Source organism: Enhydra lutris, unplaced genomic scaffold (assembly GCF_002288905.1).
Source record: "Enhydra lutris kenyoni isolate GAN:26980312 unplaced genomic scaffold, ASM228890v2 scaffoldscaffold4, whole genome shotgun sequence".
NCBI lineage: Eukaryota > Metazoa > Chordata > Mammalia > Carnivora > Mustelidae > Enhydra > Enhydra lutris.
Window position 1 is genome coordinate 60,502,055 of NW_019154088.1, and position 71,779 is coordinate 60,573,833.

Consider the following 71,779-nt stretch of genomic DNA (forward strand, 5'->3'; position numbering starts at 1 on the left):
CACCACAGGGGTGCCACCCCAAGTGCACAGTGTGACACCTAGTGACTCCCAAGCAAGGTCGTGGTGAGTCAATCTTTCTGGGAGCAGATCGCAGCCCTGAAGACAGCCCGTCCTCCCCGGCCTGGCCCGGCCCGCCTAACTGGTTCCTGGACATCCTCTTTCACTTCCCGGCAATAACCTCACCACTGCTTTCTACCAGCTGGTGCAGAAGGCTCCAAGAATGAGGCCAGGTGGCCGATGTTCCCCTCCCACTTCTTGGGTACATCCAAGAACAACCAGGCAGGCGGGGACAGAGTGCTGCTCGCCAGCCCAGCTTCATGGAAAACTTTCCCTGCCCTCTGCCCCTCCTGCATAAACATGACTCCTGCAAAATAACAAGAAGAACACATTTTAAAAGATAACCTTTTTATTTTAGGATAGTTTTGGATTGAGGGACAAATTGCAAGGATAGTAGACGGAGTTCCCATAGACCCCTTAAGCTGGTTTCCCTACGGTTACGGTCTTGGTATGGAATATTTGTCACATGAATGAACCAGTATCAATACATTACTACTAACTAAAGGCCATAGTTCAGTTAAATAACGGAGTTTTTACCTGATCCCCCTTTTCTGTCCCAGGATCCCATCCATGATACCTCGTTACATTTAGTTGTCAAGTCCCTCCTTAGTCTGCTCTTGGTTGTGACAGTTTCTCAGACTCTCCTTGTTTTGTATGACCTTGACAGTTCTGTGGAGGTCAGGTATTTCGTAGTGTCCCTCAGTTGGGATTTCTGTGAAAACCAATACACTGGGGCTGTGGGTTTTGGAAGGAAGGCCCCAGAGGCAGGCGCCCTGTCTTCACATCCCCTCAAGGGGCTGTGTGTCCGCATGGCTCTTAGCCTTGGGCACCTGGCTGAACAGTGTGTGTCTGGTTACCCCCCTATGAGAGTCTTTCTTCCCCTTTCCAGACTGTACCCTCTAGTAGGAAGTCCGTGTGCCTGGCCCACGGCGCAGGAATGGAGTTCTCCCCCACACCCTTGAAGGTGGTCTTCTACATAAATTATTTGGAATTTTTCTGTGGGAGCTTTGTCTTTTCTCCATTTATTTATAAAATCATGTGTGTCTATTAGTATGGACTCAGGAGTATTGATTTTATACTCTGGGTTTGTTCCATACTGTGTTATTTTATTGTTTACATTGTTCTGGCTTTGGCCATTAACTCTCTCAGCTGGTTCCTGTGTCCCTTTGACATCTCCACACTTCCTTACTTAGGAAATACTAATAAAAAAAATCATAATCATGTATTTTGCCATCCCTTTTCTTTAAGAAGTGTGGCATGTTGATAATCATCGACACTGGATAATGGGTATGTTAGGGTTCGGTATACCACTCTCTCAATCTTTGATATCATTCGGTTCTTTCTGGAATAAAAAATACCGCATGCCAGTGCGCTTGGGTGTAAGTCTGCTATACCTGTGATGGCCTGGGCGGATGGGACAAAGGTGGTGACAGGAGCCGAGGCTGTCGGCTCCCAAGTCAGAGTAGGCTAAATGTCACAGCCTTGTCGAAGGCAGGGCCGGGGACCCTGGGACTGCAGGGGGCTCTGCCCCCAGGCAGGCTGACCAGTGCCTGGCAGGATAGTGTGGGGGTCGTGCAAGGCGCACCCCTGGAGCGTGGTAACAATGGTGATGATGGAATGAGTACCCAGGAGAACTATGTGGCTCCCCTGGGAAGGCTGATGCTTTGCTGGGCTCCACCATCATGTCTCTCCCCTCTCTTGGGAGCAGTGGCTGCCGCAGCCTGGGTACCAAGGCAGTTAGTGACTGTGGTGGAATGGGCAGAGGGAGCCTGTCCATGCAGAGTGGAGGCTCTGGCCCACCTTCCCTTCACCCAAAGCCTCCACGTGGCGCTTGTGGGGAGGGAGGAAGGCAAGCACACCAGAGCCTGGTAAGCGAGGGTCTGGCCCTGTCCCTCGCCCCTCTGCACACCAAGTCTTTCTCGTGGAGGGCCTGGCTTCACAACTCCTTCAGCATCTGGAGTGTAGACGTGTATCCTGTGCCACGTGTTCGAGTCCAGTCTCTACCTCCTCTGAGCTTCCTGAAGGGAGGGCACACACTTCCTCAGCTGCCCTGAGTATCCCCAGCGCCTGCCATAGTGCTGCGCTCAAGACACCTGCTGCTCACAGCCCGGGGCTGAACTCCTCCAGAGGCAACCCAGGAACTGGCCAACAAGTGCACAGGAACGCATGTGTGCCAGATGTTGGAGTCCCTTGGCATGCCACCTCTGTGTGCAGAGGGTAACCCGTGGGAGGCCAGGTACTGTGATAGTGAGGAGGCAGCAAGTGTGAGACCAGGCCCTGGCCTCGGAGGAGCTGCCAGCTAGAAATGCCCACCGAAGTGCTCCCAGTGGCCCTGTGCCGAGTGGCCAGTCTTGGACTCCTCTCCTGGGTGGGAGACCTAGTCGAATTGTTTGAACCAGAGTTCCTCTACCTGAAGTCTCCCACTGGCCTTGTGGTAGGTATTTGCTGTGGACGTGACATTCCTTCTCTTGGCTGGCTGGCCTTGCTGTGGCCTTTGGCCCCAAGCCAGCAGCCACTGTCCTTTAGCCCCAGACCTGCCCTGCCACCTGTGAGCTGTTGATGGCACTGGAAGATAGGAAATAATGAGGCTCTCAGGCATGTGCGTGGGAGCCCCACTGCCAGCTGGCCTCCTCCAGCTGGGGGTGACTGAGGGTGTGGGTGGCACGTCTGCACACCCATTGGCTTGTTTCTTGACCCAGACTCTGCATGGCTCACTGGGCCCCTGCAGGAGCCAGCTTATGGAGTATGTACCCTTCTCAGCTGGCTTGCTATGGTAGCTGTTAGTTTCTGTTTCCCTTGGCAGGACGCTCAAACCCTCATCACATTCAGCACTGGAGTGGAAGGTTCTGGCACAGATTTCTTAACATTGGATCCTTGATTTTTCTTCCCTGCCACCCCCTCTGGCCATTAATTTACTGGGAAAAATTAACAGAGACTATGCTGGACAGTTTTGCTCGGAGAAGGCTATCGGTACACAAGGGCCCCAATTCTGCCACGGACACAGAGGAAAACAAGCCTAAATGGGGCCTGGCAGACAGAACAGGCCTGCTGGTGCAGCTGGCACCCAGCGCAGGGCACAGGAAGGAGCCTGCCCAGCTGGTTGTGAACTGTCCAGGGCCACCTGTTGGGCTCTCTTCTAGACACGCCCATCCCGCTGGGTGTGTGTGCATGCACAAAGTACACACAGGTCAGCCATTATGAGCTAGAGCGTGCGGGCCCTGGGGTCTAGTCATCAGACCGCATGGAGACAACAGGCTAGTCTGTCCCCACCTCACCTCTCCAGGCAGCTCAGCTCAAGGGGCCCCCGGGAGGGAAGGCTGAACAAGGGCTCAAGCACTATGGGAAGCAGGCCTGAGCAGGACAGAGCTAGCGGGCACGTGACGGGCTTGCAGGATTCCTGTGCAGGGCTCAGCATGGGCCACCAGCAGTGCAGAAATCCAAAGTAAAGCCAGGATGGAACACAGGGTGAAGGAACCAGTATGGTAATGGTTCATGGCTCTGATCCAGCTAGCAAGGGTGTATTTCGTTTCCCAAGTCCAGAGTTTTTCAAAAGGTAGTAAGACTTGTGGTCTTGCTTGAGTTCCGTCAGAAAACAAGTAAAGCCGATCTGTTACCACCCTCTCGTATTCAACCTGTATTTACTTCCTTTCTTTTACCGATTAAAATGAAATGCACTGAAGGATGGGTTTTACTCGCTCCATGTTTCAATGAAACTCTAATGGTTGCACAGCCCAGGACAGGGCCTAGGAACTACTAACGTGTGAGTACTTACCGAGTGCCAGGCACAGCTGAGGGACTGTCACACTTAAGCTTTATAATGGCACTTTGTGCTAGCGCTGTCCTCCTGTTCTGCCTCAGGAGACCAGTGCAGTGTCACCCAGAGCCAATCCAGGAGGCACACTCAAAGCCGGGGGCCTAACCCATCAGGCACTAGCTCGGAAGCTGCCCGGCTCCCGGCCCCACCAGGACCCTGATGAAGCCATAAGGACACTCACCAGCTGGTGGCGATCCTTTGCCGGGAGGGCCTCCAGAACTCAAGAGGAGGCCTGCCTGATGCTGTCATTCCAGCCCTGCAAACACGTCAGCCTGCGTATCCAAACTTGGCCAGGAATGGGTCATTTGGCCTATTTGATTTCCACCTCAGGAATTCAGTAAATATTTTTTGTTTACCCCCTTCCCAAGGAAAGCCTGGCACTGTATTAATTAAATTAGTCCATGCCTTAATAACCCCACACACAGAAAGACATTCTGTCTTTGCTCATTCGTGACCTAGCAGGGCTTCCAAAGGGCCCCAGTTCTCACCGTGGTTTTTCCCATTGTATGGCCAAAGCAGAGGCCGGCAAACTCCTTCTCCCCACCTGGGTTTCCTCCTCAGTCTAGCGAAACTGTTTGGAACCAAGAAAGGCTCTAGTTTCATGCTCCCGGAGGCTGTCCATAGCAGAGCCTGGCTAACAGGTCTGAGACAGCCTTGCTCCGGCTGGCCTAGAGACCTGCCTAGCAACCAGAGGACAGCCAGTGTGTGATATGGGGACAGCCGTGGGTGTGGCCCCACACCATCACCCATGCTGGGGGCTTCGAAAGCGGGTGGCTAGACAGCCCTCAAGAGGGTGAGAGCCCCACTGGGAAAAGGGAAACGCCGTCAGGGCGGTCCTATCGAGCGCCTGGCTTACCAAGCCCCTCTCCTTCCCCCCACCTTTCTCCCATGTGCAGCCTTAAAGGGCCTGACCTCACACCCACTTTGCTAATTCAGCTCAGCTGTGTCTTACACTTCCTCCAATAGCTTTTTGTTCTCTGGATTATTTTACTTTAGGGAGTCAAAGCTGAGTGCATGAGAACCACGTGGGAGGGCTTGTTGAGCAGATGGACTCTGGGTGTTGGGCCATGGTACGCTTTAGGTCAGAGAGGCAGGCGCCCAGAAACCCTTTCAACAAGCACCCTGGGGCATGGCTCAAGGACCCTGCTCTGAGCAACACCACAGTGGGCAGCACACCACGTGTCCAGAGTTCAGAGATGCCAAAGAATAGCAGGAGGAGGGAATGGCACAGCCTCGCTTGGGCTGACAGCAGATCGAAGGAATCCACAGGTGCCTCTTTGGTTTTAAAGAGTATGTCAGTCCAGTCCTGGGGTCCCCTTGCGGTCTCTTTATTCACCTTGTGTTGTAAGGACACGGCACATCTCAGGGGTGGGTAGCATTTGTTGGATACCGAGATGTCCGCTCTCACATACTCCAGGGAAGGCTGGTTGCAGGAGCTGGATTTTTCCATCTTAGAGTCAGCCCTGGTCACATGCCTTGGGGAGATAATGACAGCTGGCACCTGGCTGCTCACTAGGGCTTGAGGTCAAGCACATTGTAAGCATTATCTCATTTAACCCTCACAGCCACCTTACGAGGCTAGTACTGTTATCCTCGTTTTATGGATGGGGACACTGAGTCTGGGACAAGTGGCTCCCCTGAGATGGGCAGCCACTGTCAGAGCCAGGATTTTGAATTTAGGCAGTCTGACTTCAGAACCCAAGCATAAATCACTCTACTATTAGAAACAGAGTTCTGCTCTCCTCAGTCCTAGGTCGGGGCTCCATCTCCACTCATCCACTCAGTCTTGTTTTTCAAACCTTTCCCAGTTAAGATGATAGCTCTGAGCTGAGCTAACTCTTTGTTGAACTTACAGCTACTCGACATACGGGATCTATATACTAAGAATTTTAAAAACGGGGCCGTTTAAGACACCCTTGCACTTGGGGCAATCGTAAAGGTAGGAAAATAACAAGCTGACCATTGCAAGAGAGAAAGAGGTGGCTTTTACAGGACCCTGGGTGAGGCTGCCTGCTGCGGCGACCAGGCATGTCACCAGGTTCCCCGGCGTTGTGCCGCCCGCCACAGCGCAGCGACTCGCTGTGAAAGCGACCCAGGGTGAAGACTTCGGTGTCCTGGGGCATGCATACCTTGGCATCCTAGACAGACGAGAAGGAACTTGGCCGCGACTTTCATTTGTCCTCTTCAGTGAGCACAGCCTCCCTCCTGGGTCTCCTACCTTATTTTCTTTTCCAGGCAGCTGCTGCCAGTGCCACCCGCTTTCTTCCATCACAGCACGCGGTCAGGTGGTTCAGATCTTCTCAGCAACTAGTAGCCTCCTACGCGGACCCTTTTCTTCCAACCGGCTTATTGAAATTTTGAGAAGCTGAAAATTCAAGGTGTTGTCCAGCCAGTATCCTGGAGCCAGGGCTGGCTCTCCGCTCCACTGCCCTCCTCCCCGTGGCCCGCCTCCCGCGTGCCCAGCTGCGCCACTCCTCCCACCTCAAAAACACGGCTTCCCCTGCAGCTTGCTCCTGAGGCCCACCCCTTCCCAGCCAGCTGCGCAGATTTGTAATTAAGGCCAGACGTACAAAGAGATACAGTAAAGGGCAACAAAAAAGAAGAAAGTACGCGACCTTTGAGGGCTTATTAAATCACCTGACTTCATTCCCATTTTCTTATTCTTAGTATCTTTCCTATCTTGGGAAGGAGTGTGTTTAGTAAATGGGATGCTGTTCTCCCAGCATCCTTGTTTTCCTAATTGCAATCATGTTTTGATCATGCTCTAAACTGCCTGTTGTAGAGACATGGCCTACCTATCGACTCCCATAACTGAAAGAGATCCTCTGAACTTGACATCCGGTTGACAGGAGCCCGAGCACTGCCATTCTAAAGAGAGGGACAAATCAAAGAACCGATTTAACTTCACTCCCTCCCTTGGTCTAGGAAAAGCAGTTTCCTGTCAGCCAGACAGGAAAACCAAAGCTGAGCTGTGCTCTGGCCATAAATTCTCTTCCTTTCAAGGTGAAACAAGTTCAGGCCAGTGATGGTTGCTAGGCTGAGTAGAGCTAACATGATGCTGTTGAACGAGCCTCCTTTACCTCCAGCCCTTGACAGCTCCTCTGCTGCCTCCTCTTACCATGGTGGAACACTCTAGAAACGCAAAGGAGCTAGACATTTCTTACCAGGAGAAACCCAAACCCATAGCTCTGGGCTACCAATTCCCCAAGTGTCATTTATTTAGCAGGAACTGCCTCTAGAAATGCTCTGGATAGGGGCGCCTGGGTGGCTCAGTGGGTTAAAGCCTCTGCCTTCGGCTCAGGTCATGATCCCAGAGTCCTGGGATCGAGCCCCACATCGGGCTCTCTGCTCAGCAGGGAGCCTGCTTCCCTCTCTCTCTCTGCCTGCTTCTCTGCCTACTTGTGATCTCTCTGTCAAATAAATAAATAAAATCTTAAAAAAAAAAAAAAGAAATGCTCTGGATAACCCCACCCCTGCTGAAACTTTAAAAGTTGCTATCCTGGGACGCCTGAGTGGCTCAGTCAGTTAAGCCGCTGCCTTCGGCTCAGGTCATGATCCCAGCGTCCTGGGATCGAGTCCCGCATTGGGCTCCTTGCTCGGCGGGGAGCCTGCTTCTCCCTCTGCCTCTGCCTGCCACTCTGCCTGTGCTTGCTCTCTCTCTCTCTCTCTGACAAATAAATAAACAAAATCTTTAAAAAAAAAAAAAAAAAAGTTGCTATCCTATAAGCAAAGTCACCACCCCTGGCTTACCCATCCCCTGGTCTGCCCAGCTGAGCTGAGCCCTTACAACAAGGGGCTTGCTGTGACTTCCAGGAGCTCCAGATTCTGCAAGCCCCCGTAAGTGACCTCAGCCCTTCTCTCAGCTTTCCCCATGGGCCCCATGGCCTCCAGAGGGCCCCTCCCTTAACCATCTTGGCCTCTGCAAGGGCAAGAAGACACCACCACCAAGAAGGATAAAATAAGTTTTTATTTATAGTCTTATAGTAAAGGGGAAAGCCTTAACTTGCAAGACAATTCTTGGGCAGTATGTACAACATACTTTTTATTTCCATGGAATGGAATCAAACACGGACTGAGACTACAGAGTACACACTAGAAATCAGCAAATGCCAGGAACGGAGTAGGAAAAAGACAAAGAAATGAGGCCTAAACACACAAAACCCTTCACTGGGATCTGCTGACCGCAGCCAGGACCAGGGCTGGATCACACGATGGGAACAGGTTCCAGGACAGATGGAACGGGAGTGGGGTGAGGGCAGGGAAGGGTCCGCACTGGGGGGCGGGTTTAGTACCAGGTAAATTGCTCTTGGTATTTACATACAAAATCAGTTGGCTCTATTTCTTAGAAATACACACGGAAAGAAAGGAAGATTTGATCATTACTTTATGAATCTGTCGTTTTGCAATACCGACATCATCAGAAATAGGGACAATTCACTCAGATTCAAATTTCAGTAGCAGGAAATAAATATCAAAACATCATCACTGGCCCTCAATACAAAACCTCTCCCCAACCCGATCCTCCCTCCTTGTCCCACCCCCTACCACCCCATGGCGGCCACCACTTCACTGCTGCCCGCTGTCCCCCACACATACCACACGGTGTCACGCGACCCTCCCCCTAAGGCTGGCTGAGAGAGGCAGGAGCGAAACAGGCCAAAGACAGGGCTGCAACTCTGTCCCCACTTGTTTTTATACCACAGACTTCTTCAAGGATCTGGTCTTTTAACAGGAGCGATAAATAGCTTTTTAGAAAAAAAAAAAATCCTTAAAAAGAAGGGGGATTCATTCTGATTACTCCAAACCGGTCATCTTCTTAAAGTAGAGCAGTCCACAGATTCACAAAGTCTATCAAACGGAGGTGAGGGCGGCCTGGGAGGAAAGGCCTGGGAGGGGCAGGAGTCCTCCGGGCAAGTGCCCGGCAGGGCTGGAGGAGCTGGTAGCCAGTCGGGACATCATGTGCTCAGAGGTCCGGCCGGCCGTCTGTCCTCCATAGAAAAAGCTGCCAAGTTGGGGTGTTTTGGTTTAAAAATTCCTGGTGGGTACAGGGAATCCCTGAAGGGAAACATTAAAAAAAAAAATGTGGAAATGGGGAAGGAGAACGAGAGCTGTTGTCCAAGAGCTTCTACGTAAAAATAAAATTAAAAAAAAAAAAAAAAAAAAAAGAGAGAGAAAGAGGAAAAAAAAAAGTCTCTTAAATGGTTGTGAGGGTTCTAGGGATGAACTGAAAGAAGGATGGGACGATGGAGGAGACAGACAGTTTGTATTGCTGGCCTGCCCCGCGGAGCTTAGCTGGCCTCCATCCGGAGCTTCTTCCTGCTTTGGGGCTCTTCAGGCTCCGACTCCGAGCTGGAGTCCGAGCCTCCATCGAAGGCAGAGATGGTGCTGCCCTTGGCGTTGGTGTAGAGGCTGTTGTCTGAGGAGGGGTAGTTGGTCTGCAGTTGGGCACTCGACCTCGCCTTCTCCAGTGCACGGACTGAAAGGCAACCAAGCAAGCGGGTTACAGCCTTCTGGAGACTGGGGGAGTTACCAAGTCTCAGCTCAGGGTCCAGCCTGTTCTTCCGAAGGGCTTGCCGGCCCCCGAGGCTCAGGGTGGCTCAGAAGTAACACCCTTCTGGTGGCTGTTCCACCCACAGGCTTCATTGCCCTCCTTTCCCAGCCAGACCCGGGGGCCCAGTGGACATGGCCAGCCACTCCGCAATGCCACCCAACCCTAAAGAGAAGGCTTGTGATGTCACCGTCCTGCCATGGAAGCCGAGCGTAGAGACAGGAGCAGGTCCCTGCGGGACCCAGCAATGCAATGACAAAGGAGAAGCTGGCCTGGCCATGCCAGGCTCCACAAGGGTGTGAAGGCCACACAACAGCAGGAAAGGATGACATAGGATGTGTCAGCCAAAGAAAAGGCTTGGCTTAGCTCTCTTGTACAAGATCCACTTGGAAAGACAAGCTGGACACTTGGAAGCAAGTCACCAATACACACAGAATACCTCAGCCTTTTGACACGTAGCCCCTACATGCAGGCTGCTCGGCCCAGTAACCAACCCGCTGCCGCCTCCCACTGCCCGTCCCTTGGGGTTCAGCTCATCTTGAGCCTGGAAGGTCAACCCATTTATTTTATCTTATTTTATTTTATTTTATTTGAGGTGTTCTAACCCAGGTGGTTACTTGCATTTCCTTTTACTTGCATCTTCCATGAGGGAGGAAGAGAAGTGAATTCCCCAGGAACAAAGAACTTGATCAGCTCTCGCTTTCCCCTGTGGTTGTAGGAAAAGGCGGGTGTGAGCATTGGAGAACAGCATGGGCCTGGCCCATAGGCTGCCCTGATTGGACTACCATTGACAATGGGGAGGGCTCACTGTCCCTGAACACCTGGAGTTTCTGGTACTTACACAGCACACTCCAATCCAAGGACCTCAAAGCTCTTTTGAGACACCTGATGCCAGGTGTGACCCCCTACTGCAGGCAGAGCACCTGAGCCCCAGGAAGGGGAGAGATCAGGTCAGAAAAAGTCTTCAAACGTCCAACCCCTGGACTCCACTGTTCCCTCACTGGCGGCTCAGGTCCTGCCTCAGGATGGTTCTAACACTCTACTATTCAGCCCAAGAAGCAGGCCGCAGCTGCTTATGAGCACGCGCTCTGTAACTGGTTCTGACTCTGCAGGCCCAGGTGCGAAGCGCTGACCTGGCCGGAGCATAGCAGGGCCAGTGGCCCCACCAGCTCAGGGGCTCACCTTGCTGCTCCAGGAGAGCATTCTGCCGCTTGAGGTCATCAATATCTTGCTGGTGTGTGTGGTTTTTCCTTCGCATATACTGGATATACTCTGTGGCTTTGTCTAGGATTTGGGCCCGGGATGCCTGTTGCAACAGGAGAAAAAGCAAAGGGAACAAAATAAAGACCTAGTCCAAGTAGTGAGGAAACCACACCTTTCTGTGAGAGCACACAGGGGAATGGCAGCAGGAGGGTGAGGCGACACAGGGCTGCGGCGGCGCCAGGAACTGCTGCGGAGGAGCCTGCTCTGCGCCAGGCAAGGTGTCGAGCGCCGTATGTGGCTTACCTCGCAGCAGCGCTCTCTGGGAGGCACCTCCACCAGGAACCCGAGGCTCAGAGAACTTTACTGGTTTATTCAAAGTCACCAGCTAGATAGTGGTAGAGCCTGGATTCAAACTCGGATCCATCTGACTTCTGAACTTGAACTCCTCCCACCCCCTCTGAAGTTCTTTAGGCTGCTTTCAAGTCTTCAGCCTGGCTACATCTGAAAACATTAAAATACTACTTAACTGAGAGCTGACGTTACCCGCTTTCTACTAGGGAGTGATATGAGCAGCTGGGCCAAAAAAACAAAAGCAAGACCTCGGGGGGATCGAGCTCAGAACTGGAGTAGGTGTAAAGCTTTTCATCCAGGTCCCTTGATTTCAGACACACCCTGGCTGTGTTAACTATTTCCAACTGAGCCATGCTGCTGTGTCATTATTTTAGCCTCCCTGGTTGAAGAGACTTAGTGAAAGCTGTCCGAGCTTGATGTCAACACAGGAAGGGCAGGAGATTGGGCCATTTCAGGAAGCAACCACACCTTGACCATGGCCATGGGCAGCCTAGGCACTGCCCTGTTAGAGGAACAATCTGACAAGCCATTAAAATGTATGTCGGATTACTTGGCCCCTGGAGGTCCAACATGCCTAAAAGAGTCCCTCCAGGTTGCAAACATGGCCAGAGCTACTCATGGCCAGCGGCTAACCAGCCAAACTAGTAGAATGGCATAAAGCCCAGAGGACTGACACCCAAGGCAGGGTAGTCTAGAAGCTGAGTGTGTAGCACAGCTTCTCACTCAGGGTAGGGCAGTACTGGACAGTTCTGTGTTACAATCCTAATGGGTCCTAAACAACCCGGACACAACAGGGGAAAATGGCAAAGAAAACATCTACATTCAGGATAGCAAACCTTGTATCCACTTGTATTAAATCCTGACAATCTCAACTTATATACCTCAGGCTAGGCTGCAGATCAGAGAACTTTGCAAGGCCTGAATTTATTCACCAGTCCTCACAAGCACTAGAACTTCCAGGCTTTTCACTTATAGCACGCTTAAGGCAATTTCCTCAAAAAGAAACTGTTCATATTTAACCATTTTTATCTGCTGCAAATTATGTGCAAGGTACTGAGCAGACACTGTGGGGAAACCAAACGTATTAGTCATGGCTTCTTTGGCCCAGAAGCTAGCTTACTATCCAGTTGAAGAAATAAATATATCTATACACAGACAAATCACAAGGCAGCACCGACAAGTGTAACTTGAGTAGTATAGATTAGAAAGGCCACAGGAAAGATGGCTTCTGACTGGGACCATTACCTACTGTGTGTCAGGCAATGGCCTTGGTTCTGTGTGTGTGTGCAAGCATGCACACACACACACATGTACACACATTAGACTGAGGTGACATCTGTGGGAAAGGGTCACTCTGGGCAGGGAGAGTAGCACAGCAGGGGTACGAGAGTGGAGACTAAGCTAGGTGTGTTTCTGGAGTCAGTCAGCTTCTGTAGGAAGAATGAGAGTGCCTAGCAACGGGCGCTTGCAAGGCTGCTTTAGACGCTGTTTTCCATTTCTGCTGAAGGAACTTATTAGGATGTAATTACTAAGGGATAAGATGAAAAAAGGGGCACATAATTAGAAAGGACTACTTAAAATACTCTGCTTCTCCGGATACTAGAGATGGGATTTACAAGAAGTTCTGGAGGATTGGCGGCAGAGTGGCGAGGAAGAGTTCAGGAGCCCAGCAGACAGGTGCATTCTGGGCTCTCTGACCACAGACCTAAATTTTTTCTCCATGGCTATTTCTTATCTGACCAGAAATTCTCTCAGACCCCACGCAGCCCTCCAAATTCTATGCACCCGATCAATGATCTAGTTGCTATGGATATTTCCATCCTAGTCTTTCTTAACGTTTGTCTATTTTTTCAACCAACAGTTCCCAGAAAGCAACACTGGCTCTTATTTAATGACTCATTTGCAGCTGGGACAAGGGAAAAAACGCAAGACTGAGCATGCTCAGTGATGATTCTTCCTAAAAGGACCACACTGAGGAGCAACCCAAGAGTTGCCAGTGTCTTCTTCATAGACTTAATACATGGAACCATGGCGTCTAGTGAGCAGTGAGCATAGCACAACAAACCCAAGAGGGGAAAAGATCCTGTCAGTGATCCGCCCATTTCAGAGCAGTTTTCAGATGAAGTTAAAATTCATAGATGCTCAGAACACAGAGGCCTGTGAAGAAGGCTGGACTGGTATAAACCCAGCACAGGGCCTCCAGAAGGCTAAGCACAGCCCTTCCTCCATCCCCTGCAGAGAGCAAAGCATCTCAGGTCACCCCTTATCAAGTCCAAAAGAATGGTTCAATTAACTTTATTTTGCCCTACGCAGAGTACTAAGTAAAATCCAACCAGTAAAAAAATTAAAGCACAAAATACAGAATTCTCCCAAAATTACATGCATGTCTAGTCCAGGGATGGGGGTGAAAGCAAACTGTTCAAACTAGAAAATGCCAGACATCTAAAATCCCCTCTTCCTGGCTTTCCAAACCATGAGATCATGTGCCCAGCCACAGGATTAGGGTGTGGGCAGGCCCTTCCATGCCTTTAGGAGTCTCTACTATGTGAACAGTAAATAAGAAACAGACAAGAACCTTGGGCTTTATGGTTCGGACTGTGGAGTGGCCCCAGACTTTATAGCATGGACTATGGAATGGCCTGGGCTTTCGGTTTCTGTTTTCTGAAATGCACTGCTGGCTGAGTCAGCAATCTGTATGTGTGTGTATGTGACCGAGCTGATAGGACTTGGTAAGTCAATGTGTCCACATATGGACTGTTGCCTTTGGATACCAAGTAAGGACACGGATAATTTTTTTCCTGCTAGTTTTTAAAATCAGGAGGCACTAATTCTGATTTTAATTTTCCGAGCGGAAACGGACACAGCCCTGAGCCAGCACACACTGTGGCTGAGGGGACCAAAGAGGTACTGGGCCTGTTACGTAGCAGCAGCATGAGTTAATGCAAAATGGCTCTTCAGGCTCCTCCTCCACCTCTGGGAGCCATGCAGAAGTTCCCTGAAAGCCATGGCCACATTACGGCAATACAGATGACGACGACAGTGATGGCAACAGCTAACACCTACTGGGTACTTATTAAATGTCTTCATACAACCTTCTGATGTATTGTTTCCCCTATTTTATAAATAAGGAAACCGAGGCACAGAGCTCTAACTTGCTTACTAGTAGGCAGAGCAGTCAGGATTTGAACCCAGGCCTCCAGGACACTTCTACTTTGTGGGCACAGAGGAAGCTGTGGAAAAGACCAACAGAAATACACTGACGGCGTTGTCATAGAGAGGAGAGTCTGAGCAGGAGGGAAAGGGATTAATCTACAAGATGTCAATAAAGACCCAGGAGAGGATGGCTTCCTTGGAATAGTCAGAGTTTAGGTAAATCATCCTTGCACAGGTAAAGAGCATAGGGGTGAGCTGAAATTGAAGACTAGTTTTTTAGAATTAGGCTGAAAAAGTGAGAAATGAGAAAAAAGTAGCTTGTAATAATAGCAGCTGTTGAAGGAAGACTGTGTTTCTTTTTCTTTTAAAGACAGGTGCAAACTAAACAGGTTTCTAGCAGAGAAGCAGCAAACAGAAAAAACTTGAGGATATGAGACAGCGTGGGAGAATGGACTGAACCTGGCCCCAAGGGAAGGGAGATGCCAGCTCCCAACAGTACTGTTGTCTTCTTATTACCTAACAAGGGCACAGCCAAAATGGACACAGGAGAAGACCTGGGGTGGCTTTTGCTGAGGTGCCCAGCAGGTTCCTATCCCATCTTGGGCTTGTGCCACTGCTACCGGCCTAGTGGCATCCCTGCCCACAGCAACAAAGAGGGGCAAGTGCCAACCCAGCCTCCAGTGGCACCCAGTTGAATGGAACTGAGCTTGGGAACACAGGGCACCCACCTCATGTGCTGCAGCAAGAAACAATGACATAGTTCACAAAAAGACCCAAACCCAAGAGTATGATTCTAATTAGAACTTTTTTAAGGCTCCAAAGGAATCTTGAAGTAGTTAACACTGATGTTAGGATGAAATCCAAGGTTACTAAGCCCCACTTTAAGGTAGCAACTCTCACCATTTTTTATATAAGGCAAGAGATCCACATGTTTCTGGAGATGTAAATCTTATTACCGTATTCTGGATTTGTGTAAAAACCCATGTTGTTTTAGAAAGCAGGTGGAGAGAGATGAGGAAGAGAAGAATAGTGCCAGAATGTTCACTATTCTGAATCACCACTGTTCCCTAGGCTCCTAACCCTGACTCAAGAAGTAATTACCTTGGTCCTATTTCAGTTTTCCTCCTTACTGTCAAAACCAGTTCTTACCAAGCTGTTACCACTGCCTTGTTCCCCCAAGAACCAAAACGCCATATTCTGGGGAATGAAAACAGAATGTTGCCTGCCTCACTAACTGACATCTGTTTTGTACTACATATTTTAAGGAAACATAAAACCATTATTTTCTGAAATCTGCAAAAGCTTTTATACACATTAAAATAAAGAGAAAGCTAGGCCAAAGCTGACATACATTTCCATTTGAATAAACCATCTTCTGAAAATAAAAATTAAAGGATTTGCATAATAAATCTGGGTTTACATTAAAGTAGTTCATTCCAAACTGGAAAACCCATCAACGCCAATAAGGTAGGCTGGAAGGCTGTGGGGTCAGAACGGAGCCCAATGTGGCCCCTCCAAGCTTCCCGCTGGCAGGCCCTCCCCAGTCCGAAGGACCATTTTATTGATTACTATAGGAAGGTAGTCCTCATGCTCTTTAAGGGGCTTAAGCCAGGAGTCAGACATGTAAGGGTCAACACAGATCATGTTTCAAACCTTGCATTCTCTATTCGTTTGCTCTAGGCAGTCTGAAATGAAGGTGTGACACTTATTAATGAAGGACAGAGGCACACAGTTCCCCAAAGAGGACATGCAACTAGGAAATAGACATGTGGAAAAAGATTTAATCTCACCAGTAATACACAGAATACAAAATTAATTACTACCTTTTGCCTACTAAAAATTCCAGTAATGGTTAAAATTGGAGCTCTTAGGACACTGTCAAGACTAGTCATTACAAATATCAAATGATTTCATTCATACATGGAAATTTAGGAAACAGAACAGAGGATCACAGAGGAAGGGAGAGAAAAATAAGACGAAATCAGAGAGACAAACCATGAGAGACTCATAACTATAGGGAACAAACTGAGGGTTGCTGGAGGGGATGGGGTAACCGGGTGATGGGCATTAAGGAGGGCACGTGATGTGATGAGCACTGGGTGTTATTTGCAAGTGCTGAATCACTGAACTCTACCTCTGAAACTAATAATACACTAGATGTTAATGAACTGATTTTAAAAAAAGGACCAGTCTTCAGCATTTGCTTTACAAAATAAGAAATGGAAGAATGAAGACATGAAAACAATCCTCTTGGAAAGCATTTTGTCAACACAAAGCAAAAACCAGATGTTCTTACCTAGCAACCCAACTTCTAGGAATCTATTGTACGAAAACTATCACCTACACCAAAATGGTCATCACTACACTTCTTATACAATTAAAATCTGGGAAACAACGTAACTGACCAACAGAAATATGCCTAATAACAATATGAACACTGTCATTTGTGCAAAAAGCATCTTCTGTGATAACAAGTTGTAACATCTCACCCATGTAAAGCATGTATACAAAGAAATCCAAAGGGAATATACAGATTGATAATACCATTATTTCCTTGCTTCTTAGATTCCATCCATTATTTCATGAAATTAGCAACAGCAGCTTTTTGGGGGAGGAAGAAATGGAGGCAAGTTTCTTTTGGCACTCACTGTAAGACAGCACCCAATTTTAGTCATATTAACATGAGGTGTGGAATGGGGGAGATACATCTGAATTGCACTGTGGTCCAAATGGCTAATAAGCACTTGAAATGTGACTAGACTGAGTTAAGCTGTGCTATTGAGTACAAAATACATGGGATTTCATTGAAGTCATACTTATTTTTGCATATTAGGTTAAATAAAATATGTTATTAGAATTTACTTCATCTGTTACTTTACTTTTTTTTACTATGTCAACTAGAAAATTTAAAACGCATTTGTGGCTCACTTTAAATATGTACAGGGCAACACGTCTCCAAATCTTAGAATAAAGGAAAGGCTACAGTTGTGTTAGAGAAAGGGGGTACTGTTTTCTTCTTCCTATTTTCCTAAAATTTTTGCAATTTTGCTACAAGGAAAAAAGCAAAAGAAATGCTGAAGGGAGAGCCTAGGAAACAATCCGGCACCCTTCCAAATTTCAGTATGGAAAAGCCTCCTGGCTCTCTAGTCCTCCCCACAGGAGTGAGCCCTTCCTTGCTCTGCACTGCAGACGTCCAGCAGAGTGGGACAAGGCTTCTGTCCTCAATGAGTGTACCTCTCAGTCGGGTGGTAAGATTGTCACAGAGGGAAGGGACACATAGGAGAGGCCCCATGGAGTCCATGACCGCTGGAGCTGATGGGGGAACAGTACCGCGGGGTTCTCTGGGTGGTGAACTGCTTGGTATGAGCCTTGAAGGCAGGCAGGAAGAGACAGACTGGCAGGGGGAGGTCCAGGCAGGGAGAAACATGGAGGTGCTCCAGCAACAAAGGGTAGCACAGGCTGGAGGGCCCTCTTGTTGGGTCTCTTCACTGTGAAACCCTGATGTCCTTTGGGTGTTTAAGGCTGAAGCTGGACCTTGAGAAGAAGAAGGAACTTTGATAAATGACACTCCCGGGGAAGCAGAGGGGGTGTACGCCACTCCACAATAAGGGGAGGAGGAGAAAAAAGCAGAAAGGCAAGGTGGGTACCTTATTTAGAGAACAGGGAACCTCAGTTCTTACCATGACAGCCACTGAAAACCTTTTCAGTAGCACATAAATACAGTTTACAAAGAATTCAATAAATCAATACATTTACAGTTGCTGAGCCCAGGGCTGAATGAGACTTGGGCAACTATGGACAACAAATATAAGGTAGAAAATTATATTTTTGAAAAAATTATTTTTTTAAAGGTTTATTTATTTTCAGAGACAGCGAGCAAGCGAGTGTGAGTGCACACGTGCATGCATGAGTGGGAGGCAGAGATGGAGAGGGAATCTCAGGCACATTCTGCAGTGAGCATGAAGCCTGACACAGGGCTCAGTCCCACAACACTGAGATCATAACCTGAGCCCAAACCAAGAGTTTTAGGGACTGTTTTAAGAGCTGGACACCTAACTGTGCCACCCAGATGCCCCAATGAAAAAATTAATTTTGAAGAAAATAACTGCCTGGGTTGGAGTCTGGCCAGGAAATAACCTTAATGAGTAATGACGTGAAATGGTTAGCACTGTGGTTTACATTTTATTTAAAAGATAATCCCTTCAATAGCCTCTATATGACATAGAAGCATGCTGCTGAAGGAACAGCATGCCTTAAAAGGTGCCCACCAGGACGATCCTCTGCCAGGATAACGTGGCTGGGGGCCCGGGGTCTTCTAACCTTCAGTTAATAAGTACGCATTGCACCCTACTGTGTGCCAGGCACTGAGGGAAGAAAACAGGACCAAAAGATGACTTCCCTGCCTTCACGGTGCAGTATGGCAGATGAGCAGACAGTCGCCAAGTAACCATACAAACATATGTAGAATTACAACTGGGATTAAGTGCCCCAGTCACAGTTCTGAGTGAGTTTAACAGGAGAGTGACCTTCAGCTGTAAGAACCGTCAGGTTCCCTGGTATAAGGGAGCTATTTGGTTTCAACACCTTAGCACGTTAAGAAAAGCAGGCTTTAATAGAAACTAAACAGATTAGCTCGGTATTTTAACCTCTTATTTAATGCTCAGCATGTTATCTTATTATTGCTAAGTGGTATAATCCTCTCTCCCAACAAGAGAACAAGACCCTCAAGAGGAGACTCTGTCTCTATTATACCTTTTAAACCTCTACAGTGCTCAACATGGGTCTTGGGTCTCAATTAAACCGGTGTACAAAACCATATCGGCTGTTGCTGTTTAGTTCCAGGATGGAGTAAGCCCATGCTTTCCTCTGGTGCTCTCACTCCACGGCTCTGTACTGAGAACTATCATATGCCAGAGTCTTTAGTAGAAGCTGAGCCCTCATGTTTTCACCCAAAAGGAAGGAATTCTGAACTTAATGCTCACTAGAAGAAACCCTGATTTTACTTTCATCTTAGGTAGTATCTTTTATTATCTTAAAAAATTTTTTTAAAACATTTAATTAATTTATTTATTTGGTGCAGAGACAGAGAGAACGAGCGAGCACAAGCAGGCGGAGCAGCAGGCAGAGGGAGAGGGAGAAGCAGGATCCCTGCCGAGAAGGGAGCCCGATGCGGGGCTCGATCCCAAGACCTTGGCATCATGACTTAACTGCTTACCTGACTGAGCCACTCAGGCACCCATATATTATCTCTTTTTAACACAGCTCTATCCAGAAAGGAGAAATCCAGAGCACAACTGCCTGAGAGAACAATTAACTATTAAGATAAACAGACATCTAGGAAGAGACTTAAAATGATAAGAAATTTCTCTAAACCACTGTACAGCTGCAAATGGCAATGTTGCAACAGAACCTTTTATCACTAAAGTCAACCATGTCAAGGAGACAGTGAGATTGGATGCTAGGTATGGAGCAGGGGGCAGAATCACTTCCCCATGTGAAGGCAAACTGATGGGCTGGTCACCAATGTCTTGAACCCGAAAAAACAGGATGAGCTCAGTGCCAGCAAGCCACAGGCAACACTTCCTAGCACCCAACCTAGCACCCTTAAAACAAATAATTCTGTTAAAAAAAAAAGAGAAAAAGTACTGTCTTCCTTTTTAAAGATGTTATTTATTTATTTGAGAGAGAGAGAATGAGCAGGGGAGAGAATCTGCAGAGGGAGAGGGAGAGGGAGAAGCAGGCTCCTAACTGAGGAGGGAATCTGATGTGGGGCTGGATCCCAGGACCCCAGGATCATGACCCTAACCAAAGGCAGATGCTTAACCAACTGAGCCACCCAGGCACCTTTAGAACAGTTGTCCTTGCCCTTACATCCCTTTCTCTGGTTGAGTGGCTGATAGTTCTATTTCCATCCCATCTTTCCCCATGGGATGTCCAGTGGAAGAACTACACCAAAAATAAGAAACTCAAACAATAGAGTTCAAGGGTCTACTTGCTAACACTGGGACCTATGGCAAAACCCAAACGGACCACCAGTTGTAATGGTCGTTTTCTCAGAGGACCTAAGAGGACTCCGAAAAATTTACAGATTTTAGTGATCTTCAACTGTCTGTACTTTAGTGTCACCTACATATGCCACTTCAGGAGACAGTGTTCTAGTAATAATAGCCCTGGAATGACATACTGCCAAGTTTACCAGCTCTACCTAGGAGGAGCTCCCAATATAAAGATATAAGTATTTAAGTAAGATTTATTCAAATATCCTCAAGTTGTTTACCCCTCCAGTGTGGCAGAAAGATTGACCTCGAAAATCAGCAGTCCTAAGTTCTAGTCCCTGTCCAGCTACAGATGGGGATCATGATCTCAAGCTTGCTTCCTCATCTCTGATACAGTAATGATGACAGGAACAGCAGTAATAGCCAATGTTCAATTCTATTAGTATAAAACTTCACAGAATTGTTGCGCTTACTTTTATGTTACAACAGAGATGTTGGTTATTACTGATTTTTTTTTTAACTTATGCAAAAGGTGACCACTTTTTATAACATTTATGTTATAATAAAAAAAAGAAAACAGAGGATAGAGTCTGGGTCTCACATTTAAAGCTATTTTTTTTATACAAGTATCCCTCACTCTTGGGTTAGGATCCAATTCACTCAGTATGGGGTTTCGGTTTAAAAATAAAAAAACTTAGGTATGTATGAAAGGTATTTCAAATATGAAGGGAGAAGTCACCTGGAACTTAAAAGATGCCCAAATCAAGAGACTGGACATCTTCCCTGCAAGAATTGGATCTGAGCTCCCCCAAACTCATGATTATTTACATAATGTTGCAACCTTAATTACTGCAATACAAATCAAGAATTAGCCAATTTCCTTTGGTAAAAAATTGCAACATTAGTGAGCACTGGTTAGACTGAGAGACAAAGTATTCTTTCTGTTAGACTCCCCCCAAGCATCTGTGAAACAATGCTGGCAGACAAGGAAAATCATGCAGATGGTGGAATTTGGGTGGGAAGGGGATCAGAATGACTTTACTCATGCTTAGTGTGGAATATCTGGATTATAATACAGAACAGGATTCTCAGATCAGAAAGCTACCTGGTCAATTCCCACACTGGGGTTTTGTTAATGGGCTCCACATAACCTGGCCCCTTGACTACTTGTCTTTCCCTAGTCTTGCTACTTCTCTGACCTCATTTCTATGGTCCCTTCACTCACTCCACCTCAGCCACCATGGCCTCTGTTCTTGACAGGCACAGCAATACTTCCAGGTACCTGCCTTCGGGCTATTACGCTTGCCTTCCCTTGGCCTGGAGTGCTTATTACCAAATGCCTGGTTCTTTCACTTCCTTCAAACCTTTGTTCCAATGATGACTTGCCAGTGAGTTTCTTTGTCTGACCTCTTGAAACTGCAACCCTTCCTTCCTTGTTTAATTTTCTCCATAGCACTTATCTGACAAGCTATATATATTTTACAGTTATTAGTTCACTTTCTATCTTTTCCTCACCAGAAAAAGAGCTTCTGCTTGTGTGTTTTGTTCTAAGCCGTTTCCCTGGTATCTACAACAGTTCCTGGCATGCAGCAGACCCTCAATAAACATCTGATGAATGAAGTGATTGAATAAATGAATGGGCCACATCAAATGACAACCTATTCAGTTTGTAAGGCTACCAAATTTAAACTAGCAACTTCCTTGAAGAAAAGAGACAATGGGATTTAGGACAACGTGATTTTAAGGACTTAAAGAAGAGTATTATAGCTGTGCAAAATATGCTGGATAAGGAAAAAGATATAGTTGACCTCCTATGACCAGCTTCTCCCAAAGTGTTCTCAAACTTAAAAATGCCTAAGAATCACCTGACTGCTTGTTATAAATATAAATCCTCAGGCCTGCCTCCAGAATGGCACTCAACAGTGAATCTGAAGGGAGTGAGCCACAGGCCACCTCTTGGGAAACACTGCCTTGGTGCCACTCCTGGTTAGATGTGAGACTTAAGGGAGCCCTGTCCATTTAGTTCACCAAAGCCGTTTTAATTGATACCATGGCATAAGAATAAGCACTGTCTACAGTTCAGACAAGCACAAGAGGTAATCCTTTGCATGTGTGTACTCTGAAAGGACGAGTCTGCCTATCCATCATAAAGATTTCCTGTGCTGCTTTGAGAGTGTTGTGCCCAGGAATGTTGTTATTCTAGGTAAGCACCTTAGTTCAAGGCCACTAAACCAAGTCCACAGTAAGTAGACCTAATACATGGCAAATCCTGGTTTTGCAATACTAGGTATTCACCTGGCCTGTTTTGCTTTTTTCATGGAGGTTAGACCTACTCCATGCGTCAGCCACAGAGAAAGCCACACCTTAGATAAGGCATAGAGCACATGACTGACCGGAGTGGCAGTATAAACAAAGTAAAACTATAATGGTTCTAAGTTTGATTCTGGATAACCAAACAAACTCAGGACCCCCACCCACAGAGCTATATCAGGAGAGTCATTCAAAGCATACCTGAGAGTAATGATTTTTCTTAAAATAGTTGCTTTTTAAAATACTGAATCACTGAACAAAAAAACACAGGTCCTCTTTCCAGTCTGCCATTCATACCACTGAATTGCTACGGACAGCAGCTGGCTACATTCTGTGTTAAGGCTATAACTAACTGCACAAACAGATGTTTTCTCCAAATTCCAAGAAGTGACCCTAACCCATAGGCTTTTTACTCAAAGCTTCCAACTTTGTTTTTCAAATGTAGAAACAGCTGGTGCCTACCTCTCCAGGGAAAATATTGGTTTCTGGAAGGCCATGAGTGGGGTGGAGGGAAGCAAAGACCAGTTATTTTTTCCCTCCACTTCATATGAACATTTATCTTTCCTTAAGTCTTTTGTCCTATAGCTTAAAATGCTCTTTATATATGCCTTGAAATAAAAGCTGCTGAAACTGGAAGATCATTAATGTCCAGGTTGGCTCACATATATTCCCCGAGAGATCTCATTTAAAATAAGTACTAAGTTTGAACCATAAGAAAGAAATTCTCATAGAGGGCTAGGGAATCACTGACTTCAGAAATTCGTGTTATCCTGAACTTTTATGGGCTATTCTCTGTACTGTATAGTTATAATCATTCCTTGAATGAGTAATTTATTATAAATAATTCTTATTTTAAAGGATAACTCTTATTAATGTCTTAGAAGCAGCTCCATCACATCTGTCATTTGCTAAGAACAGAGTAGGTGTGCAATGACACCCCAAAGAATCAAAAATGAAGGAAATCACACAACCGGAATATCTCTGATTCCATTTCTTTCCAGACAGGTGAGTGCCCTGGTAAGCCCCCCAGCAAGTTTCAAGTTAGTGGTGGCCATCAGCTTTCTCAATAAACTCACCTTCTCTCCTTGGAGTGATGGGACTGAGTCCCGCAAACTGTGAAAGCTGTCTTTGATGTGGTCCCTACGTTTTCGTTCCAGTGCATTATGATGAGCCCGTTTGTCAGCCTAGAAGAACAGGAAAAAGAGCACATTAGCATTTTCCCTCCTTTTGCTTACGATAGGTGGGTGGGGAATAGCCTGGAAGTATATGCTGTCAGCGCTGTCCCTGGCGATTGGGCTGGGAAGGACTTGTCGAGGTGGGCAGTTAGGAGTCTCCAGAATTAGGATCTGCTAAAGGGGGAGAAAGGGGTGAGCAAGGCTTGCGACAGGAACATCCAAAGTAGCTCGATGCATCCAGCTCATGCATAAGTAAAATAAAAGTTATTCACAGGGACAAAGTGTAACTCTCCTGCAACATCAGTCTTCCCCCACAACTCACTTATGTGACAGAACAGCCGCCAGTCCATGGTTGGGAAGTGACCAGGGAAAAGCTCTAGGGGGTCCCTTTATAAAATGTGATCACCCCTACTGTAAAAGATTCTCCATGGGGGGTGCCCAGGAAAGGAGTAAGGTCACTGGTGCAGTTTTTCTTTCCATGTGAAACCCATCACCATGAGACTGGTCTCTACCTTGCTAAAAGGGACTAATTTAAGACCTGCTCACCAAATTCTACAATAGAAACCAACTAAAACCTCTAGAAAACCCAGATGCCATGAATCTGAGGTTATGACAGAGCTGATAAAGACACCAACCACATTCTGAGTTCCTATTTTTTAAAGTTTATCCATGGTGCTATCCTGCCAAGGGCTTCCCCTCACACACGCTGTGCCAGAAAGGTTGTTCTTAGATAGCAAATTATCTGACACCCACATGCTCTGAATAAATTTCCTCAGACACCTGTGGCAGGTCAAGTTCATTTGGCAGTATCTAAATACCCATGGCCCAAAGTCTTTATCCTGTCCTGCTTAACATCACAAAGAACTATCAGCTGGAGAGGGAAGAAGACTGGCGACAAATCAGAAATGGCAAAATACTCGGGCTTCAGGCAAAAGAGAGTGCTGGAGAGCACTGCAAGAGAGCTTCAGCAGGTCCCGAAAAAAAGGGCATTCCCTCCGAATGGAACACAGATGCTTAACTTAGTCTAAAGCAAGAACTTTTTATCACATCCACACTTTGGGAATTATGGAAAATAATATACTCTGAAAATGTACCCTGAATACACAAGGTTGCACTGAACTAACCCAGAGAACAGGTCTGTATATGGAAAGTCTGGGTAGCTTTAACCTACCCAGAGCACCAGGAAGTCTAGATATGAAGCAACAAGAGTAAATAACTTGGCTTAGCACAAGAATGCCTCAAATGAATCCTTGTACTAGACAAGATGTACAGACAAAAATCTATAAAGACAAGAGTTGTGGGAATGAAAGGACTTGAAATTCTTTTATCTAATCCTAAGTCTGAGACATTAGAGAGGAAGAGGCGGCTGGGAGCTGCTGTGGTAACTGAAGTCACTTCCCGGTCTCTCAAACAGCTCTGCTGAACTGGACACCTGGTTCCCACAGAGGCCCTGACTCTATATAGCATAGCAAGTCATTTTGAGGGCAGATGCGTGGGCACTTCTAAAACCCTCCTAATCTTGTTAAGTCTGAATTCGTGGTGGTGTTTGCTGAACTTAATGACACATGGAATTTATGGGGAAACTGAGGTAACAATCAAGTTTGGACACCAGATAAACTGAGGCTATAGGTAGCTGGACTGTTCTCACACAGCATAGAACAAGATGCCGATGCCTTCTAACAGCAGTAGGAAATAAGTTGAAGGAATTAAGCATATTTAAGTATCTAGTCCTTTCCTAACTTACTGTCCCCTCTAGTCACCTACATAGGTAAGGTGGGTTGAGCTCTAACCTGGACTATACCTATAGCACTGAGAAGGTGGAGATGGCACTGGGCATCTATCTGCCTCTCCATCATTTGCTACAGACTCCCAGAACGGTTTATTTACATGCTAATTAACTGCCTACCTTTGGTCTCCAGCAACAGCCCAAGATACTCCTGTCTACTAAATCACCCTGATTTCTGGCCCTCCTCTCAGCTTAAGAGCTGTACACAGAAGCACTGACAGCAGAGTCACCCACAATTCCTCTTGTTGATACAAATAAAATCCTAATTGTCTGTTCTCTTCCTGGGAGAGTTCTGCAAATCTCAAAAGGTTAGAATCAAGTTGGACTTGGTTTCACTCAGGCCTGCACTAGAGGGGTGGAGCTAGGTATAATCTAACACCAAAATCATCCCCACAATGCACTACCCCCTTCCCATTCACTGAGCCCTGAAAGGACTCAAATGGACAAGTCTTTTGGTTAGAGGATTGTTAAGTGAACTTGGCTGTGGACCATCAGCAGAAATCTTGGCTTCTCATCTGGGGAGCAAGCCAAGTTTGAGAAGTTGGCTCAACAAGGAAAGGCAGCAGTCCACTGCCTGGTAGAAAGCCTGGGCTGGGGACTGTTGTTCTCGAAGTAGTGGATGGAATTTCTGTGGTGGTTCCAGGCCCAATTTAACTAGCGGAAGAGTAGAATCTTAGACCAATCCCTGCTGCCATGTCCATCCCCAAGCTGCTACTTTTAACCAGAGTCAGTTTCAAAGCTCTCAGAGACAATGGCAAGGATGTATTTTCTCCTCCCTAGGCCTCATTTGAAAGAGGAAGTTAAAAATATGCAGAACTAACATGCCTAAATCCAGGCAACTCTATACTAAATGATATCTCCAGTGGCTTGAAAGAAGAGACGAAAAACCTTTACACAAAGCTGAGAATTCTGTTCGGGAAACATTTCCAAACCACAGAGATCCATCCAGCCCAATAATAATACTCCCCTGTCCCCCACTCCACATCATCCAAATGGAGGGCCAGTTGCCAGGCTTATCACTGCTTTGTTAATAGTCTTCACTTGCTGGCAACCCTTTTTGAAAGGGCCAAGATTTCAGAGTTGAGAATGAAAAACAGGGTAAAGACTTCCAGTATAAAGCATCTGAGATCCTCCCACAAACTCAAAACTCGTTTAAAAAGGGGGGGGGGGCATGGGGGAAGGGTCAAAGAACTGTGTGTCTTAAACAAATAAAGCTCAACTCAGAAATTAGCCAGCTTTCTGTCGCCTGTACTGAAAAAGATATTTGATAATGAAAACAAGTGGTACCAAACAAATTCTAGGAGACAGCAGAGTATTCTTGGGCTGCATAGCAGACCCCCAAATACCTCCCTCCTCACATCCTATAGGAGCAGTGGCTGGATGCCGCCCCCTTCAGTTTCCTTCAATTTGCAGTTTCTGCCAAAAAACCCTTCCTTCAGGGCATTCCAGGCTAACAGAAATCCTAAAGGGCTGTGTGATACTGAAGAGTGGCCCACAGATGCTCAACAGGAACTCTAGCACCAAATCGCTTCCAGCTTTGACGTCTCTGCCAAGGTTTTTACTCAGCCTCTCAGTTTTATTTCCACCAAACTTTCCACACTGGCAGCCAGAGTCCAAATCTTCACCTACAATTTGTCCACCTCTGACACTAACAAGCACGTGTATCTTAAGTTTTGTTATATGTTGAAAGCAAACATTATTTTGTTAGCCAAGAAGTTGCTAAACCGGCAGGAGGTCATTCAAGCTGCGGAGGTCTATTCAAAATTGAGGGAAATCTCTTTGAATTATTTCCTTCCAACTTATTGCATAGAGAATGCATCTACATTCAAAGCATTTATGTCAGCTAGCAGCCTTGTCTCCTCCAAGTTCTAGGTAGGCAAATAGCATGGGGAAATATCGCTCCATTATTCAAGGATGCACAAGGTTCTCCAGAACAATGCTATTTCTTTCACACTACTTGACATCTAACCCCATCTATAAGGAGAGTCTTAATTCCCATATAAAAAATGCTCAGCCTATAACGAACTGGAGTTGCTCACGAAACATTTACTGCCTTTAAGAATTTCAAAGGTTGCCATTTTAGAGGAGAGTGTTGCTTATTATTAGTAAGCTGCTGTTCTTAAACACAAACATGGAAAATATACAAGTTCAAAATTCTCATCAGAAAAGATCTACTTATTACTTCTGATGGCAAGCAGATAGGGTAAATAAAGCTGAATTTCTAAGCAACTTAATTCATTTTAATCAACCTGAAAATTGCAACACGAAGTAACAGGCAGCTAGGATGAGAAACTCCAAAGGTCCTTAACTAAAATATGAATTTCAACTTTCCAGTATCTGTCTTGCTGGAAGCTGACTGCCTGCTATATATCTCTAACATCTACTAAATACATGTGTTTTTGAGGGTTGGGTTTTTTTTTTTTTTTTTGGTATGATTTGGTGCCTGAATGAACTTGGGAATGCTATAAACCAAATATGTTGTCAAACTATAGCCATTTAAGAGAGTAAAATTGGCTTGGTCATGAAATTCTAATTCAAAACCAAGCTGGATTCCATGATCAACTATTTCCCCAATACGGCCATCTTGAAAAAGAACTTTAAAACATAAGATTACCCTTTTCTCTAACAAACAGGCGTACTTAGGAGGCAAGCCTGGTGTTGCTGCATCGCTGTCAACATTCTGAAGCACACACTGAGTACAGGCAGTGTGCAGCACTTCCGAGATGCAACGAATTCCAGGTACAACAGATAATCGTTTCCTGAGTAAATTCCAATCTCAAAGGCAACCAAACTCACTCCCCTCTAAATGGATTACAATTCCTAAAGAAGCAAAGAGCGCTGAGAAGTTAAAAATATTTCACATGAGGAGGGTCCACAAGTGAAACTGCACCCCCAACAACCTACTATAACTGCAACACATTCAGCTGGTATGGAGGAGAAGGTGCTGAAAAAGGCTTTGGGCTTCCCTCCTAACAAACTGACCCTATGCTTCTCATATACTTTCATTTTCCCCAAAAGGAATTTCCCAAACCGAAATAAAACCAAATGTACCTGTCCCAGAAAATGATCTTTAAAATGTAACCTCTTCCCTCCAAAAAACAGTAAGATAGCATTTAGTAATAAAAATATTGTTTGGGATTATTTCCTTCAACAAAGCTTACTGATCACTGGAAAAGCTGTTTGCCATTTGCACTGAGGCAACAGAAAACAATATTCGTCAAATCAGTTTCACTTTCTGTTATAGTTAGCCTCACTTCCTAACTGTCCTTGCTGAGAATCTTAGGTTTCTCACACTTAGCAAGGCTGTGCCTAGTGTAGTGACATTATAAAACACAAAGGAGGGCCTCTTTTTCCATCAGGACCCATGGAACCTTTTCCAAATAACTTTTTAAAAGTTATTCTATAGTCCTAAATCCTTGGCTGTTCACAGTCCACAGCCTCTTCTGAATTAACACAAGCTTAAGAACAGTTTCCCCCAAGTTTTAAAAAAAATATTATCTATACTAAGTGGCAGGAAATGAACTGATGTATTCAGAGGAAAAAAACTCCCAAATCCTTTTTACCCTACTTGTTCACAGTAATTGTTTGATATACTATAAAATTTATCTATTGCTTCTTCTCGCCGTGCTATTGAGATTATTTTGTACCAGATAGTATTTAAAAGTCTCAGCAAGTAGATGTCTCAAATTAAAAACAGAGGGTCAAATCCACTCCCATTGCTCACCTCCCAAAATCAAAAAACAAAAATCCTAGGCACCTTAACATCAGACTAAAAATATCTAGAAAAAAACAATGACATTAGCATTCTAGGAGAGTCGAAACATTTTAATAATTTAATAAAGCAATTCACATCAATACCCAAGTGGATGGATATTTTGAAAAGCGGAAAGCTTTCAAGAACTGTAAGCCAAACTTTCACAAAGAAAACTCTCTCTCACTGGAAAGCCAATGTAATTCCAAGTCAAATAATGATTCTGCAAAGGAGGCCTAACCAATCCCTATCCTCCAACCCTGATCAAGCCCTGGGGCACATTTTATAACTGGCGACTTGGGGAAGAAAAAAAGTGTTTTAAATAGACTGGATCCCAAACATGAAACTCTACGTTCACATTATTAAGGATCATAGTGACTAGAAAAAAGAACTGAGTTTCCAAATACATGCATAAAGTGTCTGACAATATTTCAAGCAAAAATAAAACAAAACAAACTGTTTTTAGTGACTATCACCCAGGGATAATTTTTAAAACCCTCCGGAACAACTGCATACTCCAGTAAACTCTCAATAAACAACACTTTTTCTTAATGCCTATCTGCTTGGACAACCTGCAGAAACTTTACTTGCTCTAATGAAGAGCAGGTACGAGGAAGAGGACTTGCTTTTATCTTGGGATATCAGAGGTATCAAAGTGGTATCCTGCATATTCTAACAAGTTCCCAAACAACTTGGTTGTCCCCACATTTCAAAAGTCAGAAAAATAACATAAAAATCTGGATTTCTAAACTATCTTTAAAAATAGGAAGATCTGGAACAGTGAGCCCTTATTCCCACACAACAACAACCTACTGGAGTGTAGTAGTGGCTGCCTTTTCAGAAGAGACATGTGCAACCCAGAACCTAGTCCTCACCTCTGCTCTTTACTTTATTCCTGACGATTTTACTGCCAGGGCCGCCCAGAGGCATCTGAATTTTTGATCCCCATTCTATAAACTTTGTACTATTCCCATCTGTCAAATGTTAGATACTCTGATGTACTTCTCTTCCTCTCTCTGACTCTGATTTGTCTATTCTTTTTTTCTTTCTCTAATCTGTTCATGGAACACCCACAGTACTGTCCCAGACTGGAAAGGCACGAGATTAGTGTCTATCTAAATCCACAGAACCATCTACTGAGAACATTAATATCAAAACCATGAGAAATTACTGATAACTGAGACTGAGTGGTCTCAACCACCACTTTTTAGCAAATCTATCTCTGCGATGCCACTTCTCAACAAATTTTCTATATTTTTCATACGTCTCCTTCAATTCAAACAGACCAGAACAAGCTGTCTGCGACACTTTCGTTTTCAACCTTTGGTTCCTCTACATTTCTAATTTCTGTATTAGAATAATACCAGGTTGTGCTATATTCTATAGGTCTCCAGCAGTCACATGACCACATGATGGGTATTTTTGCATGTGGCTTCAGCTTCACACAACTATGCATATATGGTTTAGCGCCTGCTTGTTCCAAAGTAAATCTGACTACTTTGCCCCGAAAAAACACAGTTTACTTCGGAATGACATTTCTCATTTTACACTTACATAGTGACAGCTAGATTCCCCCACCTGGGAACTACAGAACGACCAATTTTTTTTTTTTTTTTTTTTTTTCAAACAGCTCCTTCCACTCACCTACAGTCTCTGAAACTTATCACCTGAGTCTAGAATGAGATTTGCAAACCCACCCCCCACCCACCTAGAATCCCAGAACAAGGTCCCGCCTCACCTTAGCGGTTAACAGGAGAGTTTACTATAGTATTAAAAATAATAAACAATCTCTTTTTCTCTCTGACCCCAAAAAGGACTAGAACTGAACGGAAATGAAAATGAAATGGAGAGTAGGAGACGTACCGCAGATTGAAACCTCGGTTGCTCTTCCTGGAATAAGAGAGAAAAAAAAATAGAAAATATAGAAGTTATTTTTACACTTCACATTCAATAATAAGAAAGAAAATGCCGGCGGCGAAGGAAGCGGCGGGTGGGGAGTCAGCCCGACCCCCCTCCCTCCCTCCTCACCCGACGCCCCCTTCCCCCCAGGGGGATCCGGTAGCGGGGCAGGGGGGGTCCCGAGCGCCGCCCCTCCTTCCGGGATCCGACTCTGGCTGGAGGGGGTTCAGAGCACTGTCTCCTCCCCTCGCACCCAGCTCGGGGCATCTGGGCACTCCCACCCCCTCTCAGCCCTCCTTCAACCCCCCCCAGGATCCGCGGGTCTCGGGAAGAGGTTGATCGCAGACCGAGGGGGCAGGTCCTGAGCGTCGTCCCCTTTCCGGGGATCCGGACAATGGGATCTCGGGCGCACCCCGTTCCAGTCCCCCAGATCCTGAGCAGGACAGGGTGGGAGCCGGAGGCCGCAGCACCCTGCTCCACCGGGGGAGGTGGGGGTCCCAAAGGCCGCGGGTCTCCACCCCACCTCCAGTCCCAGAAGGCCGCTCCAGCTAGGAGCCCGGAGGGGAGCGAGCTGGGAGCGCGACGGAGGCGGTCCCAGTCGAGGTGGGGCGGGGGGTGGTAAGGGGAAGGAAGAGGCGGCTGCCCGGCCCCCTGCCGCCGTCGCCCCGCTGAGAGCCCTGGCCGCTGTCCCCGCCTGACAACCCGCACGGGAAGGAAGAAGCCCCGGGACTCACGTCGCTCTCCACCTCGATGTCATCGTTATCGCTCATTTCCTACGGCCCAGGGAGCGGCCACTGCAGCGGCGGCGGGGAAGGGGGGAGGGGTGGAGGGGAGGGGGAAGTCACCGACAACAACTAGCCGAGTCCCCCCACACACACACTCACTCACTCACTCACTCACTCGCTCTCTCACTCACACACACACACAACACAGGCGAGAACCACCTCCTCACTGCAGCACCGGATCAACGGCGGCACGCACGCCCGGTCGGCCCCCTGCCACGTGACCGGGCCCGTCACGCTGTGGCCGCCGAGACTTGTAGTTGTCGTCCCTTTGACTGACGGCCCAGCTGCCTCCAGAAAAACTACAAATCCCATAAAGAACTGCACACGGTCGTCGCCAGTCCGGGCTGTTGACGGAGTCCAGAGCGCCTGCGTGTCCTGTGAAGGGGGCGGAGAGCGGAGCGGCGCAGTGCCTGCTGGGAGTCGTAGTCCGCAGACCGCGAGTTGTCAGGAGGTTTTCTTCCCGAGGCAGCAGAGGAGGCTGCTGGGAAGACAGGACACGTGGAGGGAGCTGGGGCTCCTGGAGCCCGGCACGGTCCGAGCGCCGGGCGCCTGGCCCAGGGGACAGGGTGGAGGCTCTGGGGGAGTAGCCGACTGCCTAAATAGCGCTGCCTCTCCTTGGCGTGACTGGTTTTACTTTGTTTTCTTGATGCCTGAGTCGCTCTGCGTTGCGCCCGGGGGCGGAACCGGCAGGGGGGGGGGGGGGGGGGGGGGGGGGGGGGGGGGAATCCTGCAGCTGTGGACTAGGGGGCGCGGCCCGGAATGCCTACGCGAACCTTTGGGATCTGGCAGTGGGGAGGTGTCAATGACAGGTGTTAAGTGGCGTTACAGGACTGGCAGGATGACTGGCCTCGCTGACGGACCGCTCCCAGACATGAGAATTTTGTATCCATTCATCCGGGGGTGACTGTCCTTGCTGCTCACCGTGAGGCTCGCAAGTTCATGGACCTCCGATCCTCAACAACCATTTAAGTGGAAGTAAAACCCATATTGAGTTTGTTGTATCCCAGGTAGATTAGGGAGTGCCCAGTTCAAAGTGCTGTAATTAAGATTTGCAAAAAATATCAAAATGGGAAACTTGTGCATCTCCCTATCCAATTAAAACATATTTAGTCCATCAATATTTATTGAACACCTATCATGTGCCAGCACAGGGAGACTATAATGTATGAGATTAGACTGGTCCCTGACTTCATGCAGCTCAGCTGTGGAAACAAAAATGATACTGCACAGCCATCATTCTAAGAGTGTACCTCGAGTCCCACAGGGAAGAAAAAACAAAATAAGACACCTTCAACCCGAGATAAAGTAGCTGACCTACTCTTTTACACCTGGTGTCCAAAGTGAATGAAATTTTAGGCTTTTCCCATAAGTTACCCATTCCCTAATGAAGACCATTTTATCACTAACTTTTGAATACAGAAATCTGGGGATATATGAGGTATCTTCCCTTGTGAGCATATCATCAGTGTTTAAGACAATTGTAAACCATGGTAATCTTCCCTTTATGTTTTTCCCTTTAAATATCTGTTGTAATTTTTACTCAGTGATCCCATCCTAGTGAAGTCTGCACATCTTTGCAAGTAAACTTACCTTTTCTAAATACTTTTGTCTCCTAATCTTCCTTCAACGTCCAGTGGGGGATACAGACATAAGCAGATCATTTTAAGGGCTGAGGGGTCGTAAGGGAGACAGGGAAGTAGTTCTGAGTGAGTTAATTAGCTGGATATTAGAATTAGGGCTAACTCATATTAGAAACTAGGACAAAAAATTATTTGGTGCCAGTTATGTGCAACACTGGCTACAAGTTAAAATCACTCTTAGGCTTTAAAAAATTCTGATGTCCAGGGCGCCTGGGTGGCTCAGTGGGTTGGGCCGCTGCCTTTGGCTCAGGTCATGATCCCGGGGTCCTGGGATCGAGTCCCGCATCGGGCTCTCTGCTCAGCAGGGAGCCTGCTTCCCTTCCTCTCTCTCTGCCTGCCTCTCTGCCTACTTGTGATCTCTGTCTGTCAAATAAATAAATAAAATCTTTAAAAAAAAAAAAAATTCTGATGTCCAGACTGCACTCCAAACCAATTAAGTTACAACCACTGGGGGCAAGAAGCAGATAGCGGTATTTTTTTTAAAGCTCTCCGGGGGATTCCAATGTGCAGCCCACGTGGAGAACCATTGCAACAGAGGGTGCTAAGTTAAATAAGATAGTCTTCCACTAAATGATGCATTTTATAAGAGTGAATTTTATAGTTTGTCAAAAGTCATATTTCAATAGATCAGCTACATAAGAAAAATAGGATTATCTTTGCCCACCTGGAATCTAAAAGCTGATAGGGGAATAAATTATGAGCACAAATAATTACAATGAAAACAAACTACATGTTAAATTAGTTACACAGGCAGTGAATTTCTTAAGAGCTCAGAGGAGGGGGACACCTGGGTGGCTCAGTCGGTTAAGCTGCTGTCTTCGGCTCGGGTCATGATCCCAGGGTACTGGGGTCAAGTCTCGAATCGGGCTCCTTGTTCAGCAGGGAGCCTGGTTCTCTCTCTGCCTCTGCCTACTGCTCTGCCTGCTTGTGCTCTCTCTCGCTCTGACAAATAAATAAAATCTTAAAGATAAAAAAGAAAAAAGAGCTCAGAGGAGGGAAAAATATTTCCAGATCTGAGAGAGGTGGGGAGTTGCTGGTGATCAGGTAAATCCTAGGCTGTCTGCTCCATCAGGGCAGAAACTGGGTCTGCAGAGACCACGTCAGATTTTGGTCACCATGAATTCCCAGTTGTTGGGTGGAGGCCTGGGCACAAAGGAGAGGTGGGGAGGAAAGGGTTTCCGGTCAGATTTTAACACATTTTTTTTTTAAGTAATTGATAGAATATGAAGACCCATCAACCCAGTTAATACATTTTTTTTTTTTTTGAGAGAGAGCGTGTGCACATGTGCATGGGGGAGGGGAAGAAGGAAAGAGAGAGTGAGAGAGGGAATATTAAGCAGGCTCCAAGCCCAGTATAAGCCCAACACAGGGCTCAATCTCTTGACCCTGAGATCATGACCTGAGCTGAAACCATGAGTTGGACACTTAACTGACTGAGCCACCCAGGCATCCCCCAGTTATTAAATTTGACCTAAGAGACATAAACCACTGCACCCAACAATAGTAGTATATGTTCTTTTTTCAAGCACTCATGGAACATTTACAAAAATGGAGCATGTTCTCAGCCATAAGACAAATATCAACCATTTTCAGAGGACTCTAATCTCAGAGAGCGTGTTCTTGGACCCAAAGCAATTAAAGTAGAAATAGTAACTGAAAGATGACTAAAAATCCTTTTAACTTTGGAACTTAAGAAATACTTTAAAGTGACCCAAATGGAGGGACTTTCACGAGCAAGGTACGTATGCAGGAAAGGACTAGACATACAAGAACAAAAATTTCCTCTAGTTTTCCTTTTTAGTACTTTTCTGATGTGAATAATCATCTCGGACCCTAAGAATTCACTTTCATCTCTGCATGCTTAAGTGTCTTTGAGAAAGCCCTGTGTAAATGTGTCAAGACTGGGCATTGTCACGGGGCAGCCTCATCCAGCCCCTTACTAGTTCAAGTTTGGTGCAGTGGTATCCATGTTACCTTGGCGCTTGTTAGAAATACAGGCCCCACCCCAGACCCACAGAACGAGGTCAACAATACAACAATATGTCCAGGGGATTGATCCACACAGCAGAGTCTGAGAAGCTCTGATGAGGGATGAGGGGCCAGCAAGTGGGGAGGGCAAGCAGACCACCTCCATTTTTGCCCCAGCTCTTCCACAGTGCAACTTCTGCTCTACTACTTGGCCAAAATCATTCTTATCCAGGCTACCAGCTACCATGTATTGCTAAATCCAAAGCTCTTATCTTATTTGACCCCATGGTGACCTTCTTCACTGTTGACCACTCCTCTTTCTCGAAGGCCAAGAACTCCTCTGCCCCTCCTACCTCCTTCCTGGCCTCCTCTGGCTTCTCTTGCCTGTCTGTGTTTGAGCTCCAGTGGTTCCGTGCTGGCTCTTGCCTCTTCCCCCTCCTACCCTCTACCTCGTGGCCTCGTGGGATCCTCTTCCTCTCCAGGTTTTTGTGGCCATCTCTCTGACAGTGACCCCTAGACTGAGTCTCTTAAACTCTAGATTGTTATATCCCATTTATTTTTGAACACATCTACTTGGATTCTTCCACAGACAACTCAACGCTTGGGCTTGTGGATGAATGAGAAAAAGTAGGTTTGATACAGCATTTGGAGTATGAGTCACTCAAAATTGAAAATATCTGTATGAGTATATGCATGTAGAGAAATGTGTAGAAGGATAGCCAGCAAACATTTAATAGCATTTGTTTCTGGGAGGTGGGACATCCAGCACTTTTCTCTTCTTTTTAAGTGAGTAGTATCATTCTTGAGCAAACAGTAGGGTTATTAAAAGAAAACCACTATCTCAGGAAGTCTGTTATCTCTCCTAAACACCAAACTTCTCAAGCCATAATCCTTAGGAGGAAGGTCCCATCCCTTTCGCATGTCACTTAGGCTTGCTTTCTCCTTATAAATTTAGGGGGCGGGGGTGTAACCATGAGGGGCTCAGCAGGAACCAGATGGCACACTCAAATTAGGATCATTCATGGAGTTTTTAATAATGGGGTTGATTTACAGATGTGTGGGCAGTTGTAAAAAAAATTACAAGGAATTGCACAGAAGCCCTGGGACTCTGTGCCCATCCAGGACTGTAGGGAAGAGAGAATGAGTGGTTAACAGAGCCGGGATGGAGGCCGTGTGGAGAGGGCCATCTGAGAGGAGCTCAGACCCAGGGCCCAGGACAGTTGGTTCTGAAGGCCAAGACAAAGGTTTCTGGCCCTGCAAAGGACCCTTGTTTCCTCTTCTCACAATTTCAGAGAGGGCTGGAACTTCCCATTCTCCACCCTGCAGCCAGAAGGATGTATCAGGAATGAAGTATCTTCACTCTTTCAATTAAACCTTATTCCTCTCAGTGCCTTCAGGATAAAGCCTAAACTCCATCCTAGACTCTCACCCTCTATGAATCCAGCCATGCAGAACTTATTGCCATTCTCCCAAAGCACGATGTTTTCTTCTGGGTCCAGGGATTTCCACATGCTGTTCCTTCTGCCCTGACTGATACCTCCCCCAAATATTCCCACTCACCCCTCCCCACTTTTCTTCTCATCCTTTGGGGCTGAGCCATTACCTCCATCAGGAAGTCCCCCCCTGGATTCTCCAAAGCTGGATTAAGGAGACCCGGCTGAACCACAGGGAGGCAGTTTCTCCTCTCAATCTTAAAGCTCATGAGTTGCTCCTCTTCCCAGGGGGAATAAGAGAGGGAGTAGAAATGCCAGAGTATTCCTCCTATAGTTTTTCTCCCCTGCAAAGCACACTATTTAGTCCCTTGAGACTTCAGCCTGCAGTACTGGGAACAATAAATTTCTGTTCTTATAAACCATCCACTCTGTGATACTCTGTGATAACACAAATGGACTAGGACAATCCCCATCTGTTTTGATTTGGTGTTTGTTGACTTATTTGTGAACTATCACCCCCATGTCCCCCTACCTACCCTAGACCATAAACTCTACGAGGTCAAGACCATGCCCATGCCCATTTTGCTCTACTCATATCAATGGCACCTAGCACTGTAGTTAGCATGTGGGGTGTGTGTGTGTGTACAATAAATAGTGTGGACTGAGCCTTGCAATTATCTATTTCAACCCCATCATACTTTATAGACTGCACGGATAAATGTTAAAACACCCTTAGAATGGGACGCCTGGGTGGCTCAGTTGGTTAAGCAGCTGCCTTCGGCTCAGGTCATGATCCCAGCATCCTGGGATCGAGTCCCACATCGGGCTCCTTGTTCTGTGGGAAGCCTGCTTCTCTCTCTGCCTCTGCCTGCCACTCTGTCTGCCTGTGCTCGCTCTCTCTCTCTCTCTCTCTCTCTCTGACAAATAAATAAATAAAATCTTTAAAAAAAACAAAAACAAAAACAAAAACACCCTTAGAAGTGTCTGGGGGGACAAAATCATGAAGATTGCTTCATCTTTGCCCTCGGGGGCTGAGTAGAGCTTCCCTCCTTGACATAAACATCCCTGGGAGGATGGAAAAATGAGGCTGAAAAAAAGGAGATGGAAAAAAGAGACTGTTTGGGTCATGCTCTGCACACTGTGCTTGGTGGGGTGGTCCCTGCTAATAGTGCCTCGCTCGGAATTCTTCTCAAAATAGCTTTCAACAATTCTGAGGACTTCAGGGGTCAGGATGGAGAGGGGGAGATTATGTCAAGGGCCAATCTGTGTTTAGCCTATACTTTACTTATAGTCCTTGAACTAATTTGATTCCTTTGTCAGGAAACCAAAGGCGTTGGTTCATAGCTTGTATAAGAAGGAGCCCGTGGGGGCTCTTTTGTTCGTTCGCACTGGGGTTAGCTTCCTCGTAGACGTTGAAAGTTTGTTGATGTGGCTTGTTCCATTGATCACTTCAGCTACTGTCAGTGATACACAATAGAGTTTATATTATGTAAGAGAAATTTTAATATACTGGAACAATTTTGCATATATTATTTGTTCCATCATAGACTCAAAGCCCAAGTTACCAAGAGCAAACAAACAAAAATCACAGATCTTTCATGGAGATGTGTGAGGTTGCATGGGATGATAACTTTTATTTTAAATAATTAATCAACCTCCATTGTGAGCACTTTCCAAAAGGCAAATATGTATTCCAAGGGGCAATGTGGAAGTCAGTGCTTAGTGTGACAGATCCCGCAGCTTGATCCAGCTTCCTGGTTTCTGTAGCAAGAATATTTGCCTATAAATATTACATCAGAGGAATATGGATGCCCCAGGACATGTGGTTCCTTGGAAGCATGTCCTTTGTCTCCTCCCCAGGACAAAATTAGAAACCTTGGAAGGAAAGTGTTTCTCGGAAGCTTTGTGGCATTCAGGTACCCACTGCCAAACTTTTAACAAATCATTGGTTAATTAATGGTGTTAGTTAAGCTGATGGCTTAAGACATTAGACATTCATAGGAAAGGGAAGAGGGAGAGAAAACTGGCTGCAGGGATCCAACACCGAGGTGTTTGAGGGAGTCAGAGCTCAGAGCGGAAGTAGCTCCAAGCAGGCCCCTCCCCCCGGGGGTGCTGGTTCTGCTGGAGTTCCACTTCCTCTGCAAGCCTCATTTTCCCAGAGAAAATGAGAGAACTTGAGCTAGGTGGTGAGGATATGGGAATAAAATGAGATTATGTGTATATACCAATTTTTTTTGGTTTTCTTTTAATTGAGGTGCAATTTACATAAAATAAAATTTACACTTTTTTTTTAAATTTTATTTTTTATAAACATATAACATATTTTTATCCCCAGGGGTACAGGTCTGTGAATTGCCAGGTTTACACACTTCACAGCACTCATCATAGCACATACCCTCCCCAATGTCCATAATCCCACCCCCCCAACCCCCCTCCCCCCATTAAACCTCAGTTTGTTTTGTGAGATTAAGAGTCACTTATGGTTTGTTTCCCTCCCAATCCCATCTTGTTTCATTTACTCTTCTCCTACCCCCTTAACCCCTTAACCCTTAACCCCCTTAACATGGTGATGTTGCATCTCCTCTCCCTCATATCAGGGAGATCATATGATAGTTGTCTTTCTCCGATTGACTTATTTTGCTAAGCATGATACCCTCTAGTTCCATCCACGTCGTCGCAAATGGCAAGATTTCATTTCTTTTGATGGCTGCATAGTATTCCATTGTGTATATATACCACATCTTCTTTATCCATTCGTCTGTTGATGGACATCTAGGTTCTTTCCATAGTTTGGCTATTGTAGACATTGCTGCTAAAATTTACACTTTTTAGTGTATATTTTTTTTTTAAAAGATTTTATTTATTTATTTGAGAGAAAGAGAGAGTGAGTGGAGGGAGGAGCAGAGGGAGAGGAACTAGCAGATTCTGCACTGGGTGCGGAGCCCAACACTGGGCTCGATCCCATGTCCCCAAGATCATCACCCCAACTGAAACCAAGAATCGGCTGCTCAACTTACTGAGGCACACAGGGACCCCATTTTAGTGTATATTTCTGTCAGTATTGACAAATGCATACAGTCACGCGACCTAAAACCCCAATCAATACATAGAACAGTTCCCTCACCCCCGAAAATTCTCCTGTGCCCCTTTCTAGTCAAGCCCTCCTGCCATCCTCAGCCCTTGAAAATCACTACTGACCTATTTTCTATATCTATAATTTTGCCTGTTCTAGAATGTCATAGAAGTGGCATCATACAGTATGTAGCCTGTTGGGTCTAGCTTCTTTTGCTTTGCATTTAGGATTCATGCATGCATATGTCACTGGTCCCTTCTTTTGATCACTAGGTAGTATTCCATTGATGGATGTACTAGTCAGTTTATCCATTTACTAGCTGAAGGACATTTGGGTTGTTTCCTGTTTTGACCAGTTTCAATTATGCATAGAGCTGCTCTAAGCATTTGCAGACATGTTTTTGTGTGAACATAAGGTTTCATTTCTCTTGGATATGTACCCACAAGTGGGATTGCTGAGTCTTACGGCAAGTGTACGTTTAACTTTATTAAAAACTGCCAAACTGGGGGCACCTGGGTGGCTCAGTGGGTTAAAGCCTCTGCCTTCGGCTCAGGTCATGATCCCAGGGTCCTGGGATTGAGCCCCACATCGGGCTCTCTGCTCAGCAGGGAGCCTGCTTCCTCCTTTCTCTCTCTTTGCCTGCCTCTCTGCCTACTTGTGATCTCTGTCTGTCAAATAAATAAATAAAAATCTTTTAAAAAAACCCTGCCAAACTGTTTTCCAAAGTGGCTGTATCCTTTCGCACCCCCACCAGCAGTGTATCAGCGTTGTGACAATATCTTGAAAAATAAAAATTTCTACGCAACACTTATAAAAGCAGGTAGGAAGCAATTTTCCCAGGATTGAGAGGGACAACTTAGAGACAACTGAATTGATTGCCAGCCTAGCCAGCAGAAAGCATGGAAATCAGCTGAGAATGTTGACTGAGTCTTTGGAGCAACACTGCAAAGAATATTGTTTATTTAGGATCACAGTAAATAGTAGCAGACATTTATCGAGAACTTACCATGCCCCGGGTCTTGGGTTTCATGATCTACACGGATCTTCATGATGGCCTTATTATTAGACTACCTTATAGGTGAGGGCACGAGGCCTGAAAGGGTAAATAACATACCAAACTAAGGCAACTCAACCTACGGGAAAACTAACAGGAATAAAGTCCAGGTGTGTTGCCTTCCAGACACTGTATCCTTAAAACTCTCCCTTGCGCTGGTCTTTTAGCTCCTTATAATTACTAGTTATTAGCTTTCATCAGATTCTACCTTCAGCTTTGCCTTGCACCAAAAACTGGGCCCGGGAACTTGAGGCAGAACTCAAGCTTTGTGCCCAGCCGCTCTGGGTCTTTCTGTTGCTGTTCTTCCCATCCAAACTGGGCTCAGTCCTCCGTGCTCAGCCTTCTCAGCTTCCTCCTAATTGTGCTGTAAGCCACATGTCATTTCTTTGGAGAGTATTCTGGGAAGAAAGCCTCTTGCCATTGAATGTAGGAAAGTCCAGTGGAATGACCTTTCCCTTCCAGTCTGAGTAGGTTGGGCTAAGAGCCCTGGTGCCAAGAACTGGAGCCGATTCTTCCTCTCCAGCTCTTGCTTGGATGTCTGTCTGTTCCTGCTACCACACAAGCCCCAGAAGGAAGAGTTTTAGGGAGATCATCTTGTGTTCCAAATGTTGGTTGCCTCCAAGTGCCTTGGAATCCTAATATCCAGAGATCTGTGATTTGGAGCTGACAGGGACCCTGAAGATCACATATTCTGATCCCCTTGGACCCACAGAATTAATTCACTATGCAATTCTGATTCTATCACTTATCGGCTGTGTGACCTTTGGCAAGGTGACTAACCTCTCTGTGCCTAAGTTTCTCTGCCCATAAAATAGGGAAGTGATACTCACAGGGTGATTTACAGACTGAATAAATAATATAGAGCCTGGGGCCAGGCAAATCGTAGTGCTTAATAAATAAATCATGGTTATTATTGATACGACACAGAGACTGTAAGTGACACTTTTAATACCAACGTTTCTCGGAGCAGAGTTAGCGTTAGGCTGTGTGGTACCTCAAACGGCACGTTTGGCTGGGACACGGGAGAAATTTGAGGCAAAGAATGGATTGTCAAATTAGTTTTATGTTCTTGAACAGTCCCTGAACTTCCCGTCTCACTTATCTTTTTTTTTTTTTTTTTAAGATTTTATTTATTTATTTGATAGACAGGGATCACAAGTAGGCAGAGAGGCAGTCAGAGAGAGAAGGGGGAAAGCAGGCTCCCGGCTGAGCAAAGACCCCAATGAGGGGCTCGATCCCAGGACCCCGAGATCGTGACCCGAGCTGAAGGCAGAGGCCCAACCCACTGAATCACCCAGGCGCCCCTTCGTCTCACTTATCTTCAGTGATTACCTCTGAGAACTGACTGCTCCTCCTGGCCATCATTCAGATCTCTTAAAGTAAAAAACTAAAAAGAACTATCTGGCCAGTCTTTTTCCTCCAGACTCTCACATCCCCCTTTATTATACTCAGTCATGGTTTTAGAAGAAAGGATCCTTGGAGCTAGAAAAACTTTCTGTGTGTATTCCCAGAAAGATAAAGCTCTTAATACATAATAGAAATAATGATAGCCTGGTACTAAGCATTTTCGCTGTGCAGATGTGGTGCCAAGCCCTGCATCACATCACAGAAACCTCCCAGAAGCCGGAGGTGAGCAAGGCCAAGTAACTTGCCCAATGTCACTTAGCTGGTAGGTGGCAGAAGCAGGATCTGAAACTAAGTCTCTTGGTCGCCACAGCCCTGCTGCCTTGATTAGCAACATAAGGGAGAGTTTTAGAACGGAAAGGAAGCTGAAAATGACCTAGTCAGATGACTCTGAGCCCCTTCTTCTGATCAACAATCATATACTTGCTCCTATATCTCTATTAAGTTACTCCCTGCCCACTCCATTTGGTAGAGTAATGAGTCAGAGAATCCTAGCTTGTGAATCCCTTATATGCCCTGAGACCCCTGTGCGGTCAGCATAGTCTGAAGTTGTCACACACTTGACCGAGGTGGGCATTCGAGGGGTGTCAGGGTAACAAAAAGGCAGCAGTCACAGAAGCTGCTTCCCTGAGGCTACAAAGTAGACCTTGAGGTGTCTAGAGCACTTGGAGACTCTTTCCAAGGGTAGGTGGGGAAAATGCTCCTGAAGCTGTCATACCACGTTCCAAAATCCAACAGTCTCTTCCAACTGTCAGTGCTGAACCCCATGCTCCTGGCATTCTGTTCTGGGCTTGGTAGGGATGGCAGCTCCGGGCACAGCCTGCCTGCTGGCTGAAGACAGCACAACCATCTCACACTCTTCCTTCCCGCCACTGCCAGGACCTGTGTGGCTTTGAACGAGTCTCTTAAGGCTCAGTTGGACAGTTCAGGCTGTAAGCATATTGATGAAAATAAACATAAATAGGAATGATAATGTGTGAACAATTGTTCTGTGTTTATAGAAAGATACTCTTCTAGGCCACACTTCCCCCTCCTCCATATTGTGATTACAGGCCAAAGGCTGTGGCAATTCAAGGAGAATGAGAGGAAGAAATTTGCTTTGAAATAGGAGGAGAAACTGACCTGGCTGGTTTGGTAACAGGTCCAAAGAACACAGTGTCCTCTGGAAACTGACAGCTGCTGGAGTAAGTGTGTTCTTCTTGACGATCCTGTCGACCCTCTTTGGCCAGTTGGCTCCGGGCAAGTGGAGAAGGTCAACAACATTTATGGAAAGCCCACTCCATCCTTGACAGTGAGATGTGCTGAGGTAGGAGATGATAGAGATTTTTCTGTATTGATAAACAACAGGAAGATGTCCACAGTGGAGAGTCACAGCTGTGAAGCAGGCTACAAAAACAATATGTAATATAATATCACATGTAAGTACTTTTACAAACAAATGAGTATGGGTAAATTATCTGAAAGAATATATACAAGTAGGATTGAAGAGGGCAGAGAGGTGATTTTCACTTTTGACTAAGTATACTTTGGTTATTATTTGAATTTTTCCTAAAGAGAATGCATTGTCCCCCCCGCCCAAGTATTCTTTGGTAATTATTACAATATCATTTTTTAAAGTCGGGTTTTACTGAAGTCGAAGTTACATATATTGTATAGTAATTATACATCTATGTTAGTAAAAGCACTCTTTTAAAAGTATACGCTTAGATGAGTTTTGATAAATCGATAGTCATGTAACCATCACCACAATAAAGATATAGAACATGTCCATCACCTGGAAAGTTTTTCTTCTGCTTCTTTGCAGTCAATCTCCTGCCTTTACTCCCTGCCCCAAATGACCACTGATCTTAAAAAAAAAAAAAAAGTCCATAAATGGAATCTTAGGGTGTGCACGTAGCTTTTTATTCAGGCTTCTTTCAGTAGCACAGTGCTTTTGAGTTTCGACCATGTTGTTGCTTGTAGTAGTTTTTTTCCTTTTCGTTGGTGACTACTATTCCACTGTACCATAGTTTATCTGTTCACCAATGTGACTTGTTATCTGCTGTTGGCAATTATAAATAAAGCTGTTCTAATCATTTTCGTACAAGTTACAGTGCAGCTATGAGTTTTTTTTGTTTGTTTGTTTGTTTTTTTGGGTAAACACTTAGGAGTGAGATTGTTGGGTCATAAATGAAGTGTATGATTAACTTTATAAGAAACTGGCAAACTATTTTTCAAAGTGGCCATACCATTTTGCATTCCCACCATGAATATCCCAGGAGCCTGGCACCTTCATCAGCTTTATCTGTTTGCAATTGTTTGGATTTGAGTCATTCTAGTGGGTATGTAGTGTTACTTCATTATGGTCTTAATTTGCATTTTCTAATGACAAATAATATTGAACATCTTTTCATGTGCTTGTTGGCCATGTGTATATTATTTTCAGTGAAGTGTCTTCAAGTCTTTTGTTTATTAAAAAATTGGGTTATTTTTCTGATATTGAGCTGTAAATGTTCTTAATATATTCTGGATATAAGTTCTTTATTAATGAGTTGTTTTGGCAAATATTTTCTCCCAGTCTGACTTGTTTTTCCATTTTTCTGAATGGTGTCTTTTGAAGAGCAAAAGTTTTTCATTTTGATGAAATGTGATTTATTCTTTTTTTCCCTAAGTAGTTTTTCCTTCTTTTGTCCTATTTAAGAATTATTTGCCTAATCCAATGTGACAAAGACTTTTCTCTATATTTTCTCTTAGAACTTTATAGTTTTCCTCTTACCTTTAGGTGTATGATTGATTTTGAATTAATTTTTAACAGCTTTTTAAATAGGTATAATTCATATACCATACATTTAATCCATTCCAAGTGTACAATTCAATGGTTTTTAGCATATTTAGGGTTGCAGTCATCACCGATCTGATTTTAAACATTTTCATCTAACCAAAAAGAAACCTCATTACCAATTAGTAGTGATTTCATATTTCTGTTCCTACCCCCTCAGGTCTTGGCACACTCTGATCTACTTTTGGCCTCTATAGATTTACCTACTGAGTTAATTTTTATATATGGTAAGGGTAAGCGTCAAAGTTCATTTTTGTACATATCTGTCCAATTGTTACAGCATCATCATTTGTGGAAAAGATTATCTTTTCTCTAGTGAACAACTACTCTGTCATCCTTGTCCATAATCAATTGACTTATATGTGTGAGTCACGCTGAACTCTCTATTCTGTTTCATTGATTTACATGTCCATCCATATGCCCAAACCATACTGTCTTGATTAATAAAGACTTATAAGAGATTTAAAATGTGATCATGTGAGGCCTCCAACTTTGTTCTTTTTCAAAATAGTTTTGACTACATTCTTTGCATTTCCATATAAATCTCGGAATCAGTTTGTTAATTTCTAAAAAAAAAAAAAAACAACAACAACAAGCCAACTAGGATTTTGATTGGGATTGCTTTGAATCTTTCAGTTAATTTAGGAAGAACTGATATTTTAATGATATTGAGTCTTCTTTATTCATGAACATGAATAATGTAATGTAAATGTTGTTTTTAAAATTTCAATTTCCAATTGTTTCCTGTTAATATCTTGAAATATGATTTTTGTATACAGACCTTATATTCTGACTTTATTAAATTCACTTATTCTATTCATTGTTTTGTAGATTCTTCAGGATTTTCTTCCCTTTTTTTTTGTTTTAGGTCTTTTTTTAGAGAGGGAGGGGGAGGGCCTGAGGGAGAGGAAGAGAGAGACTCTTAAACAGGGTCCACATCCAGCTTGGAGCCTAATGTGGGGCTGGATCTCACAGCCCTGTGATCATGACCTGAGTCAAAATCAAGAATCAGATACTTAACTGACTGAGCCACACAAACACCCTAATTCTTTGGGATTTTCTATGTAGGTGATACTATTTTTATTTTTTTCTGAAGTGTATGCCATTTATTCTTTATTTTTTTATTGCACCGTCAAAGAGCACTGATTCAGTGAGAACAGACATCTTGCTGTGTTCCCAATTTTAGAGGAAATATATTCAGTTTTTCACCATTAAGTATGATGTCCTCTATCAGTTTCAGAAAGCTTCTATTCCTAGTTACCTGAGGGTTTTTATTATGAAAAGATGTTGGATTTTGGCCAATGCTTTAAAAAAAAAAATCTATTGAGATAACCATATGGTTTTTCTTTTTCAGTTTGTTGATATGGTGAATTACACTGTTGATTTTTTTGAAAGTTGACCCAACTTTGCATTCCAGGGATAAACTCTGCTTGACTATATATATGGCTCTCTCTCTCTATATACATATATATATATATATATATATACTTAAATATATTATATATATATTTGATTTCAAAATATTATGTATATTTTGATATGTATTTGATATACATATATTTCTGGATTTGATTTGCTAATATTTTGTTAAGAATTGTCATGTTTAGATTAATAAGGATATTGGCTCACAGTTTTCTTGTAATTTCTTTTTCTGATTTTGATATCAGAATAATGAAGGAAGAAGTGTTTTTCCTTCTTCTGTTTCCTGAGAGAGTTTGTGTAAACTTGGTACATTTTCCTTATTTTCTTCCTCATTTTTTAGTTTGAATATTTCTACATTATTTGAATTTTTTCCTAAAGAGAATGTAATGCTTAAAAAGTTTTTCTGCTTTGAAATAATTGTATACTTACAGAAAAATTGCAAAAATAGTACTGAGAGTTCCTATTTACCTTTCACTCAGATTTCCCTAATGTTAACATTTTACATAATGGTAGTATAATTATCAAAACCAGGAAATGAAATTAATATGTTATTATTAATGAATTTATATATATTATTCAAATTTTACCACTTTCCCAGTAATGGCCTTATTCTTTTCCAGGATCCCAAAGTGCATTTTGTTGTCATGTCTCCTTAGTATCCTTTATTTTTAAAAAAATTTCCTCAATCTTTCTTTATTTTTAATAACATTTGAATTAATTTTTAAATTAAAAAATCATCAAGGAAACTTTTTTCCTCACTCTCTCTTTTCAGCACTTCTGAATAATTTAGTGTAAAGCCATTAGCTTGTGCCAAGCAAAGTATGCATTAGTGGGGAGTGAGAGTTTCAGGGACCTGTCAGATATAGGGAGCCCAAATGGGGTGAGGCAGCATCAGTCAATTGGTGTGGTGATGGCCCAACAGGATTGTCAGGGTCTGAGTTGAGAGAGGAGGGCCTCTATGCCAGTGTAGGGGGTGAGGGTGGGCCCAGAGTAGGTGAGGTGATGAGGGCAACTGTGCAGGGGTGTGATGATAGTAACAGAAGATTGGTTACACATTGGGCCTTGATAAAATAAAGAAACATATTGAAAATAATGAAAGACAGGTGTCTCCTGATCAGAGAAAGAAGTTGTGATATGGAGAGGAAGGTAACTAGAATGAACAAATCTTGTGATGTTGGAATAGCAAGGAGGGTAACTGTGTAAACTTACAGTTTTCACATATTTCAATAGATATAGAAAAATAGATCTCTACAGCTTCTATCCTCTGAGAGGTTCTGGGAGAAATAACAACCCAGCAATGAGTACACCTAGTACCCAGATGCTGGCTTCTAAATAACATTCTCCACTAAAGGAAATCTAGGTTCTTCAGAGAAATGACTGGTTCAAGGCCTAGGGTAGGGAAAGTACAAGATGAGTCTGGGATATATTTTTGTGTCAGAAATGAAGGAGTGCTGGAAGAATAATGAAGACATGTCAAAGGAACATAGAAGCCAGTTTGATGGGGCTCCTACTTGCTAAATCTGGGATAATTTGAACATCGAGGTAAGTAATAATAATTATAGACAATAACCTATTCAATAAAATGGGAATCAGTGAGTCTATGCTGACATAAATAAATGAATAATAAATGGGGAGAGGAGAAAGCTCTTCTTTACCATGGAATGTCAACTAACAAATGTAAAAAATGGTGGAATTAGAGAATCACTTTGGCAACCAAAATAATAAAAATAATTCAGTCAAGAATCATCAAGTGATGCATGGTAGGTGAAAGTTGAGTGGAGAATGGAAATTTACATCACTTCAAAATACCTCCCAACAAATATCTGATGATTAAGAAGGAAAGCAGGGTACCTTTACAGTGGAGAAGTCTGGCACATATCATCTAATCAAGTGATCAAAATCAACATCACAAGTAATGGGACAAATGGGCATTAAGTACCTCTTGATAGAATGCAAGCAAGAGCACACAGCATCTCTTTTGTGATACCCCTGACAAAAATGCATAATCTAAATCTAATCATGAGGACACATCGGGCATATCCAATATAAGTAACTTTCTATAAAACAACTAGCCTATAATATTTAAAAGTCTCCAGTTTGTGGAAGACCAGGAACACTGGGGAACAATTTCAGATTGAAGCAAGTTGAAGAGACATGGTAACTAAATGCTAGGCATGATCCTGGATTGAGTTCTTTTGCTATAAAGGATGATATTGAGACAATTAGTGAAGCTTGAATGGAATATGAGAATTAGATCATGGTAATGTATTGATGTTGGTTTCTGATTTTAATGGTTATAATATTGTAAAGAGAAAATAATCAGCAAAAAAGAAGCAATTTATCTACCCGAGACCTACTACTTCTTTGGTATTCTTTATCTTAATTGGCATTACCACCATCCATCCAGAAAGTTAAGCTTGAAACAAGGGAGTCATCCTTGGCAGCTTTCTTACAACCTAAAAGTCCATTTGGAGCAATTGAAATATCTATTGATAGACCAATAATATTATGAAACATCTGTGCCTTGGAATATTATATGGCTACTCTGAAGATTGAAATAGCTCTATATAGCAGCATAAAATAAGAGAAGAAAGTCATAAAATAGAATATGAAACAAGACCCCCTTTCTGTCAATTTCTGTACATGCAAAGACCAATAGAAGCTCTTCCCCTTCAAAGAACTTCAAATCTAATAGGACAGTGTAAAAAATATTTATGTGGCACAGAATATTTGTAAAAAGCAACATAGAGAAAACACAAATTTAGAGGCAAACTGCAGCTTTAAAAATATATTTGAGAAAATAGGAAGGAAGAAAGATGTATGGGTGGCTCAGGCAGTTGAGTGTTTGTTTCACTCAAGTTATGATCTTGTGGTCGTGGGACCGAGCCCTGCATTGGGTTCTGCACTCAGCATGGAGTCTGCTTCAGAGTCTTTCTCTCTCTACCCCCCGACCTCTCTCAAATAAATAGATAATTTAAAAATCTTAAAAAAAAAAAAAGAAAAGGAAAGAAAGATGTATGGGAGGATTGAAAGAAACTGAACATTGGGGCACAACTGGAAAGGTCTTGGTTATGAGATGGATTTTGAGGATTTTGAATAGCAGAGGGTCATAGGAGGCAGAGATAAGGCTGTTTTCCGAGACTTGAAGAGTAGGCCCCTGGTTCACCCACTGGGGTGGGTGGCTAGAGGGAGATGCTTAGGTGACAAGGTAAGTAGATTCCTTCCCAAGTTTTGTCTTCCCGAGTTTTGTCCTTTAACTTCTCTCATTTTTCCCCCTTATTCCCCACTGTTCAAGGCTCTAAGGGTAAAACACATTCCTAGTCACTCCAAGGAAAGCATGAACAAAACTCCTTTAACAGAGCTGGAAGAGTTAACATGAATGAAAATTTTTATAAAAAAACAAGGGACTATATAAAGAAAATACTGTCTGATAATATAACACAAAAATAAGCCACCTATGTTTGATTCCTTATTCTAAAAAATTCTGTGAAAATATCTAAGATCAGTACATAGCCCTAAGTTTCTCTGCTCTTGAAATAATTTCATACTAACTCTTAAAGGCCCAAGCTTCAGTCTGCAGGCATCTGGTCTGGCTTTCTATCCTCCCAGTTCCTCTGCCTGCACTTAGCCATGTGATCTTTGGGTGCCATCTTGTTTCCTAGTCTGGGGAAGCTGGTCCAACAAAGACATCTGGTTCCATGTAAGGACAAAATCCAGCTGCATTAAAACTCAACCCTCTGAAACCTCTAGAAGCTTCTCATTCTCTTCTAGCACAAGTTGGCATAAGGGCACACTTAGTTCACAACTGAGCTGTCAGGTAATACTGGTGGGCATCTTTAAGCCCTTCCTATTTAGGTCTCTGGCTCCACTCTAGAAATTTTTTTGTGATGATTCATTCACATGAGCCCTGATCCACAAGGAAGGGTCTTGTAAAAATCTGCCTATTACAGTTTCACAACATAGTAATAACCACATAGTAAACATACAACTCATACAGTATGAATTAGTATATTTATAGTATGAGGACAATCATTATCATTTACCCAGTGAGGTGGTGAAATCTTACCTGGAGGGCTCATGTTGGGTAGGCTGGGAGTAACTCTGCAAACAAGTGAAAGCTCGACGTACTCTTTCCAGCAATTTTCTCAATTGGGTGGTTTAAAGATTAAAAAACAATTGTGTGAATTTCACCTCAATAAGTTATTTTTAAAAAACCAGTTGTGTCCATGTCCAAATCAATATAGGGATATCTGTAAAATCTATCTCTAAGTATAAGTAATTTAAATTCCTTCTGTTAAAATAATTACTGTTTATAGTAGTTTCAGGGTCATTCAATTTTAACTGGGCTTGAGGGTAATTTTTATGTAGCTTTTTCTAAGATGAGGGTCTACATCAAGTGTTGTTTTAGCTCTGAGACTTTGTTCAACTCTGTGATGCTGACATTACAAGTCTTTGAGCTTCCTTTATGGGACACCCTTAGGAAATCCTCTGTGGGGCCCGAGACCTCTTGACACTACCGAGAAATGGCTTTAGCTTTCCTGTAGGAGGCATATAAAATGAATAGACTTGTAATTATATATTAATTTTACACTCTTTTATAGGACTAACTGTTCTTAGTGTTGTATGAATGGTAGCTCACGCAAGCTTCCAAAGCCCTCCGAGGCAAGACTGACATTGTTTCCACAGAGCTAGGGCACAGGGAGGTTGCAATTTACCTAAAATATCATAGCCAGTCAATGGCAGAGCCAGGATGGAATCCAGTCAGTCTGGTCAGTCTTCAGAGTGTGTTGTTATGGTGTTGTCTATTGTACTTGAGCACTGAACTCCAAGAGCTCAACACCTGTCCCGGGAGATAGGCTGATGGTTGCCACAACAACAAAACCAAACAACATCTCACAAATTTCCTGTTAAAGCAGCTCTTTGTTTAGAAATCACACATGCTTTGCATATATACTATACACATACATATATATGTATATATATAGAATATTTTATTTATTTGACAGAGAGAGAGCGCGCACACAAGCAGGGGGAGCAGCAGGCAGAGGGAGAGGGAGAAGCAGACTCCCTGCTGGACAGGGAGCCCGATGCGGGGCTCCATCCGGGGACTCCAAGATCATGACTGGAGCCGAAGGCAGATGCTTCACTGACCGAGCCACCCAGGTGCCCCACACACAATCTTTATATTTTAGAACAGAGGCTCATATCTTCTCAGGTCCCTGTGTGGTATGAGATGTGACAGATGTCACTGTCAGAGGACAATTTCTGTTCTGAGGAAAGTAATAAGTGGAGGCAGAACACCTCCCTTCATTACAGGTATGGGCTGCCCCTTCTGGCCTCAATCCCAGTAAGCTGCCTCGCTTTGGGACCACACAGACAATGGAAGAAGCCCACCTTCAGGCAGGGAACAGTGTGGACGTTGCACTGAGTAGATTTTGGTCAGTCTTTGCCACAAAGCTCTATGATGCCTGTCTTATTGCTATCAATAGAAATGGAAGTGCCATCTAGACCAGAGTGGGGAGCGCAGCTAATTTTGCCAGTCCTTAAAAAGCCAAACTGAACATACCAGCTCCACATATTTTGAAAGAAATTCTTAGAAAAATGTTAGGTGGTGGCATACTCATGTTGCAGGGTCTGCTTGGAATATACTTAAGATACTATGTTGACCATACAGAAGCATGGTTTCTGTCCTCACATCACATTCTTGCTATGGAAATAACATGTACGTGTTAAATATGATTATTGATAATGCTTAACTAACTGAGCCACCCAGGTGTCCCTGGAAGAGAGTTTTTAGAGCAGGTCAGTTAAGTTTTATTTAAGAGGTCAAAGTAGAATTTTAAATGGTGTTTGGTGAAGGTGAAAATAGAAGAAAAGAATGAGCTCTGAAAAGTCTGACTACCGGGGCACCTGGGTGGCTCAGTGGGTTAAAGCCTCAGCCTTCAGCTCAGGTTCTGGGTTCCCAGGGTTCTGGGATGGAGCCCTGCATTGGGCTTTCTGCTCAGCTGGGAGCCTGCTTCCTCCTCTCTCACTCTCTCTGCCTGCCTCTCTGCCTACTTGTGATCTCTGTCTGTCAAAAAAATAAATAAATAAATTTTAAAAATCTGACTACCACACAAAAATAGGGGAAGGTACCTGGTTAGGAGTATCCTGTTAGTTTTATTTCTGCTATGTTGTCGGCTACACAGATTGTCCCATAAGCAACAGAAATCCCATGTCCTCCTGACACAGCAGCTCCTGGATGCTTGTGACCCACACCCTGAGTTTCCTGGGAAGGAATTTGCTCAGAAGCAAATTTGCTCTTTCTAGGAGTAGAGAGTGACACCGGCGCCTTTTGAGGACAACCAGAACCAAGGAAAGATGTTCTCAGTAAACATGGCTGAGAAGGTGGTGATGGGGGCGAAATTCTCCACCTTATAGAATGACACTTCGCCTTCTCTGTAGTCCGAAGACCCTCGAGTCTTCTGGGAAGATGTCAGCGTGGAGGACTGGGAGAACCTGACGAGGACTCTCTGGAGCCCTACAGCTCAGGTTTCTTCAGGTTTTAGTTGAAACCACTCTTTCTTACACACAGATTCTCTGACCATGCCAAGCCTCCAGGAGATGCCAAAGGCCACCTACACATCCCAGCAGTGTCTGTCTGTCTGAGACCCCACAGTCTCCAGCACACAGAAGTCAGAGTGGCACTTCGAGTTGGAAGGGACAGATAGTCTGCCTCTGCATTTATGCTGCTCAGGTTTCCTACTACTTGAGAACGTGCTGGTAGTTTCTGGGTCCAGGAGCACATCACGGGGATGGGGGGTGCAAAGAGAAGACCAGTGAGCATGCCGAGCAGGCAGCTGAGGGCAGGGAAAAGGTCAGTTTGGGAAAGCAGGCTTGAGTCCGCAGAAGGCTGTGGCTGAATGTGGGCCCCTGTCCCCCTCTCCTGCGGAAAGGGAGCCAGGTCTGCTCTAGGCTTGGAGAGCCACTATCCGTCAGAGGACCCCTTCTCTGTGACAGGCTTTCCTTTTCCTCTTGCAAGACAGGGCACACCTGGGAAACTCTGGAGTGTGTGGTCAGCATAGGGCCCCAGAGACACCTGCTGGGTGTGGCAAGGGCATGCAAAGCGGGCCACCTAGGGCATGGAGTATAAGGAGGTTCTCACTGTTGGAGTCAGGCAGGTGCCCCATTCCCTGGGTTCTGGCAACTCTCCCTGCGCTGGGCTGACTTGGCCTGAGCCAGCCTTTCTCAGGCTTGATCTTTACTGCCATCCTGAGGCCACTGGCCAAGCTCGGCCTGACAGGCGTGACAGCTGGGCTCACACCCACTGCTCACTCCTCCTTCTTCCTGGGCCCGATTCACTTCCGTCATCCCTCTGCACCATTAACGTCAATAACTTTACCTGGGTGCTCTTCTTAAGTGTTTTGAGACACGTTAGGACTATGAGGAGTGTACCCAGGAGGCCTGCCCCGTGCCCTCTTGGCACGCTTAGGTGGCACAAGATTGCTGTCAAACCTGTCTTAATCTCCACGGTTTGCCAGACTTTTTACCCCACTCCCTTTCATAAGCAGCACGGGCTAGGGCCCATTTAGATAGTCTCAGCGGGCTTGTTATTCTGAACAATTTACCTCCCGTTTCCTCCAGGGCTGGTTCTCTAGGGACAGAAAAAGGGAAATGCTTTGAGCTCCCAACCCACAGGTGCCTTCCACATGTATCTTCCTTTAAAGTTTAAAAAATAAATAAATAAAAAGTTAGGGCTGCTTCCCAGCTGCAGAGAGAAGTCTGACCTCCCTTCTCTGCTTCCAGATCAATAGAGGCCACCCCAAGAACAGGCAGGAATTTTCAAGACTTGAACTTCTGCAGGACACTACTGAGTTGTTTACTTCTCCTGAAGAAGGTGTTGGTCCTCTTGTCTGGTTCAGCTAACTGGAGGACTGATGGTTTGGCTTAAATCCTTTCACCCCTGGGGGTACATTTTGCCAATCAAGGATGAGCTGATTTACTTCCTAGATATAAGAGGGAGATGGGTAAATGGAACCATCTGCTCCCCAGAAATGGCCTGTGGAAGAGAGGGGTGCAGTCCAGGAGCTAGGCCCGCCCTCAATTTGCAGGGCCTGGAGCAAGGGAAGGACTGAAGGCCCACACACCGTATGTCCACCTCTTTGAAAGCTGTACACCAAGCCAGTGAACTGCTTAATAAAAGAATGCGTATACATGACATATAGGCTTTCATAATCACCTAGAAGGTCAGGTTCAAACTAAAATTTGTGGACTTCCCAGGATTCTGCACAGGGGCATGGCAGTCCAGGGAGTGCCTGTCCAGGCCCTACACTGCCCCAGAAAGGCCCTACACTGCCTTTCTCTTCCCTTCCTGGCTCTGCTCTGCATCGTGAGGGCCTGTGCACACGTGTGTAGACACGCCAACCTACATGTCCAGGCTCCTTGGCCACCCCTTGGGTCTGGGGAGTATTCGCTCATGTGCAGATGTGTCCTTAGAAGAGCAGACCCAGAGAAGAGGTTAACATACGTCCTAGAAGTAGGCTCAGGGTCTTCGGGGAGGAAGTTCTTGGACTTCCTAGACTGTGTTGTCTAGAAGAGAGGGCTGGGGCTTGGGTGTATGGTGAATATATCTCTTTGACTCTGAGGGACGACAGTTGCCCATGGAGGGCTGGAGAGGGGACTTCTGATGTCTGGGGTCTGGCGGGGGGTGGGGTGGGTGGGTGCCTCTCGCCCAGGCATATTCCTTGCCAGGAATAAACAGCTCCCCTTCCAGGACTTGCCTCTTCTATGGAGACACCGTCTTCTCCATGTTCTTGGCCTCACACGTGCTCTGGACCACCAAGGAAGAAGCCGGTAGGGAGGCACGGGGCCAGGGTTCAGTGCCACATGGAAACCAGTCTAAAAGGTACTCAGTGAACCACCTTCTTATCAGCTCCAGGTCTCCAGCAACTGCCAAGGACCACTGCATTGGATTGGGGGCACTACTAACAATAGAAAAATGGCCATTCCCAGGTTATCCGGAATCCAGTCAGATGCCTCGAATGGAAAGGAGACAAGGAGGATGTTGTTAATCGTATCAGCGTCTGCCAGGCTAATTGCTTATTTTCAGACTGCTTCACTCTCTGGATAGGGAAGCAAAAGCCGTCGTGATGACATTGCAATGACACCGCATTCCTTCCTGCTTGCTCCCTCCCCCAGACCTGTTTAAGATGCTCCTGCTCTTCCATAAAGCAAACTGCTGGTCACCAGCAGGGGGAGGAGATGGGGGAAGTAGCTGATGGAGATTACGGAGTGCACTTGTCATGATGAGCACTGGGTCACGTACGGAAGTGTTGAATCACTATATCGTACACCTGAAACTAATATATCACTGTCTATTCACTACCTGGAATTAAAATTAAAAGTTAAAAAAACAAGTAATTAAAAATAAAGAAAGAAAACAGAGAGGGCTCAGGTACCTTCCAAATGTCAACCCTAGTCTTGTCCTGCGTGAGACTTCCTGACTTTTCCTAGATGATCCAGAGCCTCCTTAACAAAGGGAACCAGCATTCATCCTATGCCTTTGTTTTATAGCTTCTTTTATAACTGGAAATAACCTGCTTATTGTAAATCTCTCTGGTGGGATTTACAGAGATGTCGTCTGTTCTAGTTTTCTGCTCTTTCACACGTTTATTTCAATTCAGTCATTATTTGGCAAGAACATTTTGTATTCTAAATCTTAATTATATAAGAAAGGAATATTGTCCAACAGACACTGTTCTTACTGTACTGATGAAGGTTTTCTTAATTTAAAAGGTGGGATTTCTCTCTCCTTGGTAGTTCCTCAGCTTTTTCAGTAAGTTTTCTCTACGAAGCCCTAGGAATGGCTCCGAAGAGTGGTGTGTTTGAACCTGTGGGCTTCCAAAGGTGCAAAATGCTTTCTTCAAGGAACAAATTCAAGTTTATGATTGCTCCAGAGTTTTACAAATGATCTTCTGTGCACGGGAAGGACACAAATACATTCTAGTTTTTGTTTTTCTCAACTGCTAACTCAAGCTTGGTTCCTGACTTCAATATCTGTCTTTGACCCCAGGTTGTTGGAAAGCCCTTTCAACCTCTCGCCTGGCATTTTTTTTTGTGTATGTGTGTGTAAAATATAAGTGATGTATAATTTACCATTTTAAGCATTTTTAAAGTAACAATTAGGTAGCCTTAAGCAGGTGCACAGTGTTGTATAACCATCACCACTAATTCCAAAACTTTTCATCATCCCAAACAGAAACCCTGTCTCCACTAAACAATAACATCCCAACCTTGGCATTGTGGTCCCTAGCTTGTGAATGCACTTTAGAGCCAGGGAACCCAAGCTAGAATAATGGTTCTGTTCATTACCAGCTCTGGGACATTGAATAATTTGCCTAATCTCTTTAAGTCTTGCTTGCTCATCTGCAAAAGGGAGCTGGTAATGATCAGACTATCAGGCCACACAGAGTTGTTCTGTGTACATAATACCACCCTCAAAGGAACACAAAGACTCCCAGTAAGCACGCTGTCCCCTCCTTGTTGTCAGTGTCTCATTGCATCCAGTGAAAGTTTTCTGCTTGTATCCCCCAAATTCCCAGATTCTCATTGCCACCTGGGCTAGACCTGGCTCCCCCTTCACCCCCTGGGGTAGGGCTATCAGGGAATTGGAGTGTAATAGGGAATTAGAGTGTTTCTTTTTTTCCCTTCTTCTTTCTTTCTTTCTTTCTTTCTTTCTTTTTTTGAGAAGAGTGCGTGCATGGTGGGGTGGTGGAGGATAGGGGCTGAGGGAGGAGAGAGAATCTTAAGCAGGCTCCACACCCAGTGTGGAGCCCGACATGTGGCTCCATCTCACGACCCTGAGATCATGACCTGAGCTGAAATCAAGAGTTGGGCACTTAACTGATGGAGCCACCCAGGTGCCCCAATTGCATAATCTTCACAATAATAACTAATATTTGTCAAGTGTTTACAGAAGAGGAAAACAAACCCCAAGATGGATGCTAAATAATATGAAGAAGGCGCCCCAGCTTGTAGGTGAAAAACAGGATTTGGAAACATTCTGGCTTCCGGGTTCATGTTCTCAGCCACTGAATGACAAGGTCTTGATGTGCTAATAAGCCTCCTGGAGAGGGGAATTCAAGCTAAGCCAACAAGCCAGTGGCAGGGCTGAGACGACAGTCTCACCTGTCTCTGACTCACCACTCAATGACCTCAGACACTCACCACAGCAATGGCTGGGCTGAGGTGTAATTATGCTACAAGCATTATGTCAAAAGTGACCAAAGAGGTGTTCAACTTCCCCTTCCTTAGAGTGAGGCCTGAGGTCTTTGGAGAGCTTTAAACATGGACGATACCAATGGCTTCTCTCCTGGAGTATTGCTTTGATCACTGCCCCCATCTGTCTTCCCAAAGCTCAGCCAAACCACATGCTTGGAGTTGCCTCAAGATAGCAAGTGTCCCCAGCCAGCCACCCACCCGCTGCCACCATCCTGATTCTCAGTTCTCCAATGCACCCTCCTTTAACACTTTATTGACCAAGGGTGGGCCATTAGGGAGACACCTCTCATTTAAGTCTTCAGTCATATTTTCATATTAGTTTCTTAAAATGTCTTTGTGAATGCCTCTCAGGACAGAAGATTTGTTCTGTGTCCTCCAGGAATTGATGGAGTTTCTCAAACTCACCAGTGACTTTCTGTCATTCAGTTTCTGTTTGTTTCTAAAATAGGTAGAGATAAGATGCCACGTGAACACTAAAGCAGTCACATGCATCTTTCCTTTTCATTCTGCCCAAAGGTGCTGCCCTATGATTTCCTCTTTGTTTGATCCTATTCCCATTACATACCTACTGTAAGGAAATTTAAAAAAGAGAGACAAAACGTAAATGTACTTAAGAACTTTAGAGTGTATGTCATGCACTGTGATTTTGAATTGAGTTTTTGCAACTCCAAGGCTATCTTCAGCTATCACAGGGGATAATCTTAATTATGAACCTCTCAGAAAATTAATTTTAATTCATCTTGGTTCAGAAAATAGAGTGCCCATGTATTACTAAGAGGAGAATGGAATGTGTCATGCAGTCAAGAACACGTGTCTGTGGGTGTAATTATGAAAAGACTGGAAATGGGTGAGTTCTCTGCAAAGAATGTGGCTGTCTGCCTTGTGGTTTGTTTGTTTGGCCCTGGGGTTGGGCTCCAGGGGAGTTATCTATCTTCAGACGAGCAAACCGGGAGAGATCAAGGAACATGACTGGTTCTGCTGTATCCAGACTCTATCCTGACAAGTAACAGAGTGACTCCAGGATGGAGAGTGAAGAGGGAACATGAAAGGCAGAGACAGATGCTCCACAGGGCTAACCTGCTTAAACCAGGAGGGTGCATGCTGAGTGATGGCAGCAGACGAGAGATAATTAAAGATTAACCACTATGGGCTGAAGTACTAGAATCTGAAGCCATTTGAACCAGAAATGGTAATAATGCTTACCAAACAAACAAACAAAAAAAAAAACCAAAAAAACCCCCAAGTATAAAAAGATTAACTAGAAAAAATTCAGAATCAGTAACAGTTAAGGTAGAGAAACCATATCCAACTTGTGTTTCCAAGTAACTTTTTTTTCTTGGTCGTCTTCTAAGTTGGGGATTGGCAAACTACTGCTTGCCGGCCAAGAGCCACCCACTGCCTGTTTTTGTTTGGCCCTTGAGCTAAGAATGGTTTTTACATTTTTAAATGGTTGAAACAAAATCAAAAGAAGAATATTTTGTAACATGTGAATATAATAGAAAATTCAAATTCCAGTGTCCGTAAATATAGTTTTATTGGAACCCAGCCACGCTCATTCATTTATGTATTGTCTGTGGTTGCTTTTGAGCTCCAAGAGCACAGGTGAGCAGTGGCAGAGACCGTATGGCCCTAAAAGTCTAAAATATTTACTAGCAGCCCTTTTCAGAAAAAGTTTGCCTGCTCTATGGCAATGCTTACAAAGTGGGTAGTTAGTAGCTGTTCCCTGAAAAAAAAAAAAAGGGCTCCATTGATAAATAAGTTGGGGAAATACTATTTTATATTAAAAACAAAAACGGTTTCTTTAATAAGTGAATGAGGCTTGGAAATCTACAAAAAAGCGAGGAGGAAAGCAGAGTACTTGGTGTTTCCCAAGCTTATTGGCTGTGGAATCTCTTTCATTCTATTTTATTGTTTTTTGTTTGTTTTTTTTGTTTGTTTGTTTTTATGAGACTAATGCTTCAGGGAATATAACTTACTGATAAATACCATTGAAAAGTATTAATTATTTATATCTAGACATTGGGGGGGAAATCCTATTACTTAAGAAACTTGTAGATATCACCTTACACTTGTCAGAATGGCTAGAGTCAAAAAGATGATAAATAACATGTGTTGGTGAGGATGTGGGGGAAAGGAATACTTGTGCACTGTTGGTGGGAATGCAAACTGGGGCGGTCACAGTGGAAAACAGTATGGAGGTTCTTCAAAAATTTAAATATAGAATTATCATGTGATTCAGCAATTCCACTACTGGGTATTTACCTAAAGGAAGTGAAAACAGTAATTTGAAAAGATATGCACCCTTATATTTATTGCAGCATTACATTTCATAGCCGCGATATGGAAGAAACCCAAGTGTCCATCAATAGATGAATGGATAAAGACCAGGTGTATATGAATATATGTACAGAATATGAGATCTTGCCATTTGCAACAATGTGGGTGGACCTAGAGGGCATAATGGTAAGTGAAATAAGTCAGAGAAAGGCAAATACCATATGATTTCACTTATAAGTGGAATTAAAAAAAATGAATAAACAAAGGAAAAAAAAAGAGACAAACCAAAAACCAGACTCTTAAACAAACTGATGGTTGCTAGAGTGGAGGTGGGTGGGGAGATGGCTAAAATAGGTGAAGGGGATTGAGAATATACTTATCATGATGAGCCCTGAGAAATGTGTAGAATGTTGAATCGCTGTATTGTACACCTAAAATTACTATAACACTATGTGTTAATGATACTTAAGTTAAAAAATAAAAAAACTTGTAGTAGAATTTCTCTCAGAGGGAAACTTCACAAAGCACTTTAGTAGGTCATTTGGTCACGAAAAGTTAAGTTTCAGGAACTGATCTGGAAGATTGAAAATGGAAACAAAGAGAACATTAAGTAATTCTGCACAGCACTGTGAGGGTGATTCAGGGTTTGGGGCTAGCCTAGGAAAAGGGATTGAGAGGTGAATAGGACATAAAAAGAGAGATGGAAGGGTCTGTGGGACTTTGAGAAGAATCAAAGAAACCTGGTGGGGAAGGTTGGCCGGTGAGAAACTCCCTACGGTACAGAGGGTTATAGAACATCAGAACAATGACAGGCCGGGACCGGCTAGATAATTTGTGGAGCCCATTGCAAAACGAAAACGTTCAAAATGCAGCAAAAGGGGCTGTTAGAGCTACTAAAATGTAAAGCTTTTTCCTTTCAACTGCAATCTCTTTGTGCCTTTGTCATGCTGTTTTTAATTTGCTATTTAATATTGAGTCTGGCATAGGGAATCCACCAGTGCAGATTGCTTGTAAGCAGCTGGGGGTCCAGCTTTGTGATTTTGATGTCAATGTGGGCAGCCCACTGGCTGAAGGCTCCCCCTCATGCCAGCCTCGGGACTCAGGTGCCATGTCCAAGCAAGAAGTGGGGAAGTCGGATCCTCTCCCATGACCCTAGCTCATGGTGGACTGGCGAGAGGCTGGAGGTGGAGGACAGGTCAGTGGGTGCATGTGGGGAGGAGGTCTGGGACACTGGGCAGAGGGGAAAGATAGCTGGGGGTCAGACAAATACCTGGCCTTGGAAGGCAGGGTGTTGATGGGATGCAGGACTGAACGTTGAGTCCTTAGCACACACTCCATTGACCTACTGGACCTCACTTACAAACACAAACTCAAACACAGAATTATTAAGCCTCTAAGACAGGGGCTACAGAGCTTGAACCCCAACCAAGGGACCCCTCTGAGCAGAGAGCCCTATGAGACCTTACTAGTTGCAGATCCACGAGCCCAGCTCTCAGGATGTCTCATCACTTTTGCCTTTTTTTTTTTTTTAACTGAAAAGAAGTCCCCACACCTTTATTTCCATATCCTTGCTAAAAAGCTGCTGTGTGAACAGCCTGGTGTTGTGCCCCCTGGCAAATTAAAGGCAAAGGGGACTGATTCCCCTGATTGGGTTTATGCTAGTTGAGAGAACAAAACAGTAGTCAGGAGGCAAAGTTACAAGGAGACTCAGATTTCAGCATAAACGAAAAATTGGATGAAAGGTGGCCGAGAGAACACAGTCCCACTGGAAGGATGCGGACATTTTGGGTTTCCAGTCATGCAAGTGACCAGAGCCAGCTGGAGGACGTGGAGACAGCCAGATGGCCAACACTTGGGTTCCCCATAGCATATGGCTTATGCTTTAGGGGGAACATGTTGAAAATATGTAAAAATCATCTGAGATATTTAATCGTCAATTTTTACTGTGCGCCTTTCTCTATGCTACAAGTAAATCTAACGAGGGTCTTACACTCCCTTAATTTGTCACTATTCATCACTGGTGACAGGAATCAGCAGAAAAGGATGGTAATAGATCTTAGCTTGAGTTCTGGTTCTCAATTCATGCCTCAGCAGTGACCTGGGAGAGGAGCTGGTCATATGCCAGGAGGCACTCTCACCAAATAAAGAATGTGTAATGCATCATCTACAGAAGAAAATCCAAGACAAAAGGGAGTAGAATTTCTTCTGCCAGCCAACATGGTTTTGATTAGAGTGATGGAGAACATGGGGAAAAAGAGGCAGAACCATGTTTAGCTCACCTGTCCAGGCTGAGAGCATTGAATGAATAAGGAATTAATGATCGATATAAACAACTGTTTATTGAATGCTTTCCAAGTGTTAGGCATTCTCAGTCATTCTCATGTGGTATCTCACCTAACTGCCACATTGAGCCCACGAGGCAGATTATTTCCCATTTTACCGATGGGAAAGCTGAGGCTTAGACAGGTTGTACTAATACATACAGCTAGTGAATGCCAGAGCCCCGACTTAAACCATGTCTATCTGCTTGCCCAGTCCAACCTCTTCAATTCTGTCCCTCGCTAAGAGATGAAACTCTTCTTTCCTCTAAGTGTCCGTATCCAGAAGGTCCTGAAGTTGCTTAGAAATTTTGTTAATTGTAACCTAAGAAAAATCACTTTTCCAAACACCAGATATAAAATAGAGTCAATGGAAGAGACTGATGGCATTAGTATCCAAACATTATGCTTTTGATTTGAAGCATTTCACACAAAAGATTGAGGGGTGAGATATGTCTCCCATGCGTCAGTTTGTCTTCAATGTCTTACACAGAGCAGTCACTCAGATGCCAAGGCATGTAAAGCTCAGAGAAGAACCTTGAGAATGGTGATTATCTTCTTGAAGCTTTTGGTAGCTAACATTATGAAGAGCTGTTTGAGGATAGATAATCAGTTAAGAGGAAAATCTTGGCCATTATTTGTTATTAAGAGTTAATCTGGGGGTACCTGGGTGGCTCAGTCGGTTAAGTGTCTGCCTTCAGCCTGGATCATGATCCCAGGGTCCTGGGATGGAACTCCCAGTCAGATCCCTGCTCCATGGGGAGTCTGCTTCTCCTTTTTCCTCTACTCCTCACCACCCTCCTCCTGCTCTCCCTCTCTCGGTCAAACAAATTCAATCTTAAAAAAAAAAAGCTAAAAAATTGTGTTTTAAAAAAAGAGTTAATCTTTAATTTAAAATAAAATGGTTTTAAAGTAAAAGTGAATTGAAATGAAATAATAAAGACTTAAAAGAGAAGTTATCCAGATCACCTTCTTTGTAGAGCAAGGTAACAGCTCTGCAGGGGACAAAAGTCTAGTCCCAGTCTCCTGCCCCTCTCAGCACTGACTCGCCTGCTACTCCACTGAGGATATAGAAGTCATTCAGGCTCAGCTGAGAAAATTGGGATTTGTCCTCTTCTTCAAGCTCTGTATGTACCTGTCACTGGGTGCTTGGGTCTACGTATCTCTTGAACCTGTCCCTTTCTTCTCTTTCTCATTAATCCTGCCTGTTCTCACATAGTCCAAATATCGTGTTCGTCCCCATGCTCTAGTGCATTCTGCACACTTGGGCATAATATTTCTAAAATGAAAAGGTGGACGCTGATACTGAGAAGCAACCGGATGGAGGAAACCAAAGGGGTTTGGAGGTAGTACCGGGTGAGCACGTGGGGGAAGTTCGAGACCAGAATGAAGCGACGACTTGTTTGTTTTACTTTAGAACATCTCTCGAGCTGTGCTCCATGTATGTTTGTAGTGTACGGTCCGCGTGGGTCTAGGAGCTGGGATTGAAGCCTGGCTCTTTCGCTTCAGGGCTGAAGGACTTGTGGGTCTCGGTTTCCTCAGAGGCCAAGCGGAAATACCGAGAATGTTTCCGGGGTTAAATGAGTTCATCCACATGGAGAGCTTAACATTTCACCCAGGCTGAGGACCTGGGGCCACATTCATAGGACCTGCTCTGTCTTAGGCACTGTTCGGAGTTCCCACATACACATACTTAATTCTTACAAAACCACCCAGAGCCAGGTACCATTCCTCTCCGTCTGCTGGTTAAGAAACTGAGGTACAAAGAGGTTAAGATCCAAAGGAGCATGAACAGTCACCAAGTGTATACGTGATGCTCGTGCTGTGTTGTAAATTATATGAGGAAGGGAAGGCAAACACTGTTCAAACTACCCTTGTAAAATCTTCACAGAGATATAGAACATGTTAACCCTCAGTGTTCCTACTGTTTAAAATAGCAGATGTGCCATGTAATTATTAGTGTTATTATTTTTTTTAAAAATCCTCTTTTTAAAACTGAGAATGACAGAGTTTTTAGTGTTTTGATAAAGAAATTTAAAGGTCTAAGAGCAGCTGTAATGTTTCCCATTGATGACTGAGGTCCCTTTGAATGGTTTTAGCTTGCTGGTCACCTGTGGTCCTGAAGGGCAGAATGTCTGTTGTTGGTGTTTCTGTTGTCTTAGATTGTGCTAAAATATACATGATGTAACATTTACCATTTTAGTCATTTTATTTTATTTATTTTTTAAAAAAGATTTTATTTATTTATTTGACAGACAGAGATCACAGGCAGGCAGAGAGGCAGGCAGAGAGAGAGGAGGAAGCAGGCTCCCTGCTGAGCAGAGAGCCCGATGCAATGCGATGCGGGGCTCCATCCCAGGACTCTGGGATCATGACCTGAGCGGAAGGCAGAGGCCTTAACCCACTGAGCCACACAGGTGCCTCCATTTTAGTTATTTTAAGTGTACAATTTAATGACTTTAAATACAGTTACAATGAGTGCAAACACTCTCCATCTCCAGAACTTTTCCATCATACCAAACTGAAACTGTAAACAATAGCTCCACCCTCCCTTCTCCACTCTCCCCCAACTCCTGGTAAACAGCCTCCTACTTTCTGTCTCTACGGGTTTGCCTATTCCAGGTGCCTTATATAAAGTGCAATCATACCACATTTTCCTTTTGTGTCTGGCTCATTTCACTTAGCATGATGTCCTCAAGGTTCATCCATGTTGTAGCCTGTGTCAGCATTTCATACGTTTTTGTGGTCAAATAATATTCTATTGTACATATATGCCATGTTTTGTTTTTCCATTCATCTGTTGATGAACACTGGCTTGCCTCCACCCTTCTAATGATTGTGAATAACGCTGCTATGAACATACGGGTTCTTTAAGAGACTTTTAAGAATAGTTATCCCTGGAAAGTGAGACCAGGGCTCAGAGAGTACTGTTACTCTTTATCTTGGACCCTTCTGTACTATTTGAATTTTTTAAAACTATGAGTACATGATTTTTAAAAGTAATTACATCAGTTATGTATAATATTGGGGAATTTAAAAAATCCTACCATGTAGGATTGGATTAAATGTGTGTAATACACCCAGCTTGAAGCTGATAGATGAAAGGTATATGATGGCTGCTACTTACATTGGAGTCAGGGTCCCCTCTGGGCAAAGGGCATGGGAGTGCTGCAGACTGGAGGAGGGTTGTTAGGGCTCAAAGGCGGAAAATATGAGGCTGCACTAGAATTTGCTTTGGCGACTCATTTGGAGGCTGCTATCTCCATTTTGGTCCCATCCCAAAAAACCCAAGGAACGGGGCTGCTCCAAGACCATCCCACCTTCCCATCTGCACCCCCATATGGGCTTGTCTTCCTCAACTGCCAGTACCAGGCAGCATGCCCCATTCCCAAAGCCCCTCATTGGAAAGTTCCTGTCCTGACTCCTATGCCCTTGGGTCCCTGCTGATACGGTCATTAGCCATAACAGGTTCCTGTATGCTCTATCTTGGCCATATAGCTGAAACCATAAATGTCAAAAAAATGTTCAAGGATGACAATTCTGTAGCAAAACCCCTGGCCCTTCTTTTCCAGTGCCCTGGTAGACACTGCTACCTGAACACAAACATCCTACTGCTAAGCCCAGTAAAGGCCTCAGAACCTTTCTGAAAAAAATTCTACTCCCCATAATTTAGAGTCGGCACTGACTGTGAAACCCACTTGCCATCCCTGTGACCCAAAGAATGATTCTCTTGGTCTAAGTTTCAGGTTTGGGACAAAGGTGTAGAAGGGAGATCTGAGGGGGGGGGCAGTTCTTGCAGCACCTCTGAACTCATGCCACAGAGCTAGGGGCTCCTGATACATCACAACTGTATAGCTCGAGAACCTCTGATCCTCTCCTATTTGAAAGACAGTGAAGGTCACCTTGTGAACACCAAGCGGGGTGGCCTCAAGCGGCCAGTGCTGGGCCCATCTCCTGATATCACAGTTCACCCCTGAGACGTGAAATGTATGGTGGCATCTTCACCCCTTCTGTGCATATTCTGGGGGAGGGGAGCCGAGAGGCTTATGGACCAACTGATGGCCATGAGCAGGTCTGGGGGACTGGGCCCTGTTGTGTCAATGCTTTCCTCCTTCCTGTGAATTAGTAAGATTCCTTGTCCTTGCTGATATCATCTGGGAGGGAAGCAGAGAAAATTGGCCATAAGGGGGGAAAAAAAAAGAAGAAGAAAGAAGAACTTGCTTTTGTCATCGTGCAGCACGTTGCAGCGGGTTTGACTATATCCACTTCCTCCGTCAAGCTGTGTCCACTGAACACTGTAGCTGGAACCATTAACACTCCACCATTAGCAGCTGGTGAATTTGGTTTTCTGGATCTTGTTGCTTTAGGCTGGACATGCATCTTTCATAAAGGCTAGCCATGGGAAATGAAGCTCTGTTATCCAGACGCTTACCTGCCGCTAATGACAACAGCAATAAATTAAAAGAGAAGCAATTATTCAGAGTTTACAATGTGGCAGGCACAGCGCCAAGGGCTTTATAAACGTTTCCTCACTTTGTCCTTACAACAACCCTAAGAGCTAGGAACTACTGTCATCATTTTTATAGATTGAGGAAATGGAGGTTTGTAGAAGTTAAGACATTTATCCAAGGTGACCCCTAGGGGGAGACACAGAGCACAGATGTGAATCTACACAGAACAGACTCCAGATCCCTCAGCCACTAGGCCACCTGACAAATGACTTTCCTGTAAAGCTGTGAACATGATGGGCAGCTGTCTGGGGGTTGATGCTGGGAAATATTCCATTCCATTGAAAGCAGGCATTGCCAATGAGATTCCTTTCCCTTCCCCCTCCATCCCTCCCTTGCCTTCCCTATCACTGCCTATCTCCAGCTTCAACCCTCTTGTCCATCCCTTTGCCCCAAACCTGCGCTGGCCCACATGAAGGGGAATCCTCACTCTGCTCAGCTGCCTGGGTCTTCTGGGCCTCCCTGACAGTTTTATGTCTTCCGGGTGCTCCTGGGGGACCTTGAGGAGTGAGGGTCCTGCTTCCTCCTGCTCTGGCAGCAGCCTGCCAAGGTCCACCATGTTTCCCAGGGGCTCATGGGGCTTGAGGCTTTCACCCTGGGGGCTGTGGTGGCCCCGGGGACAAGGGGGCAGAGGGGTGGCTGGGGTCCCCTCCCAGCCACGGGTGAGCAGACCTGGTCGGAGCTGTGGTCACGCTCTGATTCCTGAGTCTAGGAAGTAAGTGCTTGTGGTAGATACAGCAGGTGACTTCCTCCTTGGGGATGGGTCAGTGGATGAGCCACAGAGGAACACCAGGGTTCAGTTTCATTTTCCTTGTCTCTATGCTATCTCTTGCGGCTCTAAGCCCAAAGTGTTGGCCAGTGGCCTCCCAGACCAGCCCCTACAAGTCATCTGAGCTTCTGGGCTTTTGGTGTCTTTCACCTTCCCAGTCAGAGCCTGCTTCCCTGCTTCCCTGGGTCTGCAGCCTTCCCATTCTGCAGACCTGTGGGGTCCTCCATCACCTGGGCAGGGGACTGCTTCCAGTGGGGAAACAAGCAGAGGTTTATCCCTCATTACTATTCCACTGGTCCAAAGGGCTCCCCATTTGTCTGATGAGGATCTTTGAAAATTGTTTTGTCATAACTGTGGTGCTGGCCTCAGAACGAGAGAGCATTAGTGCTTCCCACAATGATCCTACTGACCCCACAGATCTCAGCAGCTCCCAGGGCTGGGGGAGGGGCCGGAAGTCTGGTTTCCTGAGGCAAGGACTCTAAAATGTTGGCAGGGTGACACTGTTTGAGTCACATCTCAAGAGAATTTGGGAGGAGGAGTGCTTTCTTAAACTTTTCTTTGTGGGAAATGAGACTTTGCCTTCAGTAGCTAGTGGGGGACAGGAAATGGTGGGGAGGGTGTACTTGTCCAGGGGTAGCCTCACCGATGGGTACCATCCAGGCCTTACAAAGAAGAGCACTGGAGAAAAGGGATGCGCTGGACGTCCTGGGTTCTGGTGGTGACATGAAAAATGTAATCAAATCATCCTGATGGTCTCCATACTTAGATGGTCTTCTAACTCTACACTGACTTCTGTCCCTAGAAGGGGGAGGCTGTGTGCATGGTTGTGGTGGGGAGCTGGAGGGGTCTTGTTCCATTACCTCTGTCTCCTGCAAACATTCTTTACAAATGTCCTCTGGACACACAGCCCCTGCCTCAAGCTCCAGATAGAGGTACTTTTTTCCTTTTTTTTTTTTTTTAAGATTTTATTTATTTATTCGTCAGAGAGAGAGAGAGAAAGAGAGAGCACAAACAGGAGGGGTGGAAGAGGGAGAAGCAGGCTCCTGGCTGAACAGGGAGCCCGATGCGGGGCTCTATCCCAAGACCCTAGGATCATGACCTGAGCCGAGGGCAGAGGTTTAACTGACTGAGCCACCCAGGCATCCCCGTGTGGAGGCACTTGCCTGAGGCCAAAGTTCGTGGGAAGTGGTGGAGTGGGGATTCAAGCTGAGGTCAGCCTGCGTCCAAAGCCCAGGTGTTTACTGTGCACACTAGTGACCTTCTGCACACGGGAGGGACTCTGAAGGAATACAGCTGGACTTGTCCTCTGGGTGAACACTCCCTTAGGAGACAGGAGTCAATGAGACCTTTTACTGGCAGCAGCAAGAGGACCAATGGAGTGGGTGTCCTTTGCTCCTTGAGCTTATGTGGGTCTGGAGAGAAACGTTAGTGAGAAGCTGCCGCACTTGTCGTGGGCATTCAAGGGAAGAGTACTCGCCCTGGTTTTCACTGTTTTCTATCCTGAAACAGCTGGAGTGGAAATATTCGCCACAAGTCACTCAGAAGTGACTTTTCGAACTTGCCTTGCGACACATTCTCCTAATAATGCACTTTAAGTCCCGTGAGCATCTGCCACCCCCTCCCAAGGATTCAGAGACCCAAGTTACCTCCTACTCCCAGTTGATGGGAATATTGAAGAAGTCAAAGAGAGGTGGACTCAGGCAGGAGGGGCCGGCCACTGTCATTACAGATGAGAGGAGACCCAGACAGTTGCTGACAGCCAAGAAACACCTGTTTTAGGGCAGAAGCAAGGGCTAATCTTGGTAACATTGATGGAAAGATGACATTTTGTCAGGTACCGAGAGAACCCAGTGGAGCAAATTTGCATTCATGTTCTACATGGGTTCCTCTGGTGATTCACGGGCCAGTCACTGAAAAATGTGTGAGGTTTGCAGAAGTATTTCCTACAGCAAATTCAGTTCCACATTGAAAAGGGCCTGAGTACAAGCATTTTTCCCCCCAAATTTCATTTATTTATTTGAGAGAAAGAGAGAGAGAGGAAGAGAGCCCAAGAATGGGGAGGAGGGGCAGAGGGAGAGAGAGAAGCAGGCTCCCCACTGAGCAGGACCCTGGGATCATGACCTGGGCTGAAGGCAGACACTTAAGCGGCTGAGCCACCCAGGTGCCCCCTCGAGTAGGAACATTTTAACAAACGGCTGCAGCACTAGACGCTACTAAGCAAAAAGCTTCCCTCTTTTGATTTTTAAAAATTTATTTTTTAAATGAGGATAGGCAGACAAGTTATCCATAAGGGCATACAATCTTTCAAAAATGGTTTGCAGAGTACAGAGTTTGAAGGTCTCTATCAGGAAGAACAGGTTCTATGTCTCAGGTCTCCTTACTTGGGGACACAGCAAGCCCCTCAGCCTTGGGTCTAGTGAGAGACTAAGTCTGCCCTCTTCCCAGCAGCGAAGATGGAGGGGAATGCTGGGCTGGTGGGCTGGTGGGCGGGGTGGAGGGGTAGGGGGGAGGGGCAAGGGCACCACCCTTGGGCCATAAATATCTTCATCATCCCTTTTAACAAAGGCATATTTCCATACAGATGGGAAAAAAAGACCTGGGGAAAATACCAAATATGCATAACAGTTAACTCCGAGTGATTCTTATTTATTTTTTCTTCAAATGTATTTTTCAAAATGTCCACAAAGAATTCACATTCCTTTTATAAGAGAAAAAACACATTGTAAATACCTCTCTCAGGCAGAAGAATAACCATTTATGTAACGTTCTGATTTATAAAGTCTTTTTCATACACATTCCGATTTCATTCTCTCAAGCGCTGATGACAATTTCCATTTAAGCTTCAGAACACAAGCCTCAGGAGGTTGAGGAACTTTCTCAAGGACAAACGACTCCAAGCCCAAGCCGCCGGGCCAGAGTGGGAGCTAGTCTTTTCCCTTCGGTTGCCTCATGTGGTAGGTAGGATATGAGGTTCTTAGGATGAGGGACTGAGGCTGCAAAAGGAAATCAGGGGCAGGTTCAGGGAGAAAGCAAGGGAACGGCTAATCTCATGGGAGGTGAGGGTTTGGGGGCTGGTGCTTCGATAGCTGGGGACATGAGACTTTGGGGTTTATTTAGTGGGCTCTGGGTGATTTCTGAGCTGAGTAGAGAGCATGCCTTGGGGAGGTTGGTCCTCTGGGGCTCCTGACAGCTGGGCTTGGCTCTGCCTGGCTCACCTCTCCAGCTGGAGACAATTAAAACCTGCTCCCACAGGCTGTGCATGAGCCCAACATTCCTCCTCCTTTCCTGGGCCCAAGGCGGGCCTTCTTCCTTGGGGTTTAAATAAAGGGAGTGGCTCGTGGTCCTGAGGCCAGCCTCCTCACACCAGAAGATTCAGGGCTCCTCCAGAAGCCAGGAATTGCCCTCTGCTGGGGTGAGAGCTTCTGGGCTGAGGCAGGCCTGTGAACCCAGTCTATGGGGAGAGCATTTGGAGGTGAAGACAGGAAGGTCAAGTCAGAAAGACATTCTCTTTCAGGGCTGCTCATGATGTTTAGGACAGTCCCTCTTTCTTCGCTTGGTTAGAAATGAAAAAGACTAGCAAGAGGGAGGGAGGGAATGGAAGGTGAAGTGGATCCCCGTGTAGGGCTCCCCGTGGAGGCTGAGGGGACCTCAGCTGGCTCCCCCCATTCTCTGTTAGGGGTCAGCCTTGCTGGGACGAGGCTGATCTGTGCCTGCTCCATGACGTGCGCCAGCTGGAAGAAGTCTGGAGTCTAGCTGATTGGGAAAAAAAAGTGGTGCATTAAAGCCAGCTCCCACCAGCCTGTGAGAGACCAGTTGTGAAATTTTCAAGAATCTCTTGAATCATCATGTTGGTAGCTTGAAATTGGTCAAAGTGGGAGTATTTACACCATGGAAATTGGCAAACACGACAAACCAGGGCTTCCCTGTGCCCGGAGAGCTGGTTGTTAGTTGAGCAGGTGTACCCTTCACCTCATGGCTTGGGGTTTCCTGCGCTCTTCTGAGGGAGAA

The 71,779-nt window shown here is 45.0% G+C and overlaps 1 protein-coding gene across 5 annotated transcripts; it reads right to left on the reverse strand.

Annotated features, from left to right (window-relative positions):
- Positions 1-7,817: 7,817 nt before the first annotated feature.
- LOC111161903 (MYC associated factor X) lies at positions 7,818-32,005 on the reverse strand. Of its 5 annotated transcripts, XM_022525983.1 has the most exons (6): positions 31,988-32,005; positions 31,778-31,837; positions 31,008-31,034; positions 23,509-23,616; positions 10,602-10,725; positions 7,818-9,347 (listed from the first exon to the last, which is right to left on the reverse strand). In XM_022525983.1, exons 2-6 carry the CDS (start codon positions 31,811-31,813, stop codon positions 9,160-9,162), a joined length of 483 nt encoding a protein of 160 aa, XP_022381691.1. In that variant the 5' UTR covers positions 31,814-31,837; positions 31,988-32,005; the 3' UTR covers positions 7,818-9,159. The 5 variants fall into 5 exon arrangements, 4 of the variants coding, with proteins under 4 accessions (XP_022381691.1, XP_022381685.1, XP_022381700.1 ...); XM_022525977.1 differs by lacking the exon at positions 31,988-32,005 and having other exon boundaries at positions 31,778-31,855; XR_002641547.1 differs by lacking the exon at positions 31,988-32,005 and having other exon boundaries at positions 9,285-9,347; positions 10,025-10,725; positions 31,778-31,855.
- Between the last annotated feature and the right edge of the window lie 39,774 nt (positions 32,006-71,779).

Coding starts and splice junctions, on each gene's coding strand:
- LOC111161903 (XM_022525983.1), bottom strand. CDS start 31,813: ATGAGCGATAACGATGACATCGAGGTGGAGAGCGAC. Junction 23,617..31,007: donor AACCGAGGTTTCAATCTGCG/GTACGTCTCCTA, acceptor CTGTTCTTCTAG/GCTGACAAACGGGCTCATCA. Junction 9,348..10,601: donor TGCTCTCCTGGAGCAGCAAG/GTGAGCCCCTGA, acceptor GTTGCCTTTCAG/TCCGTGCACTGGAGAAGGCG.